We start from the raw sequence: 71,811 nt of genomic DNA on the forward strand, positions 1-71,811 counted from the left end.
GTGGCGGTTCACCAAGCAAAACAGCCACTCGTGGCCGGTTGGTGCTTCGGACCGGTTGGTGCTCCGGACCGCCACCAGTGCTCCTAAGAGCCTATAGCACTGGAGCGAGCACTGGTGGCGGTCTATTTGCAAAACCGGCCACTGGTGCCGCACCAGTGCTCCTGGATCCAGCACTAGTGGCCGATTTATGCCATCAACCGCCACCAGTGCTCCTCGGTGCCTATAGCACGGGAGCAAGCACGGGTGGCGGTCTATTCGCAAAACCGGCCACTGGTGCTGCACCAGTGCTCCTTCATCCAGCACCTGTGGCGGTTCGACCGCAAAACTGCCACTGATACTGATTTCTGAATCAAGTTTCAAATTCATATTAAATTCTGTGTACATCCAAAAATTAAAACACCTGTCCTTTTGAGTGTAAACTACTAATATCATGTCCCATGCAAAGTTTGAAACCTAAATACAGAAATATCATCAACCATTTATATGATTATGTTGTTCATATTCAAGTTATTAATTGCTATAAAATTGAATTTTGCTCAAAATGACCTGAAATTTCTCATGGAATGTTTCTATTAATAAACAATCATACATATAAATTTTGGTCCAAAAATTCGAAAGAATGCACCTTGGTTCTTCATTTTGTTCACATTGCATATTCATTTTGGAACCATCTAGGGTAATCTCTCAGAAACCATCTAACCCCATGAACCAAATGTGACATGTTTTTTTTGTTTGAACTTGAATTTCTTTATGGATGTTCTATAGCAATAGGGAAGTGTCCACACCAAATTTGACAATGTTTTAAGAAAAAATGAATTTTATAAAAAAATTATAGCACAAAAGCCGCACATAATGACACTTAATCATAGAAATTAGGATATACAACATTTGAATTTATGGTTCAAAAGTTTACTGAGAATAAACAATCTTATTATACACATAAAAGAACAGGTGGTGTATTTATTTAAAACCTAGAGAATATATTATGAATTTAATAGCTTATTGGAAATTCGTCACCAATGGCGGTTTTTGTCGTGAGAACCACCACTGATATGCGGTACACAAACTTAGGGTCTCCAATGCTCGAGCGTATCATACCATTGGCTGGTTTCTTTGCGAGCACCGCCACTAGTGCTCCATGCTAGTGGCGGTTCCCTGCGTAGTCATCGCCACGAGTGCTCCTCCGCGCGAGGGGAATTTTTGCGCGAGCACTGGTGGCGGTTTGCTGTGTTTTCACCGCCACCAGTGCTCCTCCGCGCGAGGAGAATTTTTGCGTGAGCACTGGTGGCGGTTTGCTGCGTTTTCACCGTCACCAGTGCTCCTCCGCGCGAGGGCAATTTTTGCGCGAGCACTGGTGGCGGTTTGCTGCGTTTTCACCGCCACTAGCGCTTCATGCTAGTGCCGGTTCGTACGTTTTCACCGCCACTAGTGCTCCTCAGAGTGAGCTTTCGCGCGGTGGGTTGGGAGTTTTAGCCCACCTCGCTAGTTTACAGAGGATCTGACTAGCATAAATAGCCTTCTCCACCTGCACTCTCACTTCCGAATCACATCTCTTCCTGGCCGGCGGGCCCATTTTGTCCTCTTCTCCTGGCCTGTGGGCCCGGTTGTCGTTTCGAAACTTGGTGGGCTCGGTCAAAGCCCTGTGGGCCCGGTCAAACCTGCCCTAGTAGGTAGTAGGCAGCTCCCTGGTTCGCCGGGCTGGGCCCGAACCCGGAAAGCTGTGTTGACTGGGTGGGCTAATTTTTTTCCCATTTGATTTCAAATTTGATCGAGTTATTTCAAATTCAGAACATATTTTTGATTTCAAATTTTAACAAGTTATTTCAAATTCAGGACATATTTTTGATTTCAAATTTGAACAAGGTATTTCAAATTCAGAACATATTTAAGACTTTTGATTTCAAATTTGACATGATACAAGTTACAATTTTCCATTCAAAAGCATCGTTAAACATTAACTACGAAAAGATACACAAATATTCAACTATTCCACAATCTTGTCCTTCTTCTTCTTTCTGGTCTTCTCCTTCCTCTTATATGTTAGGGTCTCACTGTGGCCACTTGTAGCGTATGCCTCCTCTCTTGCCTCAGGTCTTGACTTCTTCCTTGTCTGGATTGTCCGTGATGCTTCTTCTTCTTCTTGCTTTGATGTTGGATCAGGAAAACCTTCATGGTCTTGTTGTGAAGTAACTCCGTCGACGCCAACTATGCTTCTTTTCCCTCTCCTTACGACAACACGGTTCTTGCTTGTCGGGTTGTCGATGAAGAAAACTTGTTTGCATTTTGTAGCAAACTGCGATGGTTCCCATCTTGCCGGGATTTTCTTCACGTCCACTTTATGAGGAGGAACCTCACGAGGCAGGGTCATTGTTGTGAATCTATGATCTTCTTGTCTGACATCACATGCCCATCTGACACAGAACATGGGGATGGTGGTGAAGATGTAGTCAAGCTCCCAGATCTCTTCGATGACGCCATAGTACGCTTCTGTACTGCCTTGGTTATCAGAACTAGTCTCAGCAACCAGCACTATACCGCTCTTTTGGTAACTGCTCTTACGATCTTGATCCTTGGTATAGTACGTATACCCGTTCATTGCGTACGACCAGTAAGTCACTACGCAGTCGTTGGGTAGCCGCGAAAACTTTTGAGCGGTCATTTCTTCTTCATTTGCCGCCACCCTAGCATACCAAACACTCTTGAGCCACATGGTGAATGTTGCATTGTGGGTCTTGTGTATCCAATCAGCACTCCTGTTAGGGTACCGGTTTTCAAGTTCTTCCATATGCATGTCGATGAAAGGCTGGACCTCGTACATATGTTGCAGCACCATTGTATGTGCTCTCATATAGTCGTCCTCTCTCCCTGATGAATACACATCCAGAACCTTCCGGCCAAGCCCACCTTCACCTTCTAGTTTGCCCTTATGTCGTGATTCGTGTACTATGGGTTTGCGATCCGCCAACCAATCAGTGGCGTACTCCACACACTCTTCTGCATGGTAGCCTTGCATGATGCTGCCTTCCGGATGCCCTCTGTTACGAACATACCGCTTCAGCACCCCGTTGTATCGTTCGGGCCCATACATGTTGTGCAGAAAGGAGGGCCCTAGTAGGATTATCTCGTCGGTGATATGGACCATCAGATGTACCATGATATCGAAGAATGTTGGAGGGAAGAACATCTCACATTCACACAAAATTTGTATCATTGAATCCTTCAGCTGGAGGCAGCGTTCCACCGTGATGGATTTTTGCCCGATTGTGTCAAAGAAGTCACAAAGCTTCATCACCGTCTCTCTGACCCATGGCTCCATGGCACCTCTTATTGCAACTGGAAGTAACTGCGTGATAATCACGTGGCAGTCATGAGACTTCATGCCAACAAGCTTGTGACTCTTCATGTCAACGAGTCTCTTGATGCTGGACGAGTAGTTGGATGGAACTTTTATGCTGTGGAGATACTGGCACATTCTGTGTAACTCGGCTTTGCTCAAGGTGTAACACCCAGGTTTACATCGTGTTGTTACCGTGACTTCACCATTGTGGTCGTCCGGTGACTCTTCCTCTACCGCCCACAGCTTCTTCCTTATGCCCAAGAACTCCAGGTCCTTCCATGCCTTTGGCCCATCTTTTGTCTTATCTGCATTGTTCATTAGCAAGCCCAACACCGACCTCCTTTTCCACACAGGTCCATCGCCATCCTTCTCTTTCGCTTGCGGATGTGCTTTCCCGGCAACAACTTCCAAGTTCTTAACAATTTCATAGATTTCGTGCCCAGTCTTTTCCCTGGGCTTCGGGCGAGGCTCTGTCCTCCCATTGAAGTTTTTCTTGTCCTTCCTCCATGGGTCATCGCGTTGCAATCACTTTCGGTGTCCCATGTACACAATCTTCTGTGAAACTGGCAGCCTCTATGAGTTCGTTTCATCCCCGCACTTTGTACACGCTTTGTACCCATGTGTGCGTTGGCAAGATGAGTTCCCGTTCGCAGGGTAGTCATGCACACATGTCAGCAGAGCTGCCCGAAGGGTGGACTCCTTCTTGTGAGCTTCCCAAACCTTTCGGCCCGTACTCCAAAGTTCCGCAAGTTCATCTTTCAGTAGCTCCAGATACACGTTCAGATCAGCTCTTGGTTGCTTAGGGCCTTGTATGAGCATTGATAGGTGGATGTACTTCCTCTTCATGATAAGCCACGGAGGAAGGTTGTATATGAACAGGATCACCGGCCATGTGCTGTGTTTGCTACTCATGTTTCCGAACGGATTGATTCTGTTCGTACTCATCCCGAACCTGATGTTCCTGGGCTCTGCGCCGAAGTCTGAAAACTCCTCGTCTAGGGTCCTCCATTGAGCCGCATCGGTGGGGTGTCTAAGTACACCATCATCGTTATGGTACACCCCATCAGGATCGATATCCTTCTGAGTCGCGTCCTGGAAGATGAACCACCTTGCCTCCTTCTCGTTTTGAAACCAACGCTCCAGCCGGCTACCACACGGGAGGTACCATACCGTCTTCGCCGTTGGATCACGAGTCACTTCTTCCTCCAGGAGGCCCTCAGGATTAGGGTCTTTCTTCCTGTATCGGGATGTTTTGCATACTGGACAGCTGTGCATGTCTTTGTAGTCACCCTTGTATATGATGCAGTCCAACGGACAAGCATGGTATCTGACAACCTCTAACCCGAGGGGACATGCAACCTTCTTTGCTTTGTACGTGCTCTTAGGCAACATGTTGCCCGCAGGAAGAACTGTAGAAAGGTAACTCTAAATATCCGTGAATCCCGAGTCCACGATGTTATATTTTGCCTTCATTCGGAGAAGTTCGAGCGTTACTTCTAGCACACTTTTGTCCGGCCCTGCATTTTCATACAACAACATCTCTGCGTCCTCCCTCAGCTTCTGGAATTTACGGGACACTAACTCATCGTCAGCGTCATCTAATTGTTTACACAGGTGCACATCATCTAGCATTTCGGCCACCCTGCCTTGCGGAACTTCTTGATCTTCGCCACGGCATGGTTCGTCGGGTGGATCATCATGCTCCATGTTCTCCATTTCTGGGTCGCTTTCAACTTCAATGGCATCCTCGCCGTGACAAGTCCAACGTGAATAATCCAACACAAAACCGTGTAGGAGCAAGTGCAACTCCACATCACTTGGCAGAAGCATCATTGTGTTACGACAATTGCTACATGGACAACATGTCATGTCGTCCCTTTTTCTCAGCATATGTTCCGTGGCGACATCAGTGAAGTCCTTTAGTTTTCTTATCCACTCTTCGCAATTTCTTGTCTCCTCGTACATCCAAGCACGGCTCATCGAGCTAAAACATGATAAACAAACATAAATCAAGTTACATATAGTATCACACAAAATTTCGGAATGACCTTTGCTATAAAATTTACAAATTTTGCAAAAAATTGCCAAATAAACACCCACCCACACCCACATGTGAACACAAACGGCACGATGGCCCGTATACATGTACAAACAAAAATATTCACAAACACGGCAAGATGCACATTCAACACATATTTTATTGAGAGAGAGCAGCTTAATTAATCACAGAGGGGAGCAGAGAGAGAGAGAGAGGGAGGACCAAAGAGACAGAGGGGAGGGGGCGCGCGCAGCAACCAGAGAGATGACAGAGTGGGGAACCTCCCAAGCAAGGGGGCCAGCCGGGACAGCTCCTGGAGAGAGATCGAGCTCTCCCGGCTGCCGGCGCCATTTCAGCCACATCGACGAAGAAGAGAAGAGAGGAAGGAGCTAGAGGAAAGGAGAGGGAGAGGAGGAAGAAGGAGAGGGAAAGGGAGCAACCTTTCGGTCGCCGGCGCAATGGAATTTTGGCAGAGCTTCACCGTCGCCTGTGTGTTCAGGAGCCGTAGCTGGTCCAGAGACGCGCGAGCTGAGGAAGATAAGGCCACAACAATTTTGCTTTATAGATAACTTACCAGTGGCGGTTCAAAGAATCTGCCCGCCACTGGTAAACGGGATGGGAATTTCTGAGAAGCACTAGTGGCGGGTAACTGATGCGGCCACTAGTACTAGGAGCACTAGTGGCGGTGAAAGCCGCATGAGTGCTGGCACCGCCACTAGTGCTCCACTAACAGCGGCGATGGAAGCTAACCGTCACTGGTACTCGTTTCAGATTCTTCCAACGACTTACCAGTGGCGGTTTGTTTTCTCGACCACTTTAACCGCCACTAGTGCTCGTGGGCCGGTGACTACTAAGGAGCTCCAGTGGCGGTGAATGACCACCGCCACGGATGCTAGAGCACCGGTGGCGGTGCTGGTCATGCGAGTGCTTTCACCGCCACCGGTGCTCCACTAGCAGTGGCGGTGGTTGCTCACCACCACTGTTATTCGTTTTGGATTCATCTAACGACGTCTCAGTGGCGGTAAATTTTTTGGACCAGCTGTACCGCCACTGGAGTTCGTGCGCCAGTAACCCATTCTGACGTGGTGTAAGCTTGAAGGGAAAAGAATTGGCGTGTGCAACTCGGCTGGCTATCCCCCCTGACAAACCCATGCCTAAGACTGCCTGGTCGCCTCCCCAGGCTGGCTGGGTGAAGCTGAACATTGATGCTCTGTTTTTGCGACCTGTCTAATGAGTCGACTTGGGGCGGGGTCCTGCGAGATCATGCTGGCACAGCTATTGCGTGTGCTGGTGGGCCTCTCCCTAAGTGTGGCGATGCCACGGGAGCAGAAGCTAGAGCATGCCTTGCTGGCCTTCGTACGTTCATCCCTCTCATCGACAGACCGGTTGTGCTGGCCAGTGACAATCTCCAGGTGATCCAGGAACTTAATAGTAATTCCTTTGGTCGTTCGATCCTGTCGCAAACCATTAGGGATATCCGTGAGTTTGGTACTATGCTCCCTGGGTTGATCTTCTCAAAAGAGCCCAGGCTTGCAAATGCAGTGGCTCATAACCTTGCTCGCTTAAGTAGAGATGGGATTGAGATGGGTGCTTTTCTGGGGCCTGTCCCGGAGTCTGTAAGAACTGTGTATGAGCATGACCGTTTGGCTTGCATCCAGATTAATATAAAAGCATTTTCCCTCAAAAAATTTTAACAAAGTGGCAAAAAAGGTTCAGATGGGCACACTTTCCATGGAGAAACATTACATAGCCTACAGGTGAATACATATATCATATCTCTGTATCACATAGATTTGTCTCTGCATCACAGGAATTAATTTCACCAATGTATTACATAGATTTGTCTCTGTATCGCAGGAATTAATTTCACCCAAGTTTTGCATTAGGAGCGTTATAAGGCATAGAATCAAAGTAGTATATATACTAAAACTATATGACAGGCTAGCCAGAAAAGGAAGATATGCACCCTAAAAAATCCCACAAAAAGTCAAAACATCTAGTCGTTAATTTAGTATCATTGGCAAATGACAACCATTAAATCTTTGAAATATCTTAATAAATTAGAGTTGACAAAAAAAATTGCCCGCTTATGCGCTATATCCCTATTCCCTCAAGATCTATCTCAAGATCAATCAAGGCTGTGGCATCTGCATCCACATATACATCGCCACATCCGCGCCTCTGCCGCTCTGCATGCCTTCGAGCAGGCATGCTAGATGGCTTTAACGTAGTATTTGCATCTTTTTGCTTCATTTATCTAGACTCTAGAATATTTTGAATATTTTGTAAGCCAAAAGTTCATTTTCACAAGGAATCCCTGAAAGTAGTATGTTATAAACTTCTTACAATTGTGGTTCCATATAATGATGATGTGTTTAGTGTTCATCCAATGGTGCTGCAATGCTTTTGAAAGAGATTTAATTTGATCGCAATTGAAGTAAGTAAAAATGACTTGGGTTGGAGGCAAGAATAGCTGGCCAATTCTTAGCTATCATAGAACTAAGGTCATGAACATAATAAATATATAAGTTAGAAATGCACAAAACAATTAAACAAAATTTGACGTGTTCACAATCTTGGCTTGCATTTCCACTTCCTATTATTCATCTTTAGTTGTTATATATCTCTATGCTTTGGAAAAACGAAAATATATTGCATATTTGTGTGCCATTAAGAATCATTTCATGATACATAGCATTGAAATTTAGGTGATTAAAAATGTTCCCCGCACGAACGCGGGGGCCACTCAGCTAGTTATTCTACAAACTTTGTACATTTAAGATCAAAGTGACCAATTTTATGAATAGAATGTATAGAATTGCAACTTTCTACATGTTTCTTATTAAATATCAATCCTCCTTTTTCTCGATCTCCCCATGCACAGAAGATTGGAAGATGCTGACACCACCAGCTAACAGCCGACTCCTCTGCCACCATGGTGCCCTTGTCAACGCCTCTCCTTCGCCATTTCTTCTCCACCCAGCAAGCACAAATGTGTTATCAAGAGGTGACCTAAGCCTCTCCTTTGAAAGTTGTCCGGTTTTTGCTTATAGGTTCTCCCTTGGCTCCGGCATGCATGATAGGGCGCAAACTAGGTGTTGGCCGGCCGTCATGGGTGCACCGATCGGCCGCCTCTTGAACCATCGATATCCGATTAAACTTCAAACCTCGTCCATCCGATTGTCGCAATATTAAACTTTTGCATGGAACATTTTTTGTATACTTTGCAACTTCGTTTCAACATTGGTCCCACCGGAAAAACACCCCGAAATGTTGCAACATTTTAGCCATGTCATCAACATGTAAATGTTGCCAAAAAAATTATATCTATGCAACAAATTACAGTCTTTAGTTCGGTCATGACCAAAATTTACCTAATCGGAGATGCGTCTTCATGCCGGAGTGTAGCTGCCTTGGTTCGCACTTCGCAGTAGGCCTGACGTGAGTGTGTATTTGCCTATAGTCGCCTCGTTCGAGAACAGTACGCTACCACTGTTCGCGGTGACAGAAGGTGGCGGATGGGGAGGTTACGGCTTAGGGTTAAGGTGTCGCACGCCATCGCCGCCTGTCAGCCTAATTATGTGCCTTTGGCATCTTCGAGTGTGAGTGAATCGAGGTGGAAATGGAAAATGGGGAACAATCAACGTATGTGAATTGGGAGGGGGGAGGGGGGTGTCATGGCTAGCTTGCCATGAGGGATTAGGGAAGTACAGATGTCAAGGCATCTATTTAGCCCTAGGAAGCGGGGGTCACCTCGATTGTGCCGGGATTTTTGGCATGGAATGTGTTATGTCGTCTCCTAATCGCAATATAGCAGCCTTACGCACGTAGCAAAAAATATGTGACGAAGTTGAGACTTCGACAATGTCCATATTGGTGGACTTGTATCTAGGAAAGTTTCGACTGTATGTGTTGGCGATCTCGTCAGCTAACAAAGACACAAGGGACACGATTTACCCAGGTTCGGGGCCCTCGGAAGGTAATACCTCTATGTCCTGCTTGTCTGGATTGTATTGATGAGTCAATTACAAAGGAGTCGCGGGGGCTAGATGCAACAGATTCGATCTGGCAAGTGCGTCTAGGCGGCTTTTATGCTAGATTGGATTGCTCTTGACTCCCCCTCCTGGTCCTTTATATATGCAGGAGGCCAGATCTCAGGTAGAGTCCAAATCGATTACAATAAAGAGATATACTCTAATTAAGCTTACTTATCTTGAGTCGCAAGATTAGACATATAGACTTCTAAAGTTGTAGTAGGCTTCCTTGTGAGCCCCTGCTGGACCGTGATGGGTATACTCGAATCGAGAGCGTGGTTAGTCATAACCACGTCAATATGCCTGTCTTAACATCTTTGCAATATCAAAATTTCAAATTCACTGGCATTCCACTAGCACGCATCTCAGGCGCATTCGCCATGCAATTTGAGCTCGCCAGCCATGAATCCGGCTTGCCGGAGTCTTGTTTTGAGATGAATGGACCACGAACCCATTCCCCTCAATCCCGATGTTTTTTTTAAGCCTTGTGAGATGAATTATGAATTCATCCATGCCACAGGCTCCATGCAGGACGATTGGACGAAGAGCTGGATCTCAAAAGGAAGAAGGGGCAGGAGAGGTGTAAATAAACAAGAAGTGCCACCACCGTGAAGAGCAGTAGCATAAGTATTTGCCAACGGCCGTAGGCAGGGTTACAAGCGTTGTCGCTCGCTGCTTTGGGACACGGCGGATATGAGAGAATTTTTAGGTAGGAATTGTAGAAAACTGGAATAAGACTCGGTGCCTGGTGAGGGGCAAATAGGAGAGCGGCTCACCTTTTATAGGAAAAGAAGCGGGCGTGTGGGTTCCCCAGGGACACGTGTCTGGTGGCCGGAGGCGAAAATCAGTCGGGAAATATTGCTCATTTACCTTTCCCAAATGCACGCATAGAAGGGGGGACTTGGTTTTTTTGTTTTACCTGTACTTCTATTGCATTGGCAACTTCATCAAATATCTTGTGTTTTGACAAACATGTACTGGCAATTACAGACAAGGTTTTGGCTACCTCAAAAGGAAATTACAGAAGAGTCCAGAAGGATGGTAAATCTCTCATAACATGAAAATACTGGTTATTAGTGAAAAAAGCTTCAAAAACTCTAGTGATATTTTATAAATGTTGTCAAAAAATTAAGAGTAAATATCACAAACCCCTTGTTTCTGACGAATTGTATCACAAAAGTACACCTTTTCGTTTTCTTTTCACTTAACCCGTATTTTTGGACGAATCCGTATCGCAAAACCCGTAACCTCGCTGTCAACGGTGCTAATAGGGAAACTGCCATGGAGGCCCACCTGTCGGCCTCTGAACCGAAATCTTACTTACCTTAGTAACACCTGCCCTGCCGCGGGTCTTCTTCCCGAAGACCGGCGGAGCGCCGCCCGCGCCAATCCACCTGCTTGCAACCTCCCGCACCAAGACGACGCCAGCAAAAGCAGCGTGACGTCTCCAAGATCCCTTTGGCGCACTAGCCCTCATCCCCAGCTGCCTCGAGCGCCCCCGCATCGAGCTCCTCCTCCGCCGGCCGCGCCTCGCCGTCGACTCGCCTCAACCAGCTTCCTCTTCCCCGACCGACCCCGCCTACGAGTTCGTGGTGAGCTTCTCCTTCTTTCCCCCTATTTCCCCCCCTCAGATCCACCCCCTAGAGCTCTCCCGTATTGGATGCCGCTGGCGAGTTTCTCCAATGAGCGTTCTGCTCCCCTGCGCCGTGCATGGTGGGAGCATCTCAGCCCAAACCATGTCAATTTTTAAAATCCATTTATAAATATATTTTTCTCTAGCACAACCATTTAAAATGGCCTAGGGCACCCCTATGACATCTTTAACTACGGGTGACTAAAACAAGATAGAACTAAGAGGAGCGGAGGCCTTCCATGACCCACCCAAGCTGGTTTTCATGGGGTGGCCGGTTCTCTCCGTCCACTTGGTTTTCAAAAACGCCATGCGGCATTGTGGCATCTACCCGGTGCACCAAGTTACATCATCTTCAATGTACAAATTAGATCAAAGTGGGTTCTTTCTAGTTTTGAAGATCTTGTTATGAGAAATATTAAGCTGGAAGCCAACATTACTTTAGATGTTTAGTTAAAATATACGATTATTTTGTACTCCCTCCATCACGTCAGCTAATTCGGGACGGAGGAGTATTTAACATTTTTAACGTACTAGCACAATACCCCGTGTTGCCGCTGACGAAAAAATAACATGTTTGGAAAATATTATACTACTCCCTCCGTCCATCTTTTGTAGGCGTATTTCCTTTTTCACCCATACAAAATCTGGCGTATTAATTATCGCTAATTTTAAATCATATAACTTATATTCCCTTTTATCTCAATAATTTTCAGCCGAATTGTGAACTGAGCCTAACTCAGGTGGGATTGTTACAGAATTTAGCCGACGATATTGTTTCAGTGGGAGGTGACATACAAGTAAACAGCATACGAGTCGCATGTGGTGACTTTGGCTCGGTCTCTCGAAGATGCTCATAGGGATATGTGTGCGTGTGTGTGTGTTTTCATAGGAGTGATTGTACGCGGGTGGTGTGCGTATCTGTGTTTGCACAGTGCTTCCTCCGATCCATATTAATTGTCTCAAATTTGTCCAAATATGAATGTATTTATGTTTAAAAAACGTCTAGATACATGTAATATTTCGACAAATAATATGAATCGGAGGGAGTATTTCTCAAAATAATTTCTATCGAATGAACAACTACCAATTTAGATTTTTTTTATAGCAATAAAAAAATCCTAACCGTGCAACTAGCATTGGGCACTTTGTGGCACAAGACGGCTAGCAGCCTGTGGTGACTCCTTAGGAGCCATGACGGGTGCGCCCGCAAACTAGCGAAAAAGGCGGCTACGGTGATTGCAGTTGAACTTAAAACTCGATGATGGTCATAACTATTACTCTCTCCGTCCAACAAAAGATGTCTTAAATTTGTTAAAATTTAGATGTATTTAGACACGATTTAGTGTATAGATGCATTTAAATTTAATCAAAATTGAGACATCTTTTACTGGACGGAGGGAATAAGTGTGTTTCATCAGCACGGTCGCGCCGGTCTAAGTGCGAAGGCATCACACTAACGAGTCTTCCTCTACACGGTGTGTACGTATTTGTGTCGCTTAGCTAAAGTACTCTTGAATGAGTCTGGAACAACGTACTTAACTTGAGGCCTTGATCGAGCGAGGACCACACACGTTGCGCAGCTGGAGCAGGAACTGGCTGGCGATCACGCCGCATCGGCGCGTCCGAGGGAGATGAGATGCAGCCAAAACTTGGCTTGTGCCACTGCCCGGCGTTCGACGCCCGCACCACCGCACCGCGCGCGCGTGTGCTGCTTCATCAATTCCACCGGTTGGATGGAAGCTGACCACAGTACACCCGCTTTCGTTCGAGCCAAGTCAACTTTGTGGAGTAATACCGTCGTCTATGTAAGATGGAAATTAGGAAATCAGTCAGACCCTGAACCGCAAATGACCCCAAACAATAACCGCAAATGAACCCGCTTTCGTTCAAGCAGCAGCGGTGTTCTTGTTCTTTTTGAAAAGGAGGATAGCCCCTGGCCTCTGATGCAAACAACCATATACTCCCTCCGTCCCATATTAAGTGATTCAAATTTGTCCAAATATGAATGTATCTATAGCTAAAAGGAGTCTACATACATGTAATAGAAAGTCACTTAATATGGGACGGGGAAAGTATTATCAAAGTCAGGCAAAACCAGACGACAAAGCCGAACACACTCTACCAAAAAAGAAAAACAATAATTCCACCAAACTACCACAAACCTTATGATACAGGCCGAAAACGAAAATAGATAACTCATAGGCAAAGCCTTCAAAACGCTTCACGTGCGCCGATGATGACAAGTCCAACCTAAGATCGAACTCGGACTTTTATCACCAAAGCCAAGCTTGGAGTCACCACCTTCAATAAGGTCAGGACGCAGTCGCGCGTCGACATTGCCTGGTCTAGAATCAAGTGTTTCCACCGGAGTATGCATACTTGTCGTTGAAGTTGCCCGTACCATCATCACATCATCGCCTCTGGACCAGCAGCAACAGGTATGATTTGGAGCCTTATCATGAGTCGCCGTGCGTAGCACCTGTTTCTGAAAGTGTCCTCGCTCCAGAGAAAGCAAACAAGCATGTTGCCATCACTAAAAGTCGGGACCCAAGATCAGCCGACACAACCCAACAAGTCTCACAGAACAATCCGCAGACCTGCGGGACCATGACGCCGCCGCCACCATCCAGCAACAAATCTGACACACAGCCTCCCGCATCCCAGCCATATATAACCAACAACACCTCCACCGGCGCCGCCGCCATAGTCAGGATCAGGACTGCCTGCGCCACCGTCATATGAATCACAGCCACGTGGAACTCAGCCCCCACCTCCTTGCCGCCTTTCTCAGCTTGGCCCTGGACAAGTATACCGCCGGTAACGAATCGGCGATCTAGGACGATCGGTGAATGGCACAACAGCCCGTAATGCAACCCTCTGTGTCTTGCTGCAGAATGCTGAAGAAATGCCCCGCCGCCGCCGTCCGCCGCGCAGGCTTCGCCCGTTGGCCTCCTCCGACGGGGGTGGGGGAGAGGTCGATCGAAGTGGAGGGCGCAAGGGGTGGCGGTGGCTAGCTTTGCTCGATCCGCCTGAGCGTGACTTTCGGATCTCACGTACTCAACTTGATACCACCAAGAAAAGAAAAGGCTTGAGTCAAGAATCAAACAGTGGTGTTGGTGCCAAAGATTCATATCATCGGCAGTTCAAAAAAATACAGAAGGAAGTAGCTAAAAATTGATCAACCGAACGGAAAAATAGACCCAAAAAAATTGAAACCGTTAGATTATCGTAGTTTACCACAAATCAGCTTTATGTTGCTTGGTTCACTTAGAAATTTTCATTGAACTTCCGCAAGCTCGGCTTTTTGCCATCTACAGACATATATGCAGCTCGATCGTCTAATTATGGTGCCACAAAAGTCTCCACAACGCCGTGTAGCCCACCTGCGTTATGCTGGGTTCTTTCTTTTTTTTGCAAAGGCCACCGTTTATATCACAAAAGCACAAAGCTCCACCCGGCGAGCTTGGCCGCTCGCCGGGACGAGAGGCATCGCCATCCGCTGGGGGCTCAGATGCCACCCATGCAGTAGGTGCACATCTGACCATGGCACGGGGATGTTGTGGCTCCAGAAGTGCTCCGCCTGCTTCACGTTGATGTAATGCCGGCACAGGCGGTGAGCCGGCGGCGTCACATGGAATGGCACCGGTGGGATGGGCGAGAGTCGGTGGCGATGGAGGGCGCCAGAGGAGGAGCCCGCCTCGCGATGTGCCGAGCAGGCGGCCATGGCTACTTCAGCACCATCGCTGCCGGGGGACTTGGTCTACGTGGTGGTCGGCGGTGGCGGAGCTAGGGTTTTGGGTCGGGGCGGCGAAGTGGGTGTGGTGTGGATGGGGATGGGGCTGGTCCCCCATTTAATATGACCGGGACGCGGTTTCGCCAACGCTGCCAGGTTGGTCCGGAAGGCAAAAGGGTTTGACCCCGAGCATACGTGCGGACCGAGCGGCGCTCCGTTTCTCGGTCCGTGGGGACGCAAATCCGACACAGATTTGCGCCTGGAATGCGTCTCCGCGGACCGAAAAGCGGACGCGCGCGCAAATGCGTCGCGCTGCTGGACTGCGCGTTTGGTCCGTTTCGCGCAAACGGACCGCGCCGGCCCAGATGGGCCGCGTCGCTGGGGTTGGCCTAACGTCTCACCTCAAGCTTTGGCGTATTTCGTTTCCTGGTGCTTCATAAGTGGAAGATGGATTCGGCGATCCCAAGTTGTGCTTCATGTCCTTTTTTATTTCGCTTCTTGTTGCCATTATCTTTTCTTGTTTCTTGTAAGCACCGTAGTAACATGTTCATCCTTTTGAACTTTATTAATTTGGTGTTTAATATGATATTTGCCATTATAAATCTTGCAAACTCCAAAAATGCCACTGCAGTTTACCGTGCAAATCCTTAAAACATATGCACGTCGGGCCACTAACAACCACCACCGCGCAGCAGCTAGGGCAAGCAAGCTTTCGCCGCGACAACGAACCTAGTGTCACGCACTAGGGCTCATACGTAGCATATTAATTATTAATTAATGTTTTTACCAGTATTAATTAATTAATTATATTTAATGGAATAGGCAGGCCCGTATTAATTACTGCATATATATCTCTTCATTTGTGTGGAAACTAATTAATTCCTGCCACACACACTTATTGTCACTCATGGCCCTTATATAAACTGTGCCGGGAGCGACGAGGCCAAGCACAACTGCGTAAGGGAAAACACAGGTTGAGGGAGAGGCAGAGATGGAAGGACGAGGTCAAGCAAATGGCCCTGGCAACAACGCAAGAGAAGGTAAAACTAATATCAAGGGGATTCTGTAACAAAAGCTACCTCTTTTAAGGTTTTTTATTTCTGTTATTACATTTTCGTATTTATATATTTCATATATTATGAATTTGTGGACTGCCACGAAAACATTAGTTTCAAGGATTACCTCCGCAGTTGTTCGGTTCCCGTGCAATATGAGAGTGTTCTTGATTCAAAATAATTCGAAATGTTTTTTTTTCTCTTTAGCGGTTGTTTGATTATAGGATTGCAAACTTTATATTATTATTTTTACATAAGGTTACTTGCACTTGATGTCTTGATTCCGAGTTACTGAAAATGTTCCATGTAATCAAATTCATATGGCCCATGAATTACTATGTTGGTCTCGTAGTGCAAAAAGAAAAACGCAGTTTGTTGTAGATTCTAGGTAGATGAAAGCCGTGAAATATCTGGGACAGAACCCAGATATTACTCAAGTTATTTTCTAAACCACTCGATTTCCAATTTCTTTCTTAAAAATGCATGCCAACATGATAAGGTTTATCTCAGTGACAATGCGGATTGCAAATCATGAGTTATTACAGATATTCTTTCCTATTTGTTGCATCTGACTCCTGCTCGTCCCGGTAACATTATGAAAAGAACCAAATTAATTTCTTGTGTGGCTCAGGCAACAGAAGGACGAAGTTCCCGGCTAGCTACCTGACAGGCATCATGGCACGCGCCCTGTCGCAGCACCCGGGAGCCAGGATCAGCGGAGGTGCAAGCGACGCCGTGGACCGGTGCGTCGAGGAGTTCATCGCCGTGGTCACCTCCGCGGCTGCGGACTGGTGCCGGGAGCAGAACAAGACGACCCTGGACAGCGACGACCTCATCAACGCCATGGAAGATCTTGGCTTCTACCAGTATGTGGGGCCCCTGGAAGATTACCTCCGCCAGTACCGCGAGTTTCAGGGCCGTCAGCCTGCACCACCGACACCGGCAGCCCTTGTGACGACGGTGGAGATGCCACCTCCACAGGTGCCGTCTGGAGCTGCAGCCGCAAGTACCTCTCGGATGCCACCTGCTTCTGCTGCTGCCCCTGCCCATGCCCGTGACGATGTGGATGAGTGAACGAACCCCTGTTGATCCATGGGAATTTCTGTGATGAAGTCGTTATTGTAAACCTTGCATGTCTGTTGCATGGTGTGATCATGAGAATAAAATGTTTTTTTTACCGATCTTGAGGTTTATTTTTTATCGGGTAAGACTTCTCATTCATCGGATAATGGTTCTCGGGTGCTTGAAATTTTTCAGAACCGTCCATTTTATGAGATCGAACGACTGGAAATGGATAGTACCTTCCGGTGCCATCAAGTGAATGCCCAGCGGCAAAGCGGAGGTTTTCGCTCTGTAACGATGGGATAAGATATGACAGTTTCGACTTCGACCTCATAGGCAATGGCGTCGGCGACGGCGTACGTGGGAGAGTAGCTCCTCCGAATCCGCTCTGCAAAGTCACCCAGAATCTATATAACGAACCTCCGAACCTCACGAGCCTAATCTGGATTTGTCCTCACCAACCAATTCGTCGAATCCGCGAATTTTCTAACCCGCTTCTGGTTTTTGGTCGAATTGGCTAATTTCAAGTGCTCTTCGGTCAAATTAGTTGTCTCAGGCGGTGGAATCACATGGGCCTTGACGAGTTGATGTAGCTTGGCGCATGTGATCGAGTCATTGAGCCAGCAAAATCAAAGAAATGCCTCGCTGTCCCGGAGCTTTCCGGGAGCCCGTCGCTCTCCAGTAACATGCTGCTGATCATCGTACGTGGAGGCAGAGCAGTTGTTCAACCTGGAGCAGACCAAGTTCTTACAATTCTTCCCAGATCTAATGCTGAGGTGTCATGGAGGAGGGTCGTCGGCCAGTGCCAAAGTCTGTTCTCGTCCTCCCGCGAGCTGCGATCAACGGTAAGCATCTTTAGCTAACCTACCAGCCACACTATTAGTTTCTCTTAGGCAGTGTTCAAAATCTATTTTAGAGAAGTCTTGAGCAAGAAGAATGCATTCATCAATCATCGCAGCTGATGGTCCCCTGGAAAAGCCTTGCTTCAAATCCTCGGATCAGGTTGAGATTGTCACAGTTGACAATCAGGTTTGTGCAGCCATGCTGTCTGGCAAGTTGGAGGCCATGGTGGAGACCCCAAGCTTCAGCTGTGATTACATCAGCCACATTCATCAGGAGATGGCCGGATGCGCCCACAAAGAAACCCGCCGAATCGCGGATAACAGCCCCTGTAACTCTCCTACCATTCAGTTCAGAGAAAGCAACATCTATATATATTTAGCTTAACCATACCGCCAGGCCGTTTGGACCAACCATGGCGTAGTGGAGCTGCATGGTTCCTATACCTGCTCTCCCTTCACAATCTGGCGAAACTCCCACCATAAGTACCAGGCAGCAACAGCAACAAGAGGCTGGATCGGGAGTGGCCAATTAACTGTTCAGTTTAGTACATATGAGACCTTGAAAACTGCAACTAAATGGTGTGTAAACTTGCTTTGAGGGCCATTTTGCCCAAAAGTGAGCAATCTCCCCCATCATGCTGTCACGCTATTTCTTACAAAACCCTGCCTCCCCTTCCAAATTTATCTTACTATCTCACGTGGAAGCCCTCCAAACAACCAAACCCATAAAAGTTATGCCAAGAATATATTTTTTCGAAAAGAAGGATAACCCTTAGCCTCAGGCTGGCAAAGCCAGGCATCGTGGCCGAGCCAAGTCAATCCAAAAAGGAAAAAAAAAACTGAGGCTGTATGCCTCGCGTTAATAAGTCCACCAGACTGCCACTAACCTGTGGTACAACGTCGAAACAAACAAAAAATGTACGACTCCAAGACAGAGCCTTTAAGAAGGAATCGTCGTACGTGCACCGTTGATGATGAGTCAAACCGATAGTCGATCTCGGGATTTTCATTCCCCAAAGAGACCACCACCTTAAACAAGGGCACGATGTGCACACTCGTCGACAATGCCTGAACAAAGATGCTTCCACCGGAATATGCATACTCGTTGTCAAAGCCAACTCTACCATTAACACTTGACCGACTAACGACAAATCGCTAGCTGGACACCACTGGAGAAGATACTAGAAGTCAGGGCGTCCCATGTTGCCTCGCCTCTAGCCACTGTTGCCTTGTTGCCTCCAGAGGATATACCGTGCTTGGCGTATTTGCTGGCAACAAACATGCCAAAGAATACTTGAGCCATGATTTTTTGCAATGAAATCATGGAGGCGAGCACTTGGGCCATGAGTTCAATGAATACTTGGAGAGTTCTGGGATTTTTCACAGCTCAGACCTCCGGGTACACCGCAGAGAAATGAGGTACCAGAATCGCATAATTTGACATTGTTGGACATGGTTTGGTTGATGACGAATAAGTCAGATATACCGTTGTCATATTTGGGTTATGCTCTCTAGAAATTGCAATGTTCGCACTTAATAGAGTACCATCTAAATCCGCAGACAAGACACCATATGGTAAACAATTGCCTGCCATGTATGTCCATAATTGCCTGTATTACTCAAAACACAAAATATTTTACGAAGTTTCCAATTTAATAGGAAGTACAAATCGAACCCTAAAAATGTCTGGTCCCCCATTCGAGGCGTTCGCCCTTCTATGCATGCATTCGGAAAGGAAACCAATCACTATCGCAAGACTGACCCTGGAATCCGTCAGACGGGTCAACTGGTCGACACGCGTCCTCCTCGGACCAACATGCCCGCATCTTTTCCTATAAAAGGGAAATTGCTCGGTTATTTGTCCCTTACCAGTCACCGAGTCTTCTTCTGCTCTTTTCTCCTCAATTCCTACCTACAAATGATCTCATACACACAGCGTCCCAACGCAGCGACCAATAACGCCTGCAGCCCCGCCCACTGCTGTTGGCAACTGCTTTCGCTATACCGCTCTTCTTGGCTGCAGAGGTTCCTTGTTTCTCCACACCTCTCGTGCCTCCTCTTCCTTTTTGAGATCCACCTCTTCGATCATCCTGCTTTGCTATTGTGGCTGCATGGATGGCTTCATAAAGGTTGAATTCACGTCATTAGGCTTCAAAAAAACATCAGGATTGAGGGAAATGGGTTTGTGGTATCTTTACCTTATCCGGCTCAGACGAGACTCTGAGAAGCTCAAATCAGTGAAGGCGGCGCCTCAGATGCGTTCCAGTGGCCAGGTCAGTGAATTTGAAGTTTTAGATATTGCAAGCATTGTTTCAATAGATAGCTTCATTAACTAGCTAGATGGTGCTACCGAACCTGTCTAGAACCACATTACCTTGTCTAGATTGTCAATGTATACTGGCACTAATCATATATTGGAAAAGATCGATAAATATAAAATATTTGTATCTTTTCATTAAATTTTAGAAGAGGATAAATGGACAGCTAGCTCATTACCTCATTTCATAAGCCCTCCTTTGGCCACCACAGCCAAAATACTCTTGTGGTTCTTTGCGGTTTACTGCTTAACTTGACTGGAAAATGTGTACAAGTTTGCATTCAGTAGCCAGAGAGTAACCAGCTAAGTGGCCTCCGGTAGTCCACTATATAGCGGGTCAAGCTAGTAGAGCCGTAGAGGCAATTTCATTCAAGAAATGGCCTTGCATAGATGGTCGATCAATATGAACATTAATGGCAAATAGAAAAACAAATATAAATATTAATTAAATGTGAATGTAACCGTTGGGAGCCATATAGGATCCAGCTTTGCTAGTCTTTCTTACTTTTGACCGAAGATGACGGATATATTGACAACTCGTTTTAAAATTGTAATTTAGCGGCAGAGATGTACTCGATCTGTCTGATTTAAGAGTGCATGCACACATCTAAAGTTTTAATTTTGATCATCAATTACCAATAATATGTTGATTGTGTGGCATAAAAACTATAACATCAGAGACTTTCTCGATACGAAATTAATAGTACACTTTTTATGGCACACAACAAAAATATATAGTATTACTCTACTTAGTGGTTAAAGTTACACTTAACCAGAACATATCTTCATGCTCACTAAAACTGGACCGACGGAGTAAGTGGCAGCGGTCAGGAACTACGCGCAAGAAAAACGACCCCAGCTCAGATGGACGTGTGTTAAATAGAAGATAGCTTAATTAGCTTAGCTTGACGGTGCTATACCTTAGCTCAGGTCTGCCTGTCTAGAGCCACATTAGCTTGTGCACATGGTCGATGTATACTGAAAATAACCATATTGGAAAAAATAAGTATTAAATATTATATCTTGTCAATTTAGAAGAAGACAAATGGACAGCTAGCTCATTTCGTAAGCCCTTCCCTGGCCACCAAATAATCATGAGGGTGTTTGCGGTTTACGACCTCACTTGCCTGGCATATGTGGACTGGTTTGCATACAGTAGACCCCGAGGGCCCGAAGAATAACACTCGGCAAAGTTATCGGCCCTCGGCAAAGAGCTGTTTCCCGAATTCCCGGTAGATTGCTTATGTTGAAGTTCAAATTTAACCACTAGCACAAATACTATGTGTGTTGTGTGCCATAAACAATGGACTATTAAATTTGTATTAAAAAAGACAATGATGGCCGGCATAGTTTTTATGCGCCATAATCTACAAATTATCGGTAATTGATGATCTTGATGATCAAAATAAAAACTTTAGATGTGTGCATGCACTCTAAAATCGGACTGCTATAAAAACTTTAGATGTGTGCAGAGATGTACTCGATCTGTCTGATTTAAGAGTGCATGGACACATCTAAAGTTTTAATTTTGATCATCAATTACCAATAATATGTTGATTGTGTGGCATAAAAACTATAACATCAGACTTTTTCAATAAGAAATTAATAGTACACTTTTTATGGCACACAACAAAAATAGTATTAGTCTACAAGTTACACTTAACCAGAACATATCTTCATGCTCACTAAAACTGGACGGACGGAGTAAGTGGCAGCGGTCAGGAACTACGCGCAAGAAAAACGACCCCAGTTTAGATTGACGTGTGTTAATTAAATAGCAGATAGCTTAATTAGCTTAGCTTGACGGTGCTATACCTTAGCTCAGGTCTGCCTGTCTAGAGCCACATTAGCTTGTGCACATGGTCGATGTATACTGAAAATAATCATATTGGAAAAAATAAGTATTAAATGTTATATCTTTTCAATTTAGAAGAGGACAAATGGACAGCTAGCTCATTACTACCTCATTTCGTAAGCCCTTCCCTGGCCACCAAATACTCATGAGGTTGTTAAGTTTGCGGTTTACGACCTCACTTGCCTGGCATGTGTGGACTGGTTTGCATACACTCGGCAAAGTTCTCGGCACTCGGCAAAGAGCTGTTTTCCCGGTAGATTGCTTATGTTGAAGTTCAACTTTAACCACTAGCACAAATACTATGTGTGTTGTGTGCCATAAACAATGCGCTATTAAATTTGTATTAAAAAAGACATTGATGGCCGGCATAGTTTTTATGCGACATAATCTACAAACTATCGGTAATTGATGATCTTGATGATCAAAATAAAAACTTTAGATGTGTGCATGCACTCTAAAATCGGACCGCTATAAATTAAAGTTTTTAAATGAGTTGTCAATATATTCGACATCTTTGGCCAAAACTAAAAAGACTAGCAAAGCTGGATCCCATATGAATGGCTCCCAATGGTTACTAGTTACTCTCCTCGCTGGCTACTGAATGCAAACGAGTCCAAATTTGCCAGTGAAGTAAAGCAGAAAAACGCAAACAACCACATGATTATTTTGGATGGTGGCCTAGGGGGGCTTATGAGATGAGGCAATGATTAATTATTTTGGATGGTGGCCTAGGGGGGCTTATGAGATGAGGCAATGATTATTTAATATTTATCTTTTTCCTATTTGTGATTAATGTTTTACATTTATTGACCATCTATGCAATACCATTTCTTGACGGTAAGTGTCTCTACTAGCGTGAACCGTCATATAGCGGTGCTACTTTAGCAGGTTACTTGCTGGCGACTGAATGCAAGCCAGCTAGCAGTGGCAGAGCTAGACGAGAATGACTTTCTGAACCGCAGCGGTGAGAAGGGGGGCAGGGGGGTCGGCAGCAGTGTGCGGTCAAGGTGGACCTGGGCCCTTGGTGCTCTAATGTGGCGCTTTTGCAGAGAGAATGACAAACTCGTAAACTAATCTCTTGCTAGTCTTGAAAGCTGCAGGGGTCAGAGAAGATGTTTTACCCTAAATTTCCCATATAAGGTATTAATTAAAAAAATTGTGGTACGCCCCCTCTAGCTCCGCCAGTGCAAGCCAGTCCTCTTCTAGCTTTCACATTTGCCAGTCAAGTGAAGCAGTAAACCACAAACAACCACATGACGTAATGAGCTAGCTGTCTCTCCATGCCATTTGTCCTCTTCTAATTTGATACATCGACCACGCGCACAAGGTAAATGTGGTTCTACACAGGTTTACCTGCATGAGGTAAGGCATAGCACCGTAAGCTATCTGCGAAGAAGAGCGCACAGCACTCCCCACACTCACTCCCCGGCCAGTCCCCACAGTCCATCCACAAGCCCTAAAGGAAAGCGTGACTAGCACCTTCCCATGGAGAAGAACGGCGAGGTTCCCAACACCGGAGCACCTTCTCCCTCCATGGAGAACAGCGGCGGGGCTCCCAACACCGGAGCACCTGAGGAGGTGCCGCCGGTGGTGGAGGTCCGGGAGCAGGACCGGCTGATGCCGATCGCGAACGTGACCCGCATCATGCGTCGCATGCTCCCTCCCCATGCCAAGATCTCCGACAACGCCAAGGAGCTGATCCAGGAGAGCACGTCCGAGTTCATCAGCTTCCTCACGGGCGAGGCCAATGAGCGGTGCCTGAAAAGCCGCCGCAAGATCCTCACCGCCGAGGACATCCTCTGGGCCATGGACAACCTCGGCTTCGACGACTACGTCCAGCCCTTCACGGCCTACCTGCAGCGCATGCGCGACATCGAGAACAACAACGGCGTCGGCGTCGTCAACAATCGTCTTGCCGCTGCCACCGGGCCAAGGGCGCCGGCGCCGGCGCCGCCGCTCGTGCCTGTGCCTGTTGCCGCGGCAGCCCAGGGGCTGATGCAGATGCAGCGTGGTGCCATGTACGCGCCGCGGCCACCAGCCCCGGTGCAGCAGCAGGGGTATGCCATCGGCGCCATGCCATTGCAAGTCCGCGCGCCGCCGCCGCCCTTGGGTGGACAGCGCCCCGTTGGGGACGGGGAAGGAAGCAGCCGCGGAGAAAAACCTGCGGACGGGGAAGGCAGCAGCCGCTGAGACGTTGGGGACGAGGGAAGCTCGCCGTCGAACTAGCTAGGCACTGGGTTGGGTTCCCAGCAGCAGAATCCTCAATCATCGATTAATCGTCTCTAATAAGGATCGAGTAGCTAGCTAGACAGTCGTAGGCATTCGATTGATCGCTAGCTAGCCGTGTGTAAGTTTATTTCTGTCTCCGGCGTTGTTTGCCGTGTTCCTAGTTTGTGTTCTTTTACTTCGATGTTGTTCCGTTGCCTTAGTTTGTATTCTAGCTTGCAGTCTTGGCTGCTGCAGTTATCGATTCTGCGCTGGAAGATTGTCGCCGATTAATAAAGTTGCTTAATTTGGTTTCTCCTAGTTGTGGTTGTTGATTGTTTGATAGTCGATCCTGCTAAAAACGCAGTCCACCCCAGTTGCATACATCATTCTACCACTAACCTTTTTTTTACAGGAATTAATTAAGGAATGAAGAATTTTATATGAATAAAATGTATAGAGTTGGTTTGGTTTTTTACCGAGATATATATACTCGATCACTTACGGTCGACCATATACGCCGAGGTCTCGGCTTACTACACTCACGCATGTTTTGGTCCAACCCATCCCCATCATTATTAATCGATCTCTTCCGATCAAATATCGATTATATGTTGCTATGTTGCTTCGCGTTCCTACTTTCTGTTCTCATGTGCTGAAGTTTAGAACACGACGACACCACCAGCGCCTCCTCGGCCGTTGCTGCCATGCACCGCCTATCCTGCGCCCTTGTCACCGCCTCTCCTTCGCTATTTCTTCTCCACCCAGCGAATACAATGTATGCTACGATGCAAGAGGTGGAGAAGGGAGGGCTCCTAATTAAGCCTCTCCTTTAAACAGTAATGTCTAGTTTTTATTTCTACGTTCCTCCAAAATCTCTTCCATTGGATCGTCAAAATTAAATACTCCCTCTGATCCATATTATTTGTCTCAAATTTGCACAAATATGAATGTATCTGTGTTTAAAAGCGTCTAGATACATGTAATATTTCGACAAGTAATATGGATCGGATGGAGTATTAAACTTCCGCAAGAAACATATTTTTATGTGTATGCAAAAAAAAAATTAACATCGTTGCAACAATATTGGTCTCTCAAAAACACCTTTTGCAACATTTTACCCATGTCAACATATCGTAAAATATATATATCGTCTGTGCAATAAATCCCGATTTATTGTAACAAAACACAAAGAGAAACAATCACAATACCTGCAGTTAAAAATCACGGTTTGCAACATTTTGACATAGCTTATGCATCAACGAAAAATAACATTTGTAGCATCAGAACATCTCCCGCAACACACAAAACCATCACAACATACACTACTACAGAAAGGCTTATCCGTGTCGGTCGAAAAAGCGCATCACTAACGGGCGGGACGCTTGCCACTAACTTCCATCATCAGTGGCGGGCGGTCCACCCGACACTGATGATGCCTAACATCGGTATCGGGCGCCAACGTGACCGACACTGATGATATGTCGGTCGCTGGGTGTATCAGTGTCGGTCGCGGTGTCGGTCGAGCGACCGACACTGATACGTTTTCCAGTAATTAAAAATAATTAAATAATTTATTCCAGAACACAGAATATACAGCACATATATTAACAGAAATACACACCATATGAACAGCACATGTATTTCGAATTAAAACCACAGCCACATTATTCAAAGCATGCATATATATCCCATGCATCCTTCACTTCACGACATTAATTACAAAGTCTAAGAATTTCTTAGCACAATCAAATTTGAAGCTTTTATTGTCGGTGAACCCTAGTAATCACGGGTTCCACGCATTCGAAGAAGTCCCCACTCGGCTTGATAACCTCGTTGTTGATGAAATGGGCGAACTCCCTCTGAATGTTATACACGAGCCATTTATGTCTGTGTACATTAACCATTCGGGGCTGCCAGTACTCTTCCATAGCCTGGACTATACCTAGGCAAACCCTGAGCCGGGCCGGGTCGGGCCGGGCTTCATAAAAGCCCGACAGTCAAACCTGAAGCCCGAGCCCGGCCCGAAGCCCGGAAAATAGGGTTTTTAAGCATTAAAATAATTATTTTCACAATAAATAAATGTATTTTTATATCTATTTTTCCTAAAAAAATACTCAATTTAAGCCATTTTGGGCTTTCGGGATGGGCTTTGGGCAGAAAAGTGAAACATGGGCCTAGCCCGGTACACCGGGCTTCAAGCCGGGCCACCCATGCCCAGGTATAGCCTGGACTGACCCCTTCTTCTCAGGTTTAGAGAGGCTGGCATTCTCCATAAGGATGTGACAGCAGTAGTGTCCACAGTACACAGTGCCGAGCGGCTATTGATTGCAGGGGAACTTGTGGTTGTGGTGAAGCTGCTCGCCATAGCCTTTGCCAGCTAAATTTTCAAATCTCGCACATTTCCAAGCAGTGTCAATGAGTGTTTTGATTGGTTTCCAGTAGCGACCTCGAGCACCCTTCGTGTTAGTAGTGGATCAAAATAGTTTACCGAGAACCAAGGCAAAATCAAGGCTATTGTCACCCAATCGTCTCGGTTTTCAAGAGAACCAAACTTTAGCAAGGGTGTATAAGAAATAGGACTGAATTAGAGAAACAAAAAGTGGCATATAATTCAACTTACCCCACATTAACGAAGAAGAGGATATATTCGCTGTCACAGTATTTATTCAGATAGGCCTGCATGTATTTCAGCACGAGATCTCTTGAATGCTCCATTTTTGCCTCTAGACTGATGTCATTGTAGTTGAACACCACGGGGTCAAGTATGGTGGCGTACCAGTGGCCCATGGGGTCCCACTGATACGGGACACGTGGGTCGCGAGTGACAAAGCCCCGCCAGGATTGGCCTCCCGGGAACGATAGGCCCGGGAAGCCCGCCTCAAGGAGACGGTCGTTGGCGAAGACAAAGCCAAGGGCCGGAACAGGAGAAACACCCGCTTCGATGGGTACCCGGGAACTCTGGTCCCGGGAAGTGGAAGGAACGATGCCCCGGCAACTAGCCGGGTGCGCTAGCCGGGAAGGAGCTCCCCAGCAACCCGCGCTCGGGCATGCAGGTGGGGCCCGCGGAACAGTGAAGTCAGGACGAGCGAGCGGACGCAGTGCATTTAATGCACCGACAGGAGTCACATCGGCAGGGCTAGTCTTGCTCAACAAGGCTAGAGCGCCTACCCTATAATCCATTTTTATCTACCGTGTACAGTGGCCCGGGCGCTTCATGGCGCCCAGCGTGGATCAACAGTAATGTAATTCCTGTGGCAATGACATGCGTGTAGGAAACGTGTCGTGCTACATGCATCGGCACATGTGGTATCCCCTTGTCTATAAAAGGAGGACCAATGCCACCGGTCAAAGGGTTCCAGTTAGACCCACCATTAGTAGTAGCAAGGAGTATTGCTCCTGTTCACAGCAAATTCTCTTAGGAGAACAAGTAGCTCCCCCGAAAACACCCCGGGGCAACCTGTAAACACACACATTCTCGTGAATACATCACAGAGCAGGACGTAGGGTGTTACACCTCCGGGTGGCCCGAACCTGGGTAAACTCACGCGTCGACACCTCGTGTCTTTGGTCACGTCGGCGATCGCCAGAGCAATCGCCTTGCCCTCCACCAAACCAAAAAGGGGGTGCTCGGCATCCCCGGTGCCGGAGACCCGTGCTCCGACATATGGCTACTTTTGTTGTCTCTAGTCGCAAGGCTTCCCTTATTTGGTAGGCACACCACACTCTTAACAGGTTGGCTTCAAGCTTTTGGCGGTTGAAGAGGTGGAACAATTCGTTGAACTCCACACCAATGGTCATATCATGTTTTTGAATGCCCCCATCTGATACGTTATAGAAGCAATAGTATTTTGGGATTCAAACATTGATTTGTTGGGCATGCTGTTGGGAACCAGCTGATGCCTGCATGTACAAATGATGAAGCTCTTGCATTTCTCTTGACAGACGTCTGAGGTCATTTTCGATGACCATCGGTCTTCCAGGGTAGAAAATAAGCACCCAGGAGCCCTCCCTAGCCATGAAATAGGATCCGTCGTCCAATTTCTCGCCTTCACAGGGGTTCTTCAGTATAACATCAGTCCTATTGTCTTCCCAATTTCCAATTATGTCAGGCACATAGGGCGGTTCTCTAACATCAGATTTGTCCTTCGAGGAGTCTTTGATGGTCCTGCCGCTGCGCCCCCTCTTTTTATGTTTCCTCCTATTGTCCCAATGTTTTTGCTCCCCTGCCTTTTACTTGTCGTCGATCTTGCGGCCACCCATGGACTCAGCGGCGCCCAAGAGAGAGAAGCTAGGAGGGATGCTACCAGCCTTTGCCGACCCTGTGGTTTGGCTATCTTTTAGCTGTGAAGGCAACGACCACGCCCGCTCTTCATCTCCGCCGTCATTGACAGGAGGCAGTATCCTAGGGGAAAGGCTGAGCGGAGATTGAGGAGTACCTTTGTGGGCGGAGGGAATGGAGTCAAAGAGGGGCGGCTTTGGTTGTAGAGAGATACCAGGCTCCTAGGCCACATTATGCGGTAGTTTGGACAACCGCCTAGGATGTTCACACCTTCCTTCGGAGGTAGCAGGATAGCATAATCATGATGCTCCTCGACGACGGAGTCCACCATCACACTCACTTGTGTGTCGTTCATAAGAATGTCGTGTACCAATGGCGGTGATTCTCTGGGCATCAGGCGGCCAATGGCGCCTACAGGCTTCCCAGGCTTGTCTACGTGAATACGATACTTCCCCGATGCCTGCGCGTAACAACAGAAGGCATGTGCGTAAGAGCTTAATTCACGAAGGTAAGGAATGAAAAGAGTTCGAAAAGCATGCTTACTGGGATGTTGTCGCTCGGACCCAGATCGTTATCCTGGATGCCCTCGCTTGGGTCCGGTTGGCTAGCGGGGGGGTTGTCCATGCTAGGAGCTGGGCTGTAACCTGGGGTATAGTTGTCTTCTTCGTCCAAATATGTGTCGGAGGTGGCGCTGCACCTCAGCGGGGTGCTCTTTCATGGGGAAGAGGAGGAAGAGCAGGAAGGAGGTTCCTCGGACCATCCATTCCTTGCCCAAATATGCCTTGAAGGACGGGGTGCTCTTTGGCCAATGCCGACACCAACTGATGGACGTCATGCACTGCAAATTGTCTTGATACCAAACTTCCCTCCTCTCGCACCTCCACTCGCGCCACTGCCTTAGCTTGTTCTATTATTTCAGAATCAGTGGCGATCCTTTTCTGGACCATGCTTCGCTTCGAAGCAGGCGGGAAATAATCATCCCAGCATGCACCTTCGCCTTCCCCGAGTACACGGCCCGTGTGCTCAGCATTTTGCAAGCCGGCGGTCACAGCCGACTCCTCCTCTTGCTCTGCACAGAGTCGCCGGAGCAGTCTGACTTTGCCTTATTCTCCTCCCATTTGTGGGCATTTTCTTGTTATCATAAGATAGGACCAATGTGAGTATATATGGATGAGTGTCATAATTAACGCCGAAAACGAAAGCACATGAACTCTTACCGTAAAAATTTTAACAGGCTCTTGCATCGGCTCATTGCCCACCCACTCCTCTGGTGTCATGTGCTGACGTGCATAGCACATGGATCCTGCAGCATGTCATGCACTGGAGGCACCCTCCCTAACGCCTCGAGCTGACGGTCCTGCTTGCTCCAGACCTTCCTCTTCCTCTCTTTCCCTCCACTCCCTAGCCTGTGGTTGAACGGTTTCATTGCACGCAATGCCCTCATACGTTCACTCTTCGCAATGAAGGCAGGGTTAATCGATTCCTTCTTGAATTGTTCCCATTGGGCCTCATCAATTATCTGCGGCCATTTCTTCTTGAGCAACTCATAGGGTTTGTCCAGCCACTTTCTAGCGGTGGTTTTCCAAGTAGCAAGACCATTCCGCAATGCTATATTGGCCGCCGCTTGAAATCGCTCCCTCCACTCATCACTGACATGGAACCTCTTTTCAACGTCCGTCATGCGGACGTTTCTAACGACATCATTGATGTCATTCCACTCGTCAGTGATTTTACAATGTTTACGAGCAATAGGTCCATAGGTGTTTGAGAAGATCTTCTATGCCTTCACCGGCGACACTGAGCGGCCTCTATCAGAATACCTAGTGATGACGACGTAGCAAAACTCCCTCAAGTTGTGACTCCCCCTCGACGTCTTCTTCCTTGGCTTCTTAGCCGTAGAAGCAGTTGGCTGTGAATTACCGTCTTCCACCCGTCGCTCATTGTCTTGCTCTTCTGAACCAGAGCTATCATCGCCAGAGCTGGCAGCTTGCGATCTCGATGAAGACTCTTCAGGAGCTACTTCCTCGTTTCGATCTACTTCCTCGCGAGCTACTTCCTCAAGAACTGATTTCTGGCTACTCTTGCCCATTTCGTACATATGCCATCAAAACCATCAAATATATAGCGGCCGAAAATTTCAGCATGACCTATGCTAAAAAAAACTAGCAAATTTTGTCTACTGGGAGTTAGAAACCTGTATAAAAATCCCACCCGCATATGTACCCCCTCGGCACAATGGCCGGCCCCTTCTCCAATGACCCGACATGATGGTCAGGCCTACAATTCACATGAGCATCATATAAAAAATGACATGACTGCACCAACATATATGTGAATAGCTATATGTAAACAGCAGCAATATATTTTTCACATCATATGTAAAGAGCAGAAGCTAACAAATTTTTCACATCATCTATTATTATAGGGGTTTTTTCATTTCTAGAATAGGGTTTTACATTCCATTTTGAAGAAATTTGACGAAATTTCACTAACATGATAAGCAGCAGCTAACAAATTCACATCATATGTAAACAGGAGGAGCTAACAAAAAATTTCACATTTACATTCCACTTTAAGGAAATTTGAAGAAATTTCACTAACCTAGAATTGAAGGGCGTCAAGGGCCGAGGCAGCGCTCGGGGGTGGAGGAGGCCGGGGGTTCGGGGGCGGAGGAGGGCGAGGGCTTGGGGCAGCAGCGCGGAGGAGGAGGAGGAGGGCGAGGGCGGCGCGGGGTCGACGACGGCGGCGGCGCGGATATATATCCGGCAGGGCCTCGTCCGCGAGAGGTTAGAGCCCACTGCTGGTCGGCTGTGTAGACAACGCGCGGGCAAGAAGAATGACGGGCTTGGGTTTGCATCGTTCTTTTTATATGCTGAAACACATCTGTAACAGGCGACTAACAAAACGTCCGCCACTGATATGTGCTATTCATCAGTAACGGGCGGCTAACACAACGCCCGCCACTGATATGAACTCATCGGTAATGGGCGACTAACACCACGCCCGCCACTGATATGTGGTACTCATTAGCAACGGTCGACTAAGAAAACGCCCGCCACCGACGTACATATTAGGCACTGCTATTGAATTCATAAAATATTATAGGAACGTTTAAAAAATTTAAAACCTGTCCTTTTGAGTGTTTTAGGACATGGACTTGTCACATTCAAGAGATGAAACAAAAACAATTAAAGTTTGATGAATAAATTCATGCATTTTCAGTGTTATTTGTGCTAAATTAAATTTAAAAAATTCATCACATAATACCTATAATTTTGGATTGAATTTTTGGGAGTGACAAAGCCATGTACTAACATGCGTACACGAAAGTACATCGATCACATAATTTCATTAGTACAAGTTTGCACTCAAATTCAATACAAGTACATTACAATGTAACTACTAGGCCGTCTCCTTCCTTCGGTAAGTCATTACTTCACTCCTCGCGGTGCTTCTGAGGTAGGCTTTTTGTGGTTTCTCGTTCCTATCAATGCTTCTTTTCCCTCTCCTTTTCCTCGTTTCGATTGTGCGTTCCGCTAGCTTCTTCATCATCTGCGGCGGTCGTCGGATCATGGAAACCATCGTAGTCTTCTTGTGAAGTAACTCCGTCCACTCCAACAATGCTTCTTTTCCCTCCTCAGACGACGATGTGGCCTTTATTTGTCGGGCCGTATGTAGAATACCTGCTTGCATTGTTTAGCAAAGACCCATGGTTTCTCTCTTGCTGGGATTTTTCTCACGTCAACTTGTTCACGAGGGATCTCAGGAGGTAGCACCATCGTCGTGAACCTGTGACTTTCTGTTTTGTCACCTTTGGTCCATCTTACACGGAACAATGGGCTCTTTGTGATCGAGTACTTCAATTCCCAGATCTCTTCGATAACGCCGAAGAATGCTTTGGTTTTGCTATTGTTGTCGGTCGCGGTCTGAGAAGTCATGACTACACCACTATTTTGATACGTGCTTTTACGGTCCTGAGACGCGGTGTAGAAGGTAGAGCCGTCGATCGCATATGACTGCCAAGTAGAGGCGTGGTAGGCATGAGGTTCCCGTGATAAACATGCAATCGTATCTTCGGATTCATTGGTCGTCTCCCAGCCGTACTAATAATTCTTCAGCCACGCTGCGAATGTTTTATTGTACTCCCAGTGGATCCAGACTTCTCCTCTTTTAGGGTTTTCATTTCGCAGCTGTTCCATGTGCATTTCCTGATATGGCAGGCAACAATTGACAATTCAACACAACCAAATGTGTTCTTTCAAAGCTAGCTTCCCTTTCTCTTTCATACACATTAAGGTATGTATGTCCAAGGCCACCTTCGCCATCTAGCTTGCCCTATTGCCGTGATTCGGGAACACTTATTGATTTCTGATCTGCCAACCAATCCGTGCAGAACTCGATGCACTCTTCTGCCCTAAAGCCTTTCACGATGCTACCTTCCGGACACGATCTGTACGAATGTAGCGCTTCATAACCATACATCGATGCAGGAACGAGGGCCCTAGGGACAAGATCTCATCGCATATGTGGATCATTAGATGGACCATGATATCGAAGAATGTCGGAGGCAAGAACATCTCAAATTCGCACCAGAATTTGTATCATACTGTTCTGTAGTAACAAGCATCATTTACGATGATTGACTTCTACGAAATGATGTCAAAGAAGTCGCAAAGCTTCATGATTGTCTCCATGATACCTTTGATTGCGACTGGAAGTAACTAATTGAGTATGACATGGCAGTCGTGAGACCTCATGCCAGATAGTTTGTGACTCTTCATGTCAGCTAGATGCTTGATGCTCCACGAGTAGTTCAATGGCACTTTAATGCCCTGCAGGCACTGGCACATTCTATGCAACTCGTCTTTTTACAGATTGTAACAGGCAAGACGACATCGCGTGGTCACCGTCACAAAACCATTCTTGTCTACTGTCGACACTTGTTCTTGCCCCACAGCTCTTTTTCTAATAGACATTAGTTCCAAGTCCTTCCGTGCATTGGGTCCATCTTTCGTCTTCTCTGAAATGTTCATCAGCACCCCGCAGGCTATCGCATACGTTTTTTTCTATGTGCATCACATCTATGCTGTGACCGCATTCTAAATGTGGCCAATACTCCAGGTCCCAAAATACAAACCTCCTTTTCCACACGACGCCTTCCGGTTCCTTATGTATCTTCGCAGCAATCTTTCCGAGGACAACTTCCAGATCGTTCACAATTTCTAAGATTTGCCGACCAGACTTCTCCTTCAGCGTTGTCCCGTGCTTCGTCTTCCCAATGAAGCTTTCCTTGTCATCTCTCCAAGGGTCTTTAGCATCCAACCACTTTCGGTGGCCCATGTAAACAATTTTGGATGAAGCGGGCAACTTCGGTGATGTCGTGTTTTCCCAGCACTTTGTATAGGCCTTGTAGCCATGTGTCACCTGGCATGAAGTATTTCCATTCGGGGAGTAGTCATGCACGCAAGCCAGCAGCGCTGCTCTCAGCGTGAAGTACTCCCTCCTATTTGCGTCCAAAACCACTATGTCAGGGTTCCAAAGCTGCTTCAGCTCATTCTTCACTTCCTGTAGATACACATTTAGGTCAGCTCCCGGCTGCTTTGGACCCTCTATGAGCATGCACATGTGGATATACTTCCTCTTCATGATTAACCATGGAGGAAGGTTGTAGACAAACAAGATCACTGGCCATGTGCTGTGCTTGCTGTTCATGTTTCCGAAAGGATTTATCCCGTCAGACCGAGCCTCAGGTTTCTGGGCTCCTCGCCGAAATCTGGAAATGTCGTGTCAAAAGTTCCACCATTGAGTCCCATCAGCAGGGTGTCTTAGGACCCCAGGTTCCTCCTTACGGTAGTGGCCGTCAGGATCGATTGACACCTGGGCCGGATCGTGATGGATGAGATACCTCGTGTCCTTAAGGTTCTGAATCCAACGCTCAAATCGGCCACCGCACGAAAGATACTAGACAGACTTTGCTGGCCTACCCTTCATCACTTCTTCCCCATCGTCTTTGCCAGCTCTGGCATTTTTCTTCTTGTATCTCGATGCACCGCATATGTGGCAACTCTCATGGTTCTCGTACTCTTCAATGTATACCATGCAGTCGTTTGGACATGAATGATGTTTCACGTAATCTAATCCAAGTGGGAATGTAATCTTCTTCACCTTGTATGTGCTCTTAGGCAACTTGTTTGGCTGTGCAAAAACCGAAGCAAGGTAACTCAACAATTCCGTGAAGCCCTTGTCTGACCAGCATGATGCTGTCTTCAGCCACAGAAGTTCGAGCGTTACTTCGAACACGTTTTTTCCTTCGCCAGCTCCATCATACAAGGGTGTGTTTGCGTCCTCCACCATTTTTTTGAACTTCATATACTCTGTCTCATCGTCGGAGTCCTCCAGCTGGTCTCGTAGTTACGGGCCATCTAGCATTTTGTCAATCCTGCCACGTGGAGCTCCTTCACCTTCCACATTCACCTCCTGATCATCGACCATTACTTCCTCCTCGGAATCATCTGCCAGATCATATTGCATGCCATGATCATCTTCGCTGCCGCTACTGACATCCACCGCATCCTCCTCGTGAGAAGTCCAGCGTGAATAACCTTCCACAAAATCCGATGCCAGCACGTGCATCTGAACATCTTTGGCTTCATCATGGATGTGTTTCCACATTTGCGACATGGCAACACATCATCCCAAGGCCTTTTATTTCCATATTAGCTTTGGCGACTTCAAAAAAGATCGTCCATTCAGTTATCCAACTAGCATTTCCTTGCATTACATCCAACAACGGTCCTTTGATCTACAAGACAATTCACAAGAAAAACACAAAGCAAAATAGTTAGGCTAATAATTAACAAGGGGATTAAGGCGGTTAAAAGGGGGGGGGGTTAAGGGGTTAACTAGGAATTTGAAATTTGGAGCTAGGGAGTTTGAAATTGGGGATATTCGGAGATAAATTGGAGGCCGGAGCAAGAGCTCGCAAGGGAGAGGGAAGCTCGGGGCGACGACGAGGAGGGTGCAATTTGGCCGGCAGGCGGACCTAAAAAAATGGAGCTTCAACGGCGGCCGGCGGCCGAATGTAGCTAGCTAAAGGCCAGAGAGAGAGAGAGAGACAGAGAGAGATCGGGGTGGGGAAACAGAGGGGAGGGAGGAGAGAGCTCGCAAGGGAGGGGAGAGAGAGAGAAATAGAGCTCTAGAGAGGGAATTCATGGCGGCCGGCGGCCGAGCTAGCACGCAAAATAATGGATCGGAGCTTAATTGAAGGAAGAAAAGAAGACATGCGGCTGGGGGAGAGAGGAAGAAGAGGAGAGCTACCTGTTGGGCGCCGTCGCCATGGTTGATTTTGCTAGGGCTTTGACGGTGCCGGAAGCGGAAGTGACCGCAGCTGGTCCGTGAAGACGCGCAGCGCGACCAGCTGCGGCTCTGTCCGAACTATTTAAATTGCGCGGATCATCAGTATCTGTCGCACTTAAAACGACCGCCCATGAAGCTAAGCCGTGTATCACTCGCCAACAGTCGCGGGCGACCGCGAGTGATATATAACACATCAGGGGCGGGCGGGCCATGAGCGACCGCCACTGATAAGTCTCGCCACGAATGATAGAACATCAGTGGCAGGCACGACACCCGCCCGTCACTGATGTTAGGCGGGGTGAAGATGGGCGGCCCCCTGTCTATTCATCAGTAGTGGGCTGACAAGCGACCGATGGTGATGTTTGTCATCAGTAGCGGGTCCGTCCCGCCCACCACTGATAGGCCGTCACCTATACCTCGTTTTGTAGTAGTGATAACGTACTTGTGTATGTACAAAAAAATATGCTTGCTTGTAATATGTCGAAAGTATGTTTGCAATATCAAAACATTCAAATCCAGGGTCACTTCATAGGCATACCCTTTACCACCGGAACGGTATCCGGGAAGCCACGTCTGTTGGGCAAACCCAACATTTGGTATCAGAGCCAAGTTCAAGATTTGAAAACCTGTTGCGAACCCCCCCCCCCTCCCTAATCTTTAAGTTGTTGTCTTCTGCGCTCCCCCTGATCTTGTCTCTCTTTAACATCACGACTCGTTGACTTAGCTCAACGCATGATTCGGATTACCAACCCACGCGGACACATCTCGCGTGCTACGTGCAGATTAGACACATCATTAATCTCAAACCGGAACTCAACTAAACTGGTCACGTTCCCACCACATTCCAAGCTTGATCTTCTCATCGGGACACGCAGATGACCATGCCACCTTGTCTGCACGCACATACATCTCTTGCTCTGATGACACACCATACCGGACAACCTTCGACCATGACGCACTTCCACTGCAATAGAGCCTCACACAGATGAGCACTTGGACACAACTACGACTCATAGACGCTGATCTGGACACACATAACTTCTCAACGAGCTTGCCGAAGACAGTTTGCCCTGATGCCGAGTACTTTTCGACGATCAGTACTATGATCCCCCATTACTAAGAGATCGGCCCACCGCCATGACACTCGATCCAATCCGCTGAACTCTACTCCGGCACAAAGCCGCAGATCGCCCAATCTAATCCGCGGACGCCACTTCACCGCCTTTGCCCGCCTCGAGGTTCTAGGGCATCGCCTCCCCGGGACAAGCACATCTTCAAATCTTGAACTTGGCTCTGATACCAAATGTTTGGTTTGCCCAAAGATCAATCACATGAAGATGCACACGCACATGAGTATCACCGTATTATGGCCAAATGCACCTGTTGAGCCCTGTCTTCTTTTTATTTCTTCTTAACTCAATACTCTCACGACCTTGATTACAAGGCTACATCCGTTGATGTGTATATATACGCATCAAACCTAACAGCCGACGTCACCTGATTCTAGTACTAACCGGACTCCAGTTCTAAACCTACATGGACTCGACAATTACCATGCTATGCAAAGCTGTGCACACCAAATCCTAACCTGGTTACAATCGGACATGACTCTCCTGGACATGCACACTACGAATCAAATTAAGAAATCTATTTAGACTCAAACTCAAGATTAACTCTAAGAACCTCTCCGTCTACCAGACGAGGAAACATAAATTAATGTCATCCAAGCGACCAGAGCCGGCACTTCATAGGCGGAGCCAGGAAAAAAAGTTAAGAGCTAGGGGGCAATTAGATACTCTTAAGCAACTATAATTTAAATTAGAGGAGGCATCGATAAATGATGAAAATCTAAGATTTTCTTTGGTATGCCCATAATTGAGTGGGGGCATTAGCCCCCATGGAGCTTAAGGTGGATCCGTTCATAACGCTTAAGCAAACACCGCCATGGCAACGTACACCTGACCCAGTAGGCGAGGAAATCATGTGAAGAAACACACACCCTTGTTGTTCGACGATTTACCAGATCTCCAAAATGATGACTCCGAGAAGGTATCGAGGATAACACCATCGCCGCCTGCTCCGGTGAAGACTAGAACTTGAGTTTTCAGACGGAGAGCCCGGTCAAGACCCTGATGACGAGGGAGAGGTCAGCTCGCTATATTAGCAAGTGCATGATGGGCGAGGGAACATGGCCCCTCATTTTTTGGCCCCCCCAAAATTTAGTTAAGTACGTGTATCAGTTGCCAGGATGAAATCACTTCTTAAATTCAAACACCAAAAATGCTAATGTTAACAAGGGCCACAATGACGACACTAACAATGTTGAGACTAGCCTGCGGAAATTGATTGGGGCAAATTAATCTTGGTAATGATAGTGATTAAGTCATTGTCTATGCTGATTATTGGGTTGATGCCAACTTAGATAGATCACCTAGAAATAGTATTAAGATAAAGGTTATACAGAAATATGTTTCTATCATAGGGATTTTAAAAATATGACGCCACGTTTCATGTTTAGCACCGGGGCCTCAGATTCCTGGGTTCGCCCAAAAGCGCCCCCATGGAGGGGAATGATGTCCAAGGATGACATCGTAGCCGGTGCTAGGTTTCCGTACACTCACCTCTCGTGTTGACATTCCAATCGAAAAAGCTAACCACCATTAATTACTAACCGACAACCCATCACCTTCTAGTTGTGTGCATGCCTTGAAGCTCATGTCAACTTCATCCACTGTTCCAACCCCAGCGGACAGCAACCCTAGCACGACCTATACAGCCATTGCACTGCCCGCAAGCCTTTACGACGGATCCGCACGGGTACCCCTAGATCTGAATCGTGTGAACCACCACGTGCCACTATGCCACGACCATCATGGATACACGTATGCATGCCGCAACACTTGGGCATGCCCAAACACTAACAACCACCATTGTGCAAGCTGCGAGGAAGCTGCTACCTACTGCGACCACGAACTTGGTGCACCGACCCAACTTCTCAATGCGTAACTGCCGTTATCCCACGGGCTGGTGCACCAGCTCACGCCCACGAGAGATCCCAACCATCTTCGGTAGGGAGGGCAGCCACCACCGCCTCGACAGAGGCTGACAGTGGTAGGGTTCACACATAGCTATCATATTAATTATTACTTATTAATTGACCGGTTTTAATTAGTTTCTTATATTTGGTAGGATAGGCAGGCACGTATTAATTACGACATGTATATCGCTTCCATTGTGTGGAAACTAATTAATTTTTGCCTGGCAGACTTAATGTCACCCATCACCCTGCCTGTATAAAGGCCATGAATGGCAAAGCACAACTGCATAAGGGAAAACATAGGAGAGAGAGGCAGAGATGGAAGGAAGAAACCAAGCAAACGACCATGGCAACAACGCAAGAGAAGGTAAAACTAATATCAAGGGGAAACAAAAGTTACCTCTTAATTCTAAAGATTATATATATATTATATATGAATTGAATCTGCTGACATCCATGGAAATATTATTTTCAAGCATTACCTCAGCAGTTGTTCGGTTCCCGCGTGATTTGAGAGTGCTTTTTATTCAAAAAATATCTTTATCTTCTTTTCTCTAGTGGTTTTTTTATTACAGGATTGCAAACTTTAGAATTTTTTTTCATTTACCGCTACCTGTACATGATTCCAAGTTAAAGAAACTTTTCCAAGGAATCATATGGCTCATGAAAAAAGGATTGCTATGTTGGTCTCGTAGTGCCAAAAGAAAAGAACTGTTTGTGTGCTAGAGCCCCACTGTGATTGGAACTCACACGCACAGTGGGTGTGAGAGTCCTAGCTAGCTAGATGCATGAAAGATCTGAAATAACCCAGATATAACTCAAGTTATTTTCGAAACACCATTCGATTACCCACTTTATTTCTTAAAAATGCATGAATGCCAACATGACAAGGTTTAGCTTAGTGACCTTGTGGAAATTGTTCTCCCCTCTCCCTTCCAGCCTTCATAACATCCCAAATCAATAGTTATTACCCGTTTTTTTCCTATTTGTTGCATCTGACTGCTGTCCCTTTGAGATTATGAAAACAACGAAATTAATTTCTCGTGGCTCAGGAAATTCCACAAGGACGACGTTCCCGACGAGCAACCTGAAGGACGCCGTGGAGCAGAGCGTTGAGCTGTCCCCGCCCGCGGAGCCAAAAAAGATGACCCTGGAAGGCGACAGCGTCCTCGACGACATGGAAGAACTCAGCTTCGACGACTATGTGCAGCCCCTCAGCGATTACCTCCGCCTGTACTACGAGCTCCACGACCTCGTGAGACGTGACGACCGTCAGCCTGCACCACCGCCACCGGCTGCCGCTGTGACGACGGTGGAGATGCCACCGCCACCACCTCCACAGCCGTCCGGAGCTGCAGCCGCAAGCACCTCTAGGATGCCACCTGCTTCTGCTGCTGCCCCTGCCCGTGACGATGAGTGAACGAGCTCAGTGTACTTGGAATTTATGAGAATTTCAGTGACGAGGTTATTGTAAACCTGGAAATCTGGAATATAACTATAGCACTGTACTGTGTTGGTGTCATGATGAGAATAAATGTTTCTTTACCAATCATTCAAGTAGAGGTAATTGTGTGGGAGCCAGGGACGGAGCCAATTCGACATGAGGGGGCGAGTTAGGCTTGGGGGGGTGGGGGGGCGAAATTAGAGACTTAACCTAAATTAGAAATTTAATGAGCTGATTACTAACTATTAGGTAAAATCAAATTTCTTAGGGGGGGGCGTCCCCCTTGTCTCTGTCCCTCGTTGGAGATATTCAAACTTGGCAAGCAGGTTCAGTTTAGTATGAGATCATGAAATTTGCAGTAAAATGGTGCGTAAACTTGGTTTGCAGGTCATCTTGCCCAAAAGTGAGCAATGTCAGCCGTCACGCTGGTACGTTACTTACGGAATCCCCCGCCTCATCTCCTTGTTATATTGGGCTTATGCTCTTGAAACTACAGTGTTCACACTAAATAAAGTACCATATAAATCTGTAGATAAGACACCATATGAGATATGTTGTTTAATTTGTCTTTTATAAAGATTTGGGGTCATGAAGCATTTCTCGAGCGAACCAGTCGACAAGCTCACACCCAAGTCAGATAAGTGCATTTTCGTGGGATATCCTAGGAAAACCTTAAAATGTTACTTATTATTATTTTCTGCGGGGGAAAGATAAAACTTTATTAATGAGGATCAAATAATTACAATCAAGGTTTACATCTCCCAAAATTTCAGGTGGTCCGTGACCAAACCAACTATTATCTCTACCCTCAACTCACGCCAAATTAGCTAGGATATGGCTAACGCGATTCTGGGTTCTGCTGATGCCGATAACAGCAGTCGATCGACTAGTGAGGAGCCTCCGGATAGCCTCGATTCGTCCTGCGTTGGCAGAACGGTTTTCAGTTGTCGTTCTCAGGCAATTGACCACCTCCGCACAATCAGTTTCTAGGGTGAAAGGCACGTTCGAACACTCAAGTGCCAACGCAAGCCCCTCCTCGTAGGCGGCCAGCTCAGCTTCGAAGGCATCCACACAGTAATGGATCGGTTTGCACAGGGCTGCGACAAGGTTTCCTTTAGCATCCCTCAAAGCAGCCCCCATACCCGCACGACCATCTTGTTCACTGAAGGACCCATCCACATTCAACTTCAGCATATTCGAATCCGGCAGTCTCCAGCCAAGCCTATCAGTCGCTTGCGTCTTCCCACTTACATGGACAGATCTCTTAGTTGTCGAATAGGACAGGGTTTGCTTTCCCTTTGCGAGGTCGCTGTCAGGCCATTGCTTAATTAGGAGGAGAGAGTCCATGTACCCAGTGAGGAATCTCTTGTAAGCTTCTATAGGGATGGCCGGCTTGTCGTGGGTGATTTCATTATGCACATGCCAGATGCGCCATAGGAGCATCAGGATCATGGCAATCTGAATCTCATTCTTATTGTCAAGGACATCGAAAATCCACTCTGGGCCAGTATTAACTATCTCCGACTCTTGTGGGATGTCCCAGCAGGTACCCATCGCTTGCCACAGGCCTCTCGCAAGCGGACATCTCACCATGGCATGGTAAGAATCCTCTTCTTCCACCCCACAGATGGGGCAAATGTCCAGGACTTCCAAATTCCTTGTTTTCATGTTTACTCTTGTTGACAGCGCGTTCCGGCTAAGCTTCCACGCGAAGATATTCACCTTCTTTGGCACCAAGTCTTTCCAGATCATCTTCCATTTCGTGCTGGAACCATCAGGCCTACCACTAGATTCACCCGGCCCCTGTCCTAGGCCTCCTTCGTTCAGACCTAGGTAGTAGGCCGATTTCACCGTAAACAGGCCTTTTTTTGTCTGGTGACCAAGCAATAAAATCCTCAGTATGCTGGTTGTAGAGTTTGATTATCCTGATCTCTTCCACGTCTATTGGCAAGAAGTAGGTGTTGAGGCGCTGAACGTCCCACTAGCCGGTCGGAAGGATGAAATCCGAGACCTTATTGAATCCGCAGTTGCCTTTGGGAGTAATTGGCCGTCTACTATAGTTCCTTGGGATCCACGGGTCCCTCCAGGTCCGGACACTCTGCCCATTGCCAATACGCCATATTATTCCCTTCTTAAGGAGCTCTACACCATATTCAATCGCCTGCCAAGAGGAGGAAGCATTTCCGGTAAAGACTGTATCTGTTAGAACACCATCAGGGAAGTATTTGGATTTCAACACCCTGGCACAGAGCGAGTTCGGAAATTGGATTAGGCGCCACGCCTGCCTGGCCAACATCGCTTGGTTAAAAATTCTCATATCATGAAACCCCAGGCCACCCTTTGCCTTCGGCCTTAGCATGCAATCCCATGCGACCCAGTGCGTCTTCCTTTTTCCTTTCTCAGCACCCCACCAGAAATTCCTAATGAGTTTAGTCAGATCCTCACACAACCCTGCGGGAAGCTTGAACACTCCCATCACGTATGTCGGGAGAGATTGCGCAACAGCCTTTATCATGGCTTCTTTACCTCCCTGTGATAGGTGGTTTTCACCCCATTGCATAAGTCTTTTGGTAAGCTTTTCTTGTAAGCTCTGGAACTTTCCTTTATTCATTCTACCATCGGGTGTAGGCAGACCCAGGTACTTGGCTTCAAAGCCGTCAGACTACACCTGCAGGATGTTTTTGATCTCCTCTCGGATCACCCCACAAGACTGGCTGAAAAGCAAGGAACATTTCGTCGGATTAATTAGTTGCCCTGTGCTGCTAGCGTAGCTTTGTAGAGCTTGCTGCCCGTGCCTTGCTTCCTCAGGATCAGCCTTAAAGAACAACAGTGTGTCATCTGCAAACATGCAGTGGGGAAATCCGATTCAGACTAGTCTCTCGATTCAGAAGGGCGGATAGACCATCGGCGACAAACAAAAATAACAACGGCAAAAGCGGGTCCCCTTGTCTCAGTCCGCGAGAGGGAGAAAACAATTCCGAAAGGGATCCGTGATGGAGTACCTGACAGAAGTAACACATGACATGATCCAGTTAACAATCTGTTCCGCAAAACCGAGCCGCTGCATGGTGCTTTTCAGAAAGGTCCAGTCGACCCTGTCATATGCTTTGGACACGTCGAGTTTGTAAGCACAGAACTGGGAGCCCTGATGTTTGCTGTGCTCAATATAATGGAAGCACTCGAAAGCCACCAGAGCGTTGTCCGTGATCATTCTTCCGGGGATGAAGGCGCTTTGGTTCTCCGAAACTATTTCCCCCAGCAGTGGCCGCAACCTATTAACCAAACATTTCGCAATGACTTTGTACAGAACCGTATAGAGGCTGATCAGTCTATAATCCTTCATTGTACTGGCCTGGATCAATTTAGGGATGAGCACAATTGAGGTGTCATTGAAGCCTTTCGGCATTCTCCCAGTGGCAAAGAACCTTTGGACTTCCGCAACAATGTCGTTTCGAATGGTGTCCCAATTCCTCTGGTAGAACCTCGCCGGAAAGCCATCCCGCCCGGGCGCCTTAATGAGCCCAATCTGGAACAGGGCATCCGAGATCTCTTAAATCCTTACACAGTTCTTCGTTCATTTGCTCTGTAACCTTCTGCATGAACAGATGACTCACCGGCCGGTGGTCATGGGAAAATAACTCCTTAAAGTAGGCAATCGCAAGTTCCTCAATCTCCGGGGGCTCAGTCTTCCAATTCCCGTTTGGATCTTTCAGCTTTGTTATTTGGTTCTTTTTCACTCGCCAGACCGCCTTGCTACGGAAGAATTTCGTGTTTCTGTTACCGGATTTGAGCCAGTTGATTCTTGATCTCTGCATCCACATGAGTTCCTCCTGGTACAGGAGCTCGTTTATGTGATCATTCAGCTTCCTAATTTCTCTAGCATCAGCCCCGTTCCCAAGCAGTTCTTTCAGGTTTTCTCTGGCCTTCTCCAGCTTCCTGATTATGTTTCCAAACTTGTCTTTTCCCCTGTTGTGCAGGTTGTTTAGGACCATGTCCATTCTGCACATGATGTCGGAGTTTTCGCCCGCCGAACTGCCCCATGCATTCGCAATGATTTCTGGGAGTTCGCCAGCTCTTTCCCAGAGCACCTCGTACTGCCTACTGCTTTTCCTTTTAGGTTGATGCGCAACCGGCATGAGGTCAATGTACAGAGGCTGGTGGTCCGAGCAAGGGGAGACTAGGTGGTGCACTTTCGCTTGATCAAACATATCTCGCCAGTTGCTATCTGCCACCATACGATCAAGTCTGACACGGACGTTTTTTCTGCCACTCCGGTTATTGTTATAAGTGAACGGCAGCCCCTCAAAGCCCAGCTCATGCAAGTCACAAACGCTGAGGGTTTCTCTAAAAGCCCGCATCTGATTTTCCGGCCGTGGGGTGATCGACATGTGTTCTCCTTGCCAAAGGGCTTCACTGAAGTCCCCCATGACCAGCCAAGGCAGGTCGGTCGAGTTTTTCATAACCTTCAGAGCATCCCACACAGACTGCCTATTCTGTTGGAAATCAGCCCAAATTCCTCTCACGCAGACAACAACGAACAGCAAGCAAGCTAGCTCGATTTCCTCTGTTTAATCGGTTGCTGGCTGAAAGCAGAGCACGCGCACGTATACACACAGTAGCACACGTACACACAAAAAAATCGATTGGAGTTTGGATAGCCAAAGGCCCCTATCGAGCCTTGCTTTTTTCCTTTTTCTATTTTCTGGGGTTGGACGATTACAGGGACCGTATACACATACTTATACACGGCCAGATGCAGTCCTAATCAAACAAGTTCTACTCTAAACTGAATACGAGACCAACTAGGGATCAACTCACGCGATTCCCTTTGCAATTCCTAAACCGACTGAACCTAGACAACACTTCCTCAAAATCAACGCCTTGTTGCTGCACATAGCCCTTTGCTACCAACCGTGCTTTGTGCTTTACCACATTGCCATTCAAGTCTTTGTTCACTTTGAATACCCACTTAAGGCCTATGGGTTTATGCCCTGCAGGGAGATCAACCAAGCTCCATGTCTTGTTATCTTGGATTGATCCCATCTCCTCCTCCATTGCCTTGCGCCAACTTTCTTCCTCGCTAGCTTCTTCAAACGAGGTTGGTTCTTCGGTACTTAGCAAGCACCTTTCCCTCGCTGTGCACTTCATCTTGACCGTCTTCGTCTTGCGGATCAACTTCTTTGGAGAAGGGTGCAACTCCGATAGAGGTTGAAGTTGTTCGGTCGTCGAGTCCGCGACCGAGTCTCCACCGGCGATCGTACCATTGTCGATGCCCTTTGAGAGGTTGCTGCCACGGTAGAAGTTTCAGCGTCTCCGCCGGCTGCTGCATCCTTCCCTTCACTTGCTCCTGCCACGGCAGAGGGATTTTCTGCCGTCTCTCACGTTGTCGCAGACGCAGATCTTCCTGCCGCGATTTCTGCCGTGGCAGAATTTTCTGCCGCGGATCCTGCCGCGGGAGAGATTCCTGCCGCTGTTCCTGCCGCGGATCCTGCCGCGGCAGAGGATGAGGCCGGTGCCCTTCAAGCCTGCTTCATAACCCATCAAGATCATCGGCTTACTCCGATCTTCCAGCTTTCCCACATGTCCAGAAACATTCTTCACATGTGCCATGCACCCAAAAGCACGAAGGTGATCGACCGAAGGTTTTCTTCCACACCAAGCTTCATAGGGTGTCATGCCAATGACACTTTTCGTCGGTGCACGGTTTAGCAAGTATACCGCTATAGTCACCGCTTCTCCCCAAAACCTCCCCGGCAAGCCTTTGCTCTTCATCATGCTTCGAGCCATTGCTACCACGGTTTGGTTCCTTCTTTCAACAACACCGTTTTGCTGCGGTGTGTATGGGGCTGTCAGAAAACGCTTGATGCCATGTTCCTCACAATATGCAGCAAACTCATGTGAGATGAATTCTCCTCCTCGGTCAGTCCGGAAAGCCTTCAACTTTGCCTCTGCTTCTACTTCAGCAGCAATCTTGATCTTCTTGAATGCTTGAAACGCTTGAGCTTTCGTTTTAAGCAGCACAACCCACATGTACCGACTGTAGTCATCTACCACGAGTAGAAAATAGCGATTGCCGGCTGGGGTTGCAGGTGAAACTAGGCCACACAGATCACCGTGAAACAAATCTAGTACCTTCTCTGCCCGGTACTTTGCTTCTCTGGGAAACGGCGCTCGCCGTTGCTTCCCTACTGGGCAGCCATCGCACACTTGTTCAACATGATCCACCGTCGGCATCCCAACCACCATGTCCTTCTGGCTGAGTTGTCGAAGCGAGTGAAAATTCAAGTGCCCGTAGCGAGCGTGCCACCTCCATGCTGGATCATCAAGACCAGCTAACAAACAGATCGGCTCTGTTCTGTCTAGGTCAAGAATATACAAGCGATTCTTTGCCCTCTTGACCTTCATCAATAGCTTGCGTTGTCGGTCGTAGCCCCACAGGTACCCATCCTCTAACACGATTTTACATCCCCTTTCCTCGAGTTGACCAAGACTGATTATATTGCTTTTCAGCTTGGGGATATAATATACATCGGTTAGTACCTTGTGATCGCCAAATCTTGTCTCGAAAAGAACCGTGCCTCGCCCTTGTATCGCCACCGTGGAACCATCTCCAAAACGCACCGAGCCACCCACGGCTAGGTTAAGCTCTGCGAATTGGGTTTTGTCGCCAGTCATGTGATTGCTAGCGCCCGTGTCAAGTTACCACACATTGCCCGCCTTCACTCTTGCTTTATCATGTAGGTAGACTTTCTTTTCAACAAGGGTTACGGACTCAAACTTCTCCTCGATGACTTCCTCTTGACCTTCTTCCATCAGCTCGCACATCTCTACCATCAGCAGCGCCGGATCATCATCTTCTTCCCTGGCCATATATGCTTTCTCTTTCTGTGGCTTTCGGCACTCCGACTTGAAGTGCCCGTATATTCCACGGTTGTGGCACCTAACCTTCTTGCGATCAAACTTTTTCTTGGGAGGCGCACCTTTCTCCTCGGTACCTTGAGGAGCTTTCTTTGCTTGTGCTCGACCTCCTCCTTTAGCTTGATCTCTTCTTCCACTGGACGATGACGAATCGCCAGTTTTCCTTGCGGCCATAGAAGACCACTGCGCACGGGTCATCATCAGATGCTCGTCCTCTTTGCCGTCTCCGAACACCATCCGGAGTCGTTCATCGTGCGCCTTTTAGCGCCCCACCAAGTCCTCCACCGTGAGGGTCTTCAGATCGACACACTGCTCGATTGAGGTTACGATCTGGATATACTTTGGTGATGCCGCGTGTAGGAACCGCCTGACCACGGAGATCTCGGAGAGTGTCTTGCCTAGGTCGCGGATCCCGTTAACGAGCGTCGTTACACGCGCTGCGAACGCGTCGACCGCCTCGTCTTCTCCCATCTTCAAACTCTCATAATTCTTTAGCAAGGTTTGAAGGTTTGCCTCCCGGACACGCTCGTGTCCTTGATGCAGGGTCTTGATCGTATCCCATGCATCCTTCGCAGATTTCTTCCCCTTCAGGTGTTGTAGCACATCGTTCGGCACAGCCGCATGGATGGCCGCCAACGCCAGGCGATCAATGCGATAGTTCACCGCTCCTTTGGCATACGTGTTACCGCCAGGGTCGACTGCGTCCCGGATCTCTTGAGATTTCATAGCCACCTCCATCTTCATTGCCCACATGCTGTAGTCGCTGCGATCGAGCCTTGGAAACGTCGCCGGTGCTGAGTTCCTTCCAGCCGCGGCTCCCGACGTCCCCGCATCCGTCGGCATAGCTCCCGTGTACTAGGGACCGCTTTGCCGGATTAACCTTGGCTCTCATACCAAATGTTGGAAATCAGCCCAAATTCCTCTCACGCATACAACAACGAACAGCAAGCAAGCTAGCTCGATTTCCTCTGTTTAATCGGTTGCTGGCTGAAAGCAGAGCACACGCACGCATACACACAGTAGCACACGTACACACGAAAAAATCGATTGGAGTTTGGATAGCCAAAGGCCCCTATCGAGCCTTGCTTTTTTCCTTTTTCTATTTTCTGGGGTTGGACGATTACAGGGACCGTATACACATACTTATACACGGCCAGATGCAGTCCTAATCAAACAAGTTCTACTCTAAACTGAATACGAGACCAACTAGGGATCAACTCACGTGATTCCCTTTGCAATTTCTAAATCGACTGAACCTAGACATGAACCAGAACCTAATTCTATTCGGATTTGATCTTACGACTTATATTCTCCACCTGTGGCTCCCCATATATACAAGTCAGCCTCCACTGTGGTTCATTTCTGGACAGGCGCACATACACATCAATAAAAAATTTATTCAAACTGGTTACATCGACCGACAAACTCTCACTCCATAGTAAAGCAAGTCCACCGCTCATACCCTCACTATCCACGCCAGCAAAACCAGCAAGGCCCAGCCGGTTACAGAGGCGCCATTTCACTCTCTTTATTCTGCCTGGTTTCGGAAAGGAAAATCAACTGCAAATGAAACTTACGGGAGAGATTCACGAGCTCTTGAACTGTCGAGTGACCCCCTACGCCTCAACAGTTCCAGCTGAGCCAATTCATGGCTCCTGACGGAGGTCGCCGGCAGCCCCCTGGCCGGCCGCTTCCTTGTCCACCTCAACACGCCTGCTGGTTTCCTCTCCAGCCATCTTGCTCTTCTTTGCTTCCGGGCCGGCAGCTCCGTCCGCGATGATCTGCAGGTCGGTGTCGCGTTCGTTATCGGTCTGCACTCCCCCGTGCTTTCCCAGCAGGAAACTCTGAGCCTTTGTGAAGGCCGCCACCATACGCAGGGCCTCGCCTTCCCTGATTTCCTTCTAGATGCTGCTGTCGGGGGGAAGCAGGCCCTGAGAGGTGGGACCGCTAGCACATCGTCGTTGGCCCTGCTTCGGTCTTGTGTCTTATGTCTTCTGTTCCACCTGGGTTTTGGCTTGGCGCCGGCGGCTGTTGGATTTTTGGCAACGGCCGTCTCGCTCTCTTCTCCTTCGTCTTCCCCGCGGCCCTTCACCTGCATCTTGTTCACGGCCTCCGCCACGCGATCGATCTCTTCAGGTGCCACAGTGACTGTGCGCTCGTCGTCATCTTGGTCTTGGTTGCTGTGTTCGTGGTCGATGCAGTTCTGGTACGCAGCTCTGGGGCCGAACTTTGGGTTCTTTGTACTCCTGGACATCACATCGAAATCAATGTGACGCCTGATGTTCCTCATTTCTGCCGGGAGGTAGAAGCTTCTGTTCTCGACGTATCTGTAGGGCGATGCTTTCTGCTTCGTGCAATACCTGATGCATTTCTCCTCTTCTGGCCACAGGCAGTCTCTAAACCTATGTCCTACCAAACCACAAGAGAAACAGAAAAAAGGAACTGTCTCGTACTTTAGGACACTCCCTGATTTTCTTTTTTACCACTCCATCTACTATTACATGACACTCTATCGAAACATATCTCTGGAGTGGTCTCTCAACATCATGCTCAATTCTAACTCCCAGGAACTCGCCCAAACTCTTAAGATGTTACTTAAGATTTGCTATGTTGGGAAGTATGATGAGCATATCCTGATTTTGGAATACTTAGTAGGCATTAAATTAGGACTTGGTTGTGCTTTTGTCGTTACGTGGGCAACTGTAACAATTAGGTTCGGAATAATTCAAGGTACAATCGGTCACCTGGTTCTATGAAAAGGTGGGCCCCTGATTCCTGAGCAAGAAATTGGATGCGCTAACCATTTTTTGTTGGCATATATAAAAGTTGCCCTGGATTCCAGAAGTTCATAGTACTAAGGTTGATTATCAAGTCCACTTTCTTAGAGCAGTCGCCAGCGATCTTAGAGACGGGGCTATCTGCACATGGGCAGTGATCAGCTTCGTGGTCGGAGTAGATCGACTCTGATTTGTCGAGCGGGCCCATCAGATCCAGCGGTAGGACCTTTTCGGGTGAAGGCGGCTCCTCCATCGTAGGAGCAGTCGAGTTCGGCAGGCGAAGGATGCCAGATCGGTTGGCTTGGAGATGGAAATCCCCAAACACGAGATCCACGCCGATACTGAGCGTGTCGAAGACCGCGCGCTTGGCCGGCGGGTGGGCGATGAAGTGGAAGGAGCCGAACGTCATCGACTCCGCCTGAGTCGACGACTTGTCGATCGAAGAAGATGGAACCGCCAAGGCTGTAACCCCAATACACGAGTTTCCCACAGATGACGCCAATGACGAAGGGTATACTCGAGTCGGGTACGTGGTTAATCATAACACCACGTCACGCATCATGCGGCGCGTGCTCCCTCCCCACACCAAGATCTCCCAATTATAGTTCTAAAGGCATCTCGAGAGGAATCATGTAGTCAATTGCTGCAAGATAGTGATTATTTCCCTAGGAGAGCAATCATAATCAATTGGAGAATTGCTAGAAGCCTTTGCCATCATGAGATTATCCAAAACTGCATCAGAATGTCCAACAGAACTTCAAGAGAGATTAAGCACCGGCTCCAAGTGCCTTTTCAAATGGAGATCTCCACACTTGTTTGCTGGAGTATATGGAGAGTGTGTAATGAATGTGTTTTCAACAACATCAAACCCTCACTCGTTAGATGTCGGCAAATCTTCAAAGAAGAGATTAACCTTGTTTATCATCAGGCTAGAAAAAAAATACCATCAGTTTGGCAACTGGGTCAATAATTTTAGATAGGCCGACTTGATAACTTTTTGTTATTAGTCCTTTGTACATAACACTTTTTTTAATTAAATTTTCCATAGACCATCAATCTACTGTTTCCCTAAAAAAGATTATCCAAAATTAAAACTCTCTTACATCATAAGTGTCTCAAAATTCTTATCAGTTTTAGCTTGAACATGTTTAAAAGTTTTTATCACTACAAGAAATGTGTTAACTTTGTGACTGTCCATTTTGGTGAAACGTCAATATTTCCATTTAGAGGATCTTATGACCAAAAACAGATCGTCAAAATGGAATGTCACTAACGAGATTTAACCAAAAAAATATGAAATCGTCATAATTTGACCAAATCGAATCGTCATAAAGTTATGACAGAAATTATCGTCACTGCCGGACTCTTTTTTTCCGATGAGCTGGCAAAATGTGCAAGCCCAACATTTGGGCCTGTCAATTTTTATGATTTATTTTTGGGTCATCTTTTTTCGATCCACTCATGTGGGCTAAATTTCCGCCCGTAACACTTTTTTTATGATTTAAGTTTTAGGTCATGACCTTTTACGTCCCTGTTTTTTGGTCCAGTCCATTCTTCTTTTAATTTCATCCTTTTGGGCCATGAATTTTTTTTTTGGCATTTTTATTTAGTTCTATAAGTTTACTGCTCCAATCAAATATTATTTGGGCCTAGGACTCCACAGATCCAACCCAATACAATGCTCCAGCCAGTTAATAAACATTTTCAGCATACATTCAGCCCAGCACACTTCATTCAGCACAATGCAGCATACATTCAGTCCAATACACTTCATTCAGCACAATACCTCATACATTCAGCCCAATACATTTTATTCAGCACAGTACAATATACTGCTCCAGTATAACATAGCACCAAGAAGTTTATACATATCAACTATCACATGTATGAACTATCTTCCAGCACACTATAGTTTATCACGAATCAACTCCCAGCAAACAAAAGATTTCCATATCCAACCCACCAAATGCAAGTACCATCTCCCAGCCACTAGTTCCTAGAACCTTTACCTGATAACAACTCCTTCAAATGAGCCTAACTCGCATCATTTTCCACATTCTTCTTGAGGTGCAGCCGGTACTCCTTATTGCTTGCAACTTCAGATTCTTCACCCCCGATCTATATGGACAGCTTAAAAGGCAACTAGTGGTGAAGCTCCATCAACCGTTGCTTGATATGGTGCAGGCCATTATTTTGCCTAGGTTACTATTTTCTGCATCTCTGAAGATTGTAGTTCCGAGAGCTGTCCAGTTGTTTGTTTTTTGACAAACTGAAACAGTTGAGTAACTCCAAATTGTTGTCCAGTTGTTTGTTTGACAAACTAAAACAGTCAAGCAATACTTTTGCCAGAATCATATACTTGCAAGATGACGTATTTAGCTTCTTATTTTGTTATTTTTTATTTGTTCCACGCATCATCTAATATTGTCCAACTGAAGCTGCATAATACTCCAGCAAACATGCACTCTAGTCGTCACCTTTAACTGAGGAAAAGAGCTCAGCTCAGCAAAATTCTGCGACCAGTTCACTCCACAGAGTCAACTAAATAGAATAAAAATTCAAATTGAATATGTGCGAAAACATTTCACAGCATTATACATCGACACTACATCAGCGATTGCTTACACGAGATTCTTATAAATACTGCCCCTCCCCTAATAAATACTGAAATCATAACTAACAATACAACAAAACAAAGGCAATGGATATATAAAAATTCAAACAAGCAATTTACAAATACTAAAGAGATTACTCGCAGCACATGTAGCAATACAAAGCTATAGGTATTATAAAATATTGAAAACAACTATCAAGACTATGAATAAAAAATTGAAACAAGCAAATGCTTCTTTATAAATATAATAAATAGCTAGGTATGTGAGAAAATTCTACAATCTTCAAAAACAACTCCAGCACATGCATATGAAAACAAAACATGCACAAAAAGTGTTAAAATAACACAATATCTTCTAACTTTACCCGAATTTATATCGGTTTAGAACTAGTTTAAATTCTTTATTCTACCCATTGGATTTGGAATCCGATTGCACCATATGGTTTCTTCGGTCTAAATGAAACTTTTGTGTGTTAGGGTTGGGCTCAAATTGTCAACCGAACGTGCAAAACTATGGTCATGTCAGTCATTGACTACATGACATTGATGGTATCGAAGTTACGAACTTACGTCCGTCTTCTATTATGGACTCTTGGACCAGTTGGACATTGTGAGACTGATGATTTCACCCGAACTTGAGAATGCCATGGCCATGTCCATGGATGCCAGCATGGATTCGCGAACGCTCAGCAAACACATATAATTAGGCGTACGGTCATGTCTAAGACGTATATGAGATGAAAGAAGGAATACATTTGACAGTAGCATACCGACGGGGACACGATCTTCAGACAAAGGTCCGAAGAGTCGAATTGGACACCAAAATTGAAGAATTGTGGTAGACGCATTGAGCAACCGGTCATCTGAACGGATTTCGAGAGGTGAGCTGGTGCTTCGGGAGCAAGGAATCTGACTGAGGCGGCTCGATTCACCGGAGTTGGGTGTGGTGGCGACGGGTTGCGCGGCAGAGGAGGGGCGCAGGGTAGGGAAGGGCTTGGCGGCGCATGGGATTCATGGGAGGGGAAGAGCTAGGGTACGGTATGCTTAATTTTGCGCAACGCGAATTTTGGAGTGGTGCTGGCGTTGCGCGGACGCCAAAGAGCAGAAGCGGCGGCGACCTTGCCTGCTTGGCGGAGCATGGGATTCATGGGAGGGGAAGATGGACTCGAGAGAGGGGGGGGGGACGTACGGGTGGGCTGGCTAGGTCCACTCGGCCATAAGATAGGCCCTGGCCCAGGAAAAGAAACAGAAATGAAAAGAGAATATGTCAAGTGGGAGACCATATGGGCCGGGAGTGGGCCGGGAGCAGGCCCCGGTCCAGGCAGAAGACAGGAGAGAGAGTAGGGCTACGTGGGTTTTGGTCCAACAGGTCAGAGAAAAGGAACGTTTCACTTTTACGGAAAGCTTAAAAAGCAAATGAAGTTCCACTAAAAAGAAGCAAATGAAGTTCAATTAAATATCAAATCAACTTCGATAAAAAAATTAAAATCAACTCTGAAAATGCTAGTGAAATTTAGGCATGCATATTTGAAATATAGAATCCAAATAAAATATAAAGAAACCAAAAGATCCAAAGAAACTCAAATTTACAATTTAGTTATTGTTAATTCAATTTAAGATCAAAGATTTTAGAAAAAAAAATCCAATTGAGCTTTGATTAATTAATGCAACAAAAAATTCTAGTACACACAATTTCAAGGAAATGTTTTTTAAAGCTCGTAAAACAGGCTGCTACAATTTATCTTATCATCATGATTGAGATTATCTTAAAATGCCTTCTATATCAGATTTTATTCTCTTTATCAACTTTATGTGGTCGGTCTTTTGTTTATTTATATCTTTTTTCCACGTGAAGTAGAAAGTCTTTCCAAAGCTTGAGGGAGATATAAGGTACTTCTTGCTAAAAAAAACCTATCATGGCTTGTGCAATTGGATTTTATTGACTAATCTTTATGCAAGATTGTCTGCTTGTGATAAATAAATATTAAATAAATCTTTTGCCGGAATTTTTACTAACTGAAAGGTTTGTGATGCTTGGGCTTTATTGGGGCTTATTGCTTCAAACAGTGAGAACTGGAAATTGGATAAAGGTATGGAACAAGATGTAAACTATCAATACAATTGCATTAACAATTTCTATAGCTCCGTTGAGTTTTTATGTTAGGGAAAAGTATGGTCTTTATTCATATGCTTTAGTTGATATTATTATGTCTTTTGCTCCTCATGCTGATTTGGCCGAGCATACACCTGTTAAGTTTTCATGAAGAAATTAAAATGACATTGATCTTGTGCAAATTGAAGAGACTGATATCGTTATGCAATTACTCCCTGTTCCTTATAGAATGGCATATTAGCTTTAAGACAAAACTTTGACCACAAATTACTGTATTAAAGTGTGGTTTATATGTCATGAAATCACAAGTATCAGGAAGTACTTTTGATAACAAATCTAACGATGCTAATTTTATGTCATATAAAACACATCTTGATATAGTAATTTATGATCAAAGCCTTGTCTTAATGAAAGCTAATATGACATTCTTTAAGGAACGGAGGGAGTAGTTGATAGATCTTCTATTGAATTTATCGGAATGTTTAGAAATGTTGAAGTTCTTGTGGGTAGAGTTTAATATCCTGTTGATTTCTTAATTACTGATTGTCTCCAGATAGCTTTTGTCCTATAGTGTTTGGTGGACCATTTTTTGCATACTGTTGGTGTTGAAACTAATTTCGTCAGGGAGAGGCTTTTTATTCAACTAGATGATACCCCGCGCCCTGCGGCGGGACTTTGTGTCTTTTAATCTTTTATGACATGTTTAAAGAGACGCATGCATTGCAAAGGAAACAAACAAATAAAAATAAATTAAGGATCAAATAGAACATTATGAACATTTTAGATGGTATCTTTTTGAAATAAAAAGAAATCAATAATACACACAAAATAATTTTGATTTAAATGACGTTGGATTTCATCCGTGAATCTTTCATATACACAAATGAAAAGAACCAATAAAGAAAATCAAATATGATGAAGTCGATGTCAGTCTTAATAAATCAAAATTACAAACAAAATAATTGGAAAATTGGGAAATTGTTTACAGACCTTGTTCGCGAGGCGACACCTCGCCTCTGGCCGCCACCACAGCCACCTCGGTCCGGTCTCCCACCTCCTCCTCTCCCATGTCCTCCTCCCGCTCATTTCGTTGTTCGCTGGTCCCTCCTTCCTCTTCTTTCCCTGCCACGACGCCGACGCCCCCTACTGCGGGTATATCTTGTGTGGCTCAATCTTCTACATTCTCCCCTCCCCGTGTCTCCCTCCTGCTTCCTTGGCTGCCCTCCTCACTGTCCGCGCCACGCGCGATGCCAACATTACTGCAGCTGAATCTGGCGGCGGCGTCCTCCGCTTCTCCGCTGGTGCGGCGCCGCGGGCCGTGGTTCTGACACCGTCATTTCTGCAGTGGTTTAGAGGAGAAACGTTCAGTATGGGAATGAGGTAGGAGTAGCAAAGACTCAGAGTGACGTGCTAGGGATCGGCTTTTATAGACCGAGGAGGGAGATCAAGGGGCGGACGCCGAAGGCCGCCATTCGGGGCTCATGGTTGGAATTGGAGGATGAAGAGGGGAAACGGAAGATTTATGAGCAGAATCGGTTCGCGAGGAGACAGGGATTAATTTCCTTGTCTTACATCAGGTACAAACAGTTGGAATCAAAGGGCGATTAACCGGCGGCAGTGCTCTGTTTATTCTGGAAGAACACCGAATGGAGGAAGAAGAGGACCAGACGCACTCGTGTTGTTGGGCTGTGTGGCTCTATTGCTGGGCTGGGTGCCTCGACCGGCAGATGGGCCGGGAGGATTTGGGCGTTCGTGGGCTACCCCATGTAATGGAAGAGCCGAACCACGAAGCTGCGCCACGGCCGCACGGGGAAACGAAAGGAGGTGACGTGGCCTCACGAGAAGCCAGAGAAATCCTCTAGTGGGGATCCCCTATTTAGGTATAGAAGATGTTGCTGGGCTGGGTGCCTCGATCGGCAGATGGGCCAGGAGGATTCGGGTGTTCATGGGCTGCCCCATGTGACAGAAGAGCTGAACCACGAAGCTGCGCCACGGCCGCACGGGAAAATGAAAGGCGGTGAGGTGGCCTCACGAGAAGCCAGAGAAATCAGCTAGTGGGGCTCCCCTATTTATGTATAGAAGATTTGATGGAGAAAAGTTGGCTATAAACTTCTCAAAGTTCTCTAAAAATATTTTGAAAGAAGATTTTCTCAGATTAATGAAAAGAATACTCTTGCCTCAGTAGAGATCGATCCAACTAATCAATTGTAACTATATCCATTAATTGACGATGTATCGGCAGTTTTACATTTATCTCGGGGCACCGTCAGAGAGCTCACAAGATATCAATATGCTGTCACCGGCATTGGGCAAATGAAGGAAATTGTGTATGCATACAGAGATTTTCTGAATTAATAGTATTATCTGAACCATGCACGACACAACTCACCGGCAATTGGCAGATAAAGAAAATTATATTAAACATGTCATCGATACAGGCTCTGCATACAACTCAAGGGGCTTCTCGTAAAATGGTTAAACTCCTTTGGTATAATGCAGCATTGAAAGTCTGAAACTCTACTTCGATACTGAAAATCATTATAGATACACCATGCCTTCCATCATTCAGAATTCTAGAAATGGCCATATGCCTAGTATCCGTTGGTCCCCATTAGATTGTTGGATGTGATCCAAATTTCCCAGTGGCCGGAAGTTCCGGCCCAACTTCCGGCCGAACCTCCGGTTGCTCTCTGTTACTTTTCGGGAAAATGCGGAACTTGCTGCGAAACTTCCGGATATTCAAGAATTAGCGGAACTTTCGGCCTTCAACCGAAACTTCCGGTGTGCCCCGTTACGGATCTGACTTGCCCTAATGCTCCTGCTATATATACCCCTTGTAAGCCGCCATTTTGGGACGAGTTGAGTTCGTGTCATCTCCCAGGCGTTGTAAACACTCCCATATAGTGAAGTTTCGCTGGCTGGCGCTCGTGGTTTTTCTCTCTCATTGTTTGAGAGGGTTTTCCATGTTAAATCCGTGTGTCCTTGTGCTGTGATTTCTTCTTCGTTCTTCGTTCTTGCTTGTCATGTTCATAACAAGTGGTATCAGAGCCCCAGGTTCCGCCTAGGGTTTGCGACATGTCTACCCTGAAGTTCAATCTGCCGCAGCTGGACTACACCACACGATTCTCGTTGTGGCAAGTGAAGATGCGGCTGATTCTCGCCCAAACTTCAGATCTGGATGAAGCGCTTGATTCCTTCGGCAAGAAGGATGCAAAGGAGTGGATTGCCGAAGAGAAACGCAAAGATCGTAAGGTTTTGTCATTGATTCAACTTCATCTACCCAATAATATTTTGCAGGAAGTGTTGGAGGAGAAATCCGCAGCAGTCCTGTGGCTGAAACTGGAATCGATTTGCATATCTATAGATCTAACCAGTAAGATGCATGTAAAGATGAAGTTGTTCACCCATAAGCTGCAAGAAGATGTATCGGTAATATCTCATATAACTGTTTTTCGAGAGATAGTTTCTGACTTGCAAGCTTTGGAGGTTAAGTATGATGATGAGGATTTAGCCATCTTACTCTTATGCTCGTTGCCTAGTTCCTATACAAATTTACGGGATTCAATTCTTTATAGCCATGACTCTCTAACCCTTAATGAGGTTTTAGAGGCACTTAGACAGAAAGAGAAGATGAAGTCTATGGTGCAGGCCGATGGGTCGTCTTCAAAGGCAGAAGCTCTGCAGGTTCGTGGCAGGACCGAGTAGAGGAATAACAACTACGGCAACCGAGATAAGAGCCGGGACGGAAAAGCTCGTTCAAAGTCCCGAGGAAAAGATAAGTTATGCAGGTATTGTAAGAAAAATAATCATGTCATTGAGAATTGTTATAAACTGCAGAACAAGGAGACAAGGAACGGTACCTACAAACCGAAAGACAAGTCCGATGGTAATGGTAAGGCCGCTGTCGTTTCTACCGACAGCTCTGAGGGTGAATGCCTCGCTGTTCTTGCTGCTTGTACTTCCCGTGATGATGAATGGATTCTTGACACAGCATGTTCCTTTCATATTTGTTGTAACAAGGATTGGTTCAGTTCTTATGAGTCTGTGCAGACTGGAGATTTTGTGCGTGTGGGCAATGACAATCCTTATCATATTGTTGGCATTGGGTCCGTTCAGATCAAGACCCATGATGGCATGACACGCACGTGGAAAGAGGTGAAACACATACCAAGCATGACAAGAAATTTGATCTCACTTAGTACCATGGATTGTGACGGGTACAAGTACGTCGGAGGGTGTAGACTTTTGAAGGTATTTAGAGGTTCTCTCATTCACATGATAGGTGATATGAATTCTGCCAAATTATATGTTCTTAGAGGTAGCACTTTGCCTGGTTTTGCTGTTGTCGTTGCACCTAATGATTCTAATGATTGTGCAAAAACGAATATGTGACATATGCGTCTTGGGCATATGAGTGAACATGGGATGGCAAAGTTGGTCAAGAGAGAGCTGATCGATGGTTGTAACTTGAATAAGCTTGAGTTTTGTGAGCACTGCATTTATGGTAAGCACAAAAGGATTAAGTTCATTTCTTCCATTCATACCACCAAAAGCATATTAGATTATGTGCATGTTGATGTTTGGGAACCCTCCCGTATGACTTCTATTGGTGGTGCTAATTACATGCTTACCATTATTGATGATTACTCAAGAAAAGTTTGGCCTTATTTTCTGAAACACAAGTCTGATGTTTTTGGTGCTTTTAAGAAGTGGAAAGTTATGGTAGAAAAGTAAACTGAAAGAAAGGTAAAAATTTTGCGTACTGATAATGGTGGGGAATTTGTTTCTGATAAGTTTGAGGAGTTTTGCAGCAACGATGGTGTTGTTAGGCACTACACGGTTGCCCGTACTCCACAGCAAAATGGTGTGGCTGAGCGCATGAACAGAACCATCATATCGAGGGCCCGTTGCATACTGTCCGATGCAGGTTTGGGCAGGCGGTTTTGGGCTGAGGCAGATTCCACCGCATGCTACCTCATAAACAGGTCACCTTCTATTCCACTTGATAAGAAAACTCTCATTGAGGTATGATCTGGTAAACCTGTTGATTATTCACACTTGAGAGTTTCTGGTTGCACCGCTTATGCTCACGTTGATGATGGAAAGCTAGAATCTAGAGTTGTTAAGTGCATTTTTCTTGGCTATGGTTCTGGAGTTAAAGCTTTCAGGTTGTGAAATCCTGAAGCTAAAAAGATTTTGCTGAGCAGGAATGTTGTCTTTAATGAAAAAGTTATGTATCATGATACTTTGTCCACGAATGCCTCTCGCATTGAAGAGGAGAGACTTAACGTGCAGGTGGAGCACGTTGATGAAATTGTTGACAACGATGATACTCAGATTGATCATGGTAATGATGATGGGAACAATGATGATAATAATGATGATATTGTTCCACCCTCACCACCTGTTTTGCAGCAACCCACACAGTCTATTGTAGCTGACCGTCCGAAGAGAAATAAAGGTCATCGCCCACGTTTAATTGAAGAGTGTGATCTTGTTTATGATGCTTTGAGTTGTGCAGAACATGTGGAGCATGATAGTGAACTGGCCACATATAATGAAGCTGTTGTTTCCGGCGACCGTGTGAAGTGGTTGTCTACCATGCAAGAGGAGATGCAATCTCTTGAGAAGAATGGCACATGAGATGTTGTGCCCTTGTCTAAACAAAAGAAGGCCGTTCGCTGCAAGTGGATCTTCAATAGAAAGGAGGGTTTATCTCCTAATGAGCCTTTGAGGTTTAAGAAAAGGTTAGTGGCAAAAGGTTTCAGTCAAATATCAGGTATTGATTACAATGATGTGTTCTCTCCAGTGGTAAATCATAATTCCATTCGTACTTTCTTTGGTATTGTTGCTATGCATGATCTTGAGCTTGAGCAGTTAGATGTGAAGACTGCATTTTTGCATGGAGAGCTTAAGGAGTAAATATACATGGACCAGCCTGAAGGGTTCATAGTTCCTGGTAAAGAGGAGTTTGTGTGTAAGTTGAAGAAGTCGCTCTATGGTTTGAAACAATCTCCTAAACAGTGGTATAAAAGGTTTGATTCATTTATGATCTCACGTGGTTTTAGTAGATCTCAGTATGACAGTTGTGTCTACATTAAATTTGTTGATGGGTCACTTATATACTTGTTGTTATATGTTGATGATATGTTAATTGCTGCTAAGAGCATGAAAGTAATCGCTACTTTGAAGGCACACCTAAGTAGTGAATTTGAGATGAAGGATCTTGGTGCTGCTAAGAAAATCCTAGGTATGGAAATTAACGGGGACAGAAAATCTAGTTTGTTATTTCTTAGTCAGCAAAATTACATTAAGAAAGTTCTTCACCGTTTTAATATGCATGATACAAAGTGTGCTAGTACTCATCTTGCTTCTCATTTCAAGTTGTCAGCGTTGCAATGTCCTACTTCTGATAAAGATATTGAGTCCATGTCACGAGTTCCCTATTCTAGTGATGTTGGTTCCTTAATGTATGCCACTGTTTGTTCACGTCCTGATTTATCATATGCTATGAGTTTGGTCAGTCGTTACATGGCTAATCCCGATAAAGAACATTGGAAAATTGTTCAGTGGATTTTCAGGTACCTCTGTGGCACGTCCAATGCTTGCTTGAAGTTTGGCAAGACTGATGAGGGACTCACTGGCTATGTGGATTTAGATTTTGCTGCCGACTTGGATAAGAGGAGATCCCTCACAGGTTATGTGTTCACGGTAGGTGGATGTGCTGTGAGTTAGAAGGCAACACTGCAACCAGTTGTTGCTCAATCTACAACCGAAGCAGAATATATGGCTATTGCTGAAGCTTGCAAAGAGTTTGTTTGGTTGAAGGGTTTATATGCTGAGCTTTGTCAAGATGTTTCTTGCATTAACCTATTTTGTGACAGTCAAAGTGCTATTTACCTTAGTAAGGATCAGATGCTCCATGAGAGAACCAAGCACATTGATGTCAAGTACCATTTTGTTCGTGACGTTGTTACACAAGGTAAATCGAAGGTATGCAAGATCAGCACTCATGATAATTCTGCTGATATGATGACAAAGCATGTTCCTATTGCTAAGTTTGAGCTATGCTCAAACTTAGTTGGTATAACTGTTTAGCCCCTAGTGGCTGTTGGCGCCGAAAGTGTTTTCTTTGTTGTTTCAGGAGATGTTGTTGTTCATGCTATAAGGAGGAATTTGCTAAAAAGAGAAATTTGTCTCAAGGTGGAGTTTGTTGGATGTGATCCAAATTTCCCAGTGGCCGGAAGTTCCGGCCCAATCTCCGTCCATTCCAGGCGCCGGAAGTTCCGGCCCCTTCCGGCCGAACCTCCGGTTGCTCTCTGTTACTTATCGAAAAAATGCAGAACTTGCTGCGGAACTTCCGGATATTCAAGAATGAGCGGAACTTCCGGTGTGCTCGTTACGCATCTGACTTGTCCTAATACTCCTGCTATATATACCCCTTATAAGCTGCCGTTTTGAAATGAGTTGAGTTCGTGAAAACTCATAGGCGTTGTAAATACTTCCATATAGTTTCGCTGGCTAGCGTCCGTGGTTTTTCCCTCTCATTGTTTGAGAGATTTTTTCACGTTAAATCCGTGTTTACTTGTGATGAAATTTTTTTTTTCGTTCTTCGTTTTACTCGTAGCGTGCATACCACAGATCCTTTCCAACACATCATTCGTCCCCTACAGCAAAATTACAGCTCCGGCGAGCACCTGGTGCTGACGGACCCACGCGCATTACTTCTCGCTAAGTAGAAAAACACCAGCACCTGCTCGCTGGTCGACTTGCTCCCTCTCCCCGACCGTTACATTTGAACGCGTCAATCCGACCGTTAGACCGATAAAGAAACGCAGGAAAAGCCCCCTCCCTTGTACTCTGCTCCTACTGTCCGCCTGTCCGGTGTCCCCATACTCTCATGACTTCACGAGTACTACTCCTACCTCGCAATTCCATCAGAATCTCATGACCCGAGTCTCTCGCCATCACCAATGGTCGATCCCCTCCTCAGCTTCCTGTCACTCCTGTTGCTAACGGCGGCTTTAGCCGAAGCCACAGCCGTGGCGGCGGCAGCAGCGAAGAACGTCACCATGGAGTCGGCCACGCTGTCCTTCTCGGACCTGACGCTGCTCGGGGACTCCTTCCTGCGGAACGGCTCCGTGGGGCTCACGCGCGACACGGGCGTGCCGTCCTCCAGCGCCGGGAGCGTGCTCTGCACGCGCGCCTTCGCGTTCCGGGGGCCAGCGGGCGCCAACGGCACCGCCTCCTTCGCCGCCAGGTTCTCCTTCGTCATCGCCAACCAGAACGCCGGCTCCACCGGCGGCGACGGCCTCGCCTTCTTCATCTCCTCCGACAGCGCCACGCTCGGCGCCACCGGCGGCTACCTCGGCCTCTTCAACTCTACTGCCGCCGCCGTCCCGGGTAAGGACGCGCGCGCCATCGTCGCCGTGGAGTTCGACACCATGGTCAACGCGGAATTTAGCGACCCGAGCGACAACCACGTCGGCCTGGACCTCGGTTCGCCGGTGTCCGTCGACGCCGTCGACCTCGCCGCCTCCGGGATCGTCCTCAACAGCGGCAACCTCACCACGGCCTGGATCGATTACCGGAGCAACGACCACCTGCTCGAGGTATCGCTCAGCTACTCGGGTGTCAAGCCGAAGCGGCCCGTGCTCTCCTTGGCCGTCGACCTCTCGGCGTACCTGAAGGAGGCCATGTACGTTGGCTTCTCAGCCTCCACGGAGGGGAGCACCCAGCAGCACACCATCAAGGAATGGTCCTTTCGGACGTTCGGCTTGCCGTCAGCGACCAACGCCACTAGCAACGTCTCGGAGCAAGCGGTGCCCGGCGTGAACGTGACCGAGAGTGGCGGCGGCGGCGCCCACAAGAAAAGGCTGGGGCTCGCCATCAGCGTCCTGGGCCCCGTCGCGCTCGCCGCCGCTTTCCTCTTCTTCGCCTGGGTGTCCGTCAAGAAACTGCTATTGCTGACGTCGAGGAAGGAACCCATCTTCCCGCCGGAGCTGCTCAAGGGCCCAAGGAAGTTCAGCCACAAGGAGCTCAGCATGGCCACCAGAGGGTTCCATGCGAGCAGAGTCATCGGCAGAGGCGCGTTCGGCACGGTGTACAAGGCCGCCATGCCGGGCGCCGCCACCACGTACGCCGTGAAGCGGTCGACGCAGGCGCACCAGAGCCGGAGCGAGTTCGTGGCGGAGCTCTCCGTCATCGCCTGCCTCCGCCACAAGAACCTGGTCCAGCTGGAGGGGTGGTGCGACGAGAAGGGGGAGCTGCTGCTGGTGTACGAGTACATGCCCAACGGCAGCCTGGACAAGGCGCTGTACGGCGACCCCTGCACGCTCTCCTGGCCCGAGCGGCACACCGTCGCCGCCGGGATCGCGTCCGTGCTGGCCTACCTCCACCAGGAGTGCGAGCAGCGCGTGATCCACAGGGACATCAAGACCGGCAACATCCTGCTGGACGGCAACTTGAGCCCCCGGCTTGGGGATTTCGGGCTCGCCCGGCTCATGGACCACAACAAGAGCCCCGTCTCCACGCTCACCGCGGGCACCATGGGGTACCTCGCGCCGGAGTACTTGCAGTCCGGCAAGGCCACCGACCAGACCGACGTGTTCAGCTACGGCGTGGTGGTGCTGGAGGTGTGCTGCGGGAGGCGGCCGATCGACAAGGAGGAGGCCAACGGCGGCGGCGCAAGCAAGAACGTGAACCTGGTGGACTGGGTGTGGCGCCTGCACGGCGAGGACCGGCTCATCGAGGCCGCCGACCCACGGCTCAACGGTGAGTTCGACAGGGAGGGGATGCTGCGGCTGCTGCTCGTCGGGCTGAGCTGCGCCAACCCCAACTGCGAGGAGCGGCCGGCGATGCGGCGGGTGGTGCAGATACTGAACTGCGAGGCGGATCCGGTGCCCGTGCCGCGGAAGAAGCCGCTCCTCGTCTTCAGCTCCAGCGCGTCCATGAAGCTACAGGAGATGGCCTTCTCCTGCGGCGACGACGTCAGGGGAGGCTATCAGGTCAGCAAGCCGGCATCGCCGAGATCGGAGGGAGCCGACATAGAACGCTGATCCAAGAAAAACAATGTACTGTTGTTGAGTATACTGTATGAATTATACTGCTTACAGTGTGATTCTTCTTGTACACATTGCTGTTGTGGTGTTGCTCATAAGGGGAATATAGGTAATAATCCCCAATTATGTATGGTTGTTGAAATGCTAGTACGTCTACTGTGTTTATCTCATGCCCAGATGATCTTGTATGGTTTTATCCCCCGCGGAATAAGAACCAAATGTCACCTCAAATTTTCATTCCAACCTTCCAGGATGATAATCCCCAATTTTGGTCAATTATATTGAAACTTTCACCGTGTAAAAGGCAAAAGAACCCATCTTGGGAATTAAATAGCTCATTATAGCGGTAAAGAAAGAGTCTGGCTTTATCAATGTCATGGATATTGCAGCTATTTTTTTTATTTCTTTTACAATTTTAAAGTTTGAAATTCCAAAATTTTGCTGATTTCAAGTCTTCTTTGGATTGTCGGACTTTTAGTGGAAAAACATTGTTTCCAATTCTGAGGTGAATTCATGCGTATATCATTAATTTAGATCATACGTTTGCATCAAAGGAATTTGATAGGATAAAAGGAATATTTCCTCTAATTATTGGAGGAATCCAAGCATGAGGTCTAACCTCACATAAACTTCCCTTTGAAAGCTCAAGTGCATTTTCTCTCAATCTCTCTCCTCTTATTTCCATTAAGAACATCTAATCTCAAAACTCATGTGTTTCATGTGTCCAAGCACCTCAACAGAAATTCATATGTATTTGATTCATGTAGTATTTCATATGACATGGCAATTCAATCCTACTTTTTTCCTATTCCTGTGTTTTTAGTTTTCTGTGATCCAAAGATGCCCTCAGTTGTTATGGATGGGTCCAAAGAGTATAACAAAGTTGTTATGGATGGGTCCAATCCTTATGAAATTTTTCCTATGGTTCACTTTGCACCCTATTCCAAAGAAAAGAAAAAATTCCATTGTCCACCTCTTAGAAAGATTTCTTTGTTTGTATGACAACTATGTCCATGTACATAATCCTCGTAAAAATGTATGTTTTTCCTATGATGCAGTCAATTGACTAGACTTGCTTCCTTTTTTTTAAAAAAAAACAAAATGTCAAGAAGTTTTCATTCTGCATTTCTCCCATTCCACGTGTTTTGAAAAATCTACTAATCAAAGGGACCCTAATTCAATTCTTTTGACGCAACAATCACGTAGCTCGTTTGGCACCCATCATTTGGGCATAGAATTGTAGAATTCATTTTGAATTTCAAAAAACAACTTGTTTGGTTGGCACGGAATTAGCCAGAGGAATTCAATCTCAAATTCCATAGTATCACACTATAACTAGCCTCAATTCCTCTCCAAAAGACATCATTTCTCTAGAATTGTCTCTCACTTTTTTAATTCCGTGTGGTAGACGAACATTATTTTTCAACCCAGAATTCAAATTCAACCAAATGAAATCGTATAAAAATTGGATTTCATTTCATTTTGATCAAATAAAATGAATTATGGGTCGCCAAACGAGTTGTATAGGATTCAATAGTAATGGTACTCTAAACCCATGTCTTTTTTCTATTTCTTTGTTTTAGAAAATCCAATGAATTAAAAAAAGACCAGATTGTCCAGAAATTTGAATTTTGCTTGCTTTTTTGGAAGTAATCCAGCATTGATGGGGTTGTAAAAAGTGGACAGATTAGTCCACCGAGTGGATCCACTCCCACCACTTCCCAATGCAACTGGCAACCACGGTCCACGGACCGCCGAAGCTGCCAATACGAAAAGTCGGAAATAATGAACGCCTCAAAATCCCGCCTCCCTTTTCCCCCCTCCCGCCCGCCAAACCGCCAGCGAACGGGTCTGCTCAGATGCGGCGGCGGCGCCGTGGGGAATCCGGCGGACGCCCGGAGCTCCGTCTGGCTTACGGCGCCCGCGCCCGCTCGCTTGGCCGCGCAATCATTGCCCTACTGCCTCCGCCTCCGCCTCCCGATTCCGCCTGCCCTGCCTGCCGAGGCGCGTCCTCCGGATGCCTCGCGTGCCGCCGCTGGGAGTTCCTCCTCCGCGACGACGACCCCGCCGCGTACCGCCGTCTCGTCACCCGAGCAGTCTGCACCGTCGCGCCAGTGGGATCCGCGCCCTCGCCGCCGCGGTACTCCCCGGGGAACGCCGGGAACTCGCAGGCCAAGGTTTTTTTTTTGTCTTGCTGCCATCCTTGCTTTGCTTGCGTCTCCCCTGTGGTGCGTAAATTTCGCGTTTTTATTGGGTATTTGAGACTGCCGTTGGTTTGCCTGTATGGTTCTTGACGCCTCAGCTCGTTCGGGAGACGATCAAGTGGATCTTGACGGATCGGTATTGTAGAACCAAGAACGTCCTTTGCAACGGTTGCCGTGAGGTATACTGAATGACCTTTTCTCTTTCAAATTAAGTTGATGATGCGCACGTTCAAAAAAAAATTAATTTGATGATGTGTGGCTTTTAAGTTCAAGCATGGAAAGAAATTTTGGTAGCCCGTTTAGTTTTCTGTCAATTCCTATTGTACTATCGTATCCCACTACCCTTGTGTTTTTACCTATGTTTTGCATTGTGACACTTCATTATGTTTAATTGTTTATTAACGTATGTAACTCTGTATTGGGCATATGAAAATGGTATAAGTTTGTATATATGAAAACTCTTGATATTTATAATATGTATGCACAGCAAGATCCTTTCTACTATTTTTGTTTGAAAAACTTCCGTTTAGATTGCCTGGAAAAAACTCTTGTAACATTAATATTTCATTAGAAATTGGTGGTCAAAGTTCATTAGTTATCCATGGATCTTAGGGAGACAGGTTACCTATCTAGTCATATGTCCGGAAGTAAAAGGAAGACTGCAGCTTGAAAGTCAGAAAAGACCAAATGTAGCCTGCCTGCCATACTAATTGCATAGGTAAAGCCAGCTTATAAATCCTCACAAACCAGTAAACCCCATAAGCCTCTTATTACTTTTACATTCTGAGTGTATTGGAACTTAATCATAGTAGGTGAGAACAACTTTTTCTTTGATTGGATGGGTGACATTGATACTTTTCTTGCTCTTTTTATATGTTAACGTTTATGCTTTTCAACATGCTTACTAGGGTGCCCAGGCTAAATGTGTCAGTGACCTTGTTTCTTCGCCGTCTTGGGATATTCTCTTGCATAGAGTAAGTCTAAACAAAATCTTTTTCTCTGAAGAGTAAAGTTCCTCGTATTTTTTGCTGACAGAAACTTGTTGTGTTTCAGATTGGGGATCTTCTCATGTGCTATATTCTGAGGCATTCATCTATCTTTTTGCCCATAAAAAAGAGTGACTATTTTCAGGTGACTGGTGTTCCACTCAATGTTGTTCTGCAGAAGCCTATATTTGCGAGTGCCATGGCAAGAAATCAGCAATCCAGACCCATGAAAGGCAAATGCCTTATGGTAAGTATGTTCATATCTTGTAGTTCAGTAATTATCCAATTTAAATATGTGTCCTCTGAAGCCAACTAAAATATTTGGTGCCAATCTGAAAGCTCCTCTGGTTGCAATTAATTTCAACTTGACTGTGTCAGTATGACTCATCATGCTCACAAAAATACAACATGTCATGAATGTTTACGCGCAATAACTTCATAGAATGTGATCATAATTCAATTACTAGAACAAGCATACTTGTCTGAAGAATGATATGGACTAATGTTGCTGGCACATACACATTGGGAGCCATTTGGGCATATTGTGACGAATTAGAATTCATGAAGGATAAATACCACGAAGTAGAATTGTTTGTCTGCAAGGGGAAAGGAGAGAGATTAAAGATTGGCATGATGAAGGATACTGGTAAATAGTTCCATAATTGTACATGCTTGATTAATTTTTTAAAGGTTGTCAGTATGTAGACCTATCCACCTAAACGAAGTAAGAAACCAAATTCATCAGAATTCAGAAGGGTCCTCCTTATATAAACGTTCTTTGAGTGCTTATGGTGTGAGTGATGTCCTACCATTGGCAAGTCTCCTGTTTCCGAATCTATTGGCCCAGACAAAAAACTAAAACCTTTTTTAAAACACGTGCTCTTTGCCTATGTACTGGAGATTTCCAAATAGGGCCTTGTAAATTTGGAAGGAGGGAGTAGACTTCATTACCCTACCCCAAGTTTCCTTCATTGTAGGCAGTTCGTTTCTTACAATCTTCTTAGACGTGCCTAGGATTTCTTTGTGACCTTAACGCCTGATGCTCGTTTATCAAATAAGCACACTGTGAAAGTGTGAATGCTGAGGTGTATTTTATTTCATAAAATAATCAAGCTGCATATCTTTGTGACGGCAGTGTTATGTGTGGCGCAATGCAATGATGGTACAGAACATATCGGGAGGCAATCGTGGCAATGGTTCAAAATTTGGGCTTTATTGTTCAGATAACACTCAGAAAATTGATGCTCTACAAAGTTCTCGAAGTTCAAGTGATGGATGTAACTGTTCCAACTGTACCCAGAAGCCTAGGAAAAGGAAAAGGTTGTACAGTTGGCAACGCCGCAGTAAGCAGAAGGAGATCTGTTATGAGGATAGGTCAACAGAGTTGAGTAAACTCGATACCAGTAATTACAGGGTGTCTGATTTATTATCAGATGGCTCAGCTGCTGAATCGATTGATCGAACACATTCCTTGGAGCCTACTGTTGATAACAATTCTCCTGCAATAAACAATGGTGTTAATTTTTCAGCAGTTGAAGAGCCATGCAATATACCTGTCATGTCATCTAAAAAATCACCTAGCTCTGTGATGAATATCAGTCCTTCCCAAGGTCTATATTGTGGTAATAGTACATCAGGACTCCAACGTAGAAGTCCCCAAGTCCCGCTCCCCAGCTACTTACAACTGGATGTAAGTTCCTTTCCATTCTCCTAATATTTGTTTTGTACATTTTTCTTCTGGGCTTATTCTTAAGTTGTTTCTATCTTCTCAAATTACTATTTATCCCATTCATTTTGATCTTTTCCTACTGTTGTAATTTTACAGTTTCCATTTAGTCAATGGATTATAGAGTTAAAAAAGTGTCAAAAGCAATAACTTGGACAACAGAAAAATTGAAGATTTGCCCTTCCGAAGCCTGGCAATTAGTGTCTCACCAACATTACAGTGGCAACTTGTTTATTTTACCACGTGTGGGGCTGAACTATAGTGCAAAAAATGGCTTTTGCCTAACATGGTAGAAAGTAGGCCAAAAAACAATATCTTTTGGTTTAGTATTCCTTAACTTTAGACATATACTAGATCATAAATTTGGTTATTTGTTAACCATCGAATTGGAACTACGGTGTGCTGCATGGAGGGTATCATATTATTCTTAAGTCCATGTCTTCACGATTACATACTTTTCTTCCATTCTTGTTCCATTTGCTACCTCTTACTGTTGCCTTTATAATTATTGCAACATTTCTACTGATTATTACTGGTTTCTTTACCCTATATTGGACAAACAAATCCCTGTCACTGGACTTATACACTATCTTGGAATGCCACTACCCTGAAACCTATCACAACTGGAACCTACGACTGAATGTGACAATTCTTGTTTTACACACTGCTATCTGATTTTCGAAAAAATATGTTTTCTGTTGTCTAGTTGTAGCGTCTGCCTGGGGTATTCTCGAAATTCAGAGGCACTGATCAATTAACTATCTTGATACACAACTGCATGGGATTTCTATGTCGTTAGTTTCCTCAATATACTTTTGACTTGCAGAGTGGTCACTTCTGCTTCAATTGCTTGATGTTGAATGCTTCAAAATGTGTATCAGTAGATTCTGTGATATCAAGACAGGCTATTTTCTATAACAGAAAAATATCCGAGAATGTCTTCCGTCGCAGCAGTATCCTTTTGTTGTTTCCTGCCAAAACTTGAACTGTGTTAATCTCTGCAAATGCCACCAAAGATTTATTTTTAAAAGAATGGTTCCTATTAATATAAAAATTGCAACTGTAGGTAAATTAGTTCAAACATTTGGAGGCTGAAGTAATATGTTTTTGCGTCTTCTCATTATGTAATCTGTTATTTGGTGTAAACTTTCAAATTGTTCAAACTTCAAAACAACTACTAAATAATTGACGTCGATCAGTTTATTTATATCCCCCTGTCCTCCTTTCAAGTGATACACATGAGTGCGTGATTTTTTTAAATCATAATCAGTTGATTCAAGGCTAATTTTCTTGTGACAACTCGCACTGGCCTCATGGATAAGGTTTCATATCTCTGGTATGTATTTGTTTCGTTTTATATTAAGACTTCCTTTGCTGCATATGTTTTCTCTTCTCTGAACACAGGTTTTACAGGATTGATAAAAAACTAAAACACTAAATTGTTCAACTTGCATTTTGAACTCCTCTTATCATGTACTCCCTCTGATCCATAATAAGTGTCTCAGGTTAGGTACAACTTTGTACCAAATCTGAGACAATTATTATGGATCAGAGGTAGTATTAAAATGATATTTCATTTTGCTTTTTCCACCCATTAACTTAGTGTGGTAAATGGTAATCTATAGTTTTATTATGATCGTCATACTATGTTCTTGGAAATTTCCTTAATGATGTTAGACTTGACAAATAAAAGGAAAAGACCAGATGCACTATCTCTTATAAAGCGCATATTTGGAATCAAGGGATGTTGCACAAAGTTCTTCCAATGTGACTGCCATGGATTATCTGCAACAAATTCTAATTGCCTGTGAGTCAACAGATTTGAAGTAGTATTATATAGCCAGTAAAGTTCATTAGCTAAAGCGACTTTGCAGCATTTCACACGCCCTTTACACAAGCCACTGCAAATGCTTGAGTGGAGGCCATGAGATCATTATTATGTTAAAATGTTATTTTCTTATTCGTTGTCACACTTTATGCAGGAAAGTATGCTCATCTTCTCAACTTCTCATCAATCTTAGTGAGCTATTCTTGCAAAGTGGTTAACGATTTGTTTTACCAGGTGTCATCGGCTGGTTCAACTATTGAAAAAACTCCTAAGGAATGCTAAACGCTGCCAGTATAAGAAACTATTTCTGCGGCATTGTTCTGTCAAGTCTAAGGTACTTTTGAACAATTCAAC

General features: G+C 46.2%; 4 protein-coding genes and 1 long non-coding RNA gene across 9 annotated transcripts in view; 4 read left to right on the top strand and 1 right to left on the bottom strand.

Annotated features, from left to right (window-relative positions):
* Positions 1–15,736: 15,736 nt before the first annotated feature.
* LOC100829151 (nuclear transcription factor Y subunit B-1) lies at positions 15,737–17,021 on the top strand. Its single transcript, XM_010231571.2, has 2 exons — positions 15,737–15,815; positions 16,462–17,021. The coding sequence occupies exons 1-2, from the start codon at positions 15,767–15,769 to the stop codon at positions 16,902–16,904; spliced, it is 492 nt and encodes a 163-aa protein (XP_010229873.2). The 5' UTR covers positions 15,737–15,766; the 3' UTR covers positions 16,905–17,021.
* Positions 17,022–23,391: 6,370 nt separating this feature from the next.
* LOC104582203 (nuclear transcription factor Y subunit B-8) lies at positions 23,392–40,206 on the top strand. Its single transcript, XM_024457995.1, is given in 3 exon segments — positions 23,392–23,791; positions 29,334–29,380; positions 39,802–40,206. Coding segments are annotated over 3 exon segments (852 nt in total).
* An 11,452-nt stretch (positions 40,207–51,658) lies between these two features.
* On the bottom strand, positions 51,659–53,711 carry LOC112270928. 2 transcript variants are annotated; one of them, XR_002963587.1, is made up of 2 exons: positions 53,110–53,711; positions 51,659–52,408 (listed from the first exon to the last, which is right to left on the bottom strand). It is a non-coding gene; the product is annotated as an uncharacterized LOC112270928 (long non-coding RNA). The 2 variants fall into 2 exon arrangements; XR_002963586.1 differs by having other exon boundaries at positions 51,659–52,438.
* Positions 53,712–62,433: 8,722 nt separating this feature from the next.
* On the top strand, positions 62,434–64,950 carry LOC100830067 (probable L-type lectin-domain containing receptor kinase S.7). The gene has a single exon (XM_010229457.3). The coding sequence runs from the start codon at positions 62,626–62,628 to the stop codon at positions 64,708–64,710; it is 2,085 nt and encodes a 694-aa protein (XP_010227759.2). The 5' UTR covers positions 62,434–62,625; the 3' UTR covers positions 64,711–64,950.
* Positions 64,951–66,547: 1,597 nt separating this feature from the next.
* Positions 66,548–71,811, top strand: part of LOC100830375 (telomerase reverse transcriptase) — an 11,319-nt gene continuing 6,055 nt past the window's right edge. For all 4 annotated transcript variants that reach the window (XM_024458008.1, XM_010229458.3, XM_024458009.1 and 1 more), the window contains exons 1-8: positions 66,548–66,890; positions 67,016–67,096; positions 67,826–67,891; positions 67,971–68,150; positions 69,039–69,593; positions 70,456–70,582; positions 71,307–71,436; positions 71,692–71,791. In XM_024458008.1, coding sequence (XP_024313776.1) covers positions 66,573–66,890; positions 67,016–67,096; positions 67,826–67,891; positions 67,971–68,150; positions 69,039–69,593; positions 70,456–70,582; positions 71,307–71,436; positions 71,692–71,791 — 1,557 coding nt within the window. In that variant the 5' untranslated portion in view covers positions 66,548–66,572. The remainder of the gene's footprint in view (positions 66,891–67,015; positions 67,097–67,825; positions 67,892–67,970; positions 68,151–69,038; positions 69,594–70,455; positions 70,583–71,306; positions 71,437–71,691; positions 71,792–71,811) is intronic.

The sequence above is a fragment of the Brachypodium distachyon genome, chromosome 1 (genome assembly GCF_000005505.3).
Source record: "Brachypodium distachyon strain Bd21 chromosome 1, Brachypodium_distachyon_v3.0, whole genome shotgun sequence".
Taxonomy (NCBI): domain Eukaryota; kingdom Viridiplantae; phylum Streptophyta; class Magnoliopsida; order Poales; family Poaceae; genus Brachypodium; species Brachypodium distachyon.

Bases quoted from the DNA above. Each gene is read 5' to 3' on its own strand.
- LOC100830067 (XM_010229457.3), top strand. From the start codon at position 62,626: ATGGTCGATCCCCTCCTCAGCTTCCTGTCACTCCTGTTGCTAACGGCG.
- LOC100829151 (XM_010231571.2), top strand. From the start codon at position 15,767: ATGGAAGGACGAGGTCAAGCAAATGGCCCTGGCAACAACGCAAGAGAA. The intron at 15,816-16,461 runs GTAAAACTAATA...TGTGTGGCTCAG, and splicing joins TGGCAACAACGCAAGAGAAG to GCAACAGAAGGACGAAGTTC.